Below are 71,848 nucleotides of genomic sequence, written 5' to 3'. Positions count from 1 at the left end.
TTTCTAATTAAAAAAATCACTTGGGAATTTTAATTAGTATTTGTACTAAACAAATAAAAATTTGTATTAAATTTGAGGATAATTTACAGGAGTATGACATGCATTAATAGGTTATTCTCTAAATCTCCCATTAAAATGATTTTGAGGGGCGACTGAGTGGCTCAGTGGGTTAAAGCCTCTGCCTTCAGCTCAGGTCATGATCCCAGGGTCCTGGGATCGAGCCCCGCATCAGGCTCTCTGCTCAGCGGGGAGCCTGCTTCCTCCTCTCTCTCTGCCTGCCTCTCTGCCTACTTGTGATCTCTCTCTCTCAAGTAAATAAATAAAATCTTTTTTAAAAATGGTTTTGATTTTCTTCTTCTAAGTTATATTTATTTTTAAAGGTAATTCTAGCTTCTTAATGCTTTTTTTTCCTTTTTCCATTGTTTTTTAGAAATAATTACTTGTGGGGATGCCTGGGTGGCTCAGTGGGTTAAAGCCTCTGCCTTCGGCCCGGGTCATGATCCCAGGGTCCTGGAATCAAGCCCCGCATCGGGCTCTCTGCTCAGTGGGGAGCCTGCTTCCTCCTCTCTCTCTGCCTGCCCGCCTGCCTACTTCTGATCTCTGCCTGTCAAGTAAATAAATGGATAGAATCTTAAAAAAAGAAAGAAAGAAAAGAAATAATTCCTTGTGGCCCATGGGACAACTCTATCTGGTTAAATGTTTCTTATGCTGCTTGAAATTTCCATCTCTTTTTTTCTTATTAGTGAAAATATTTAAAGAACCCCTTTGGTTCTGAAAGAACTCCTTGCCCTTTTCGAAAAATTCTGTTGAAGTTTTAGTTCAAAACTTTTAGATAAAAAAAGAAGAAAAGCTATGAAGTAATTTTTAGTTTTTACTTTCGAACGAGAGCATTACGGGATTCCTGAAGTAAGGAGCACGCGCACAGGAGGCTGGAAGTGAGCTGGGATGAGATGTGGGAGATCTTAGAATGTTTGGGCTCAAGAATTTGGCATTTCTGCACTACAGGAAGTGACAATCCAAGTTCCACATTTGTCCTTAAAAACTCAACTCCCGGAACACACGAAATTCCTGTAAAGCTCGTTTTGCACTATAACACATAGAAGCACAATGTTGTATTTGAGAATCACTATTTGTTCATTTCCTGTAAGACATGTTTGAATGTAAAATGGGAGGAAAAGCCTTGTATTTCAGTTCCTTCCTGATTTTTTTTTCCTTAAAGGGAGGGGAAAGCACTGTACAGTTATTCCCCTCTGTTGAACACAAGCAAAACTCTGCATCTATGCGCCACTGGTTAAACACAGTCACAGAAACAGCACTGTAACTATAAACACAGAAAACATTTTTTATTGCTTGAAAAGCAAAGTTACAACTGGTAAAGACTCTGTCATGTTATTTAAAACCTGAGAAATCCGTAGTTTTAGTTGTTTTCCCACCAAGCTGAAAGGACTTCTTCCCCCAGCCCCCGCCCTTAAATCTTGGATTTAATTTTTCTTGGTCGAAGGCCCAATGCACCAACAGTGGTGAGTCAGAAGGGATGCCTGAAATAGTTCACGTACAAGTTATCTGTGTTCATGTCTTATCTTTCTTGGATGGCCAGGACTGTCTTTTATTCATCTATTTATTCCACAAAAGCCCAGCCAAGTTCCTATATTAAATGTTTGCTGAATTATATTAAAAAGCTTTCAACTCATCTGTCAAAACTGTGAGACAACAAATAGCATTTTGTGATGTGTATGTTGATGTGAACTTAAGGTTTGTAGTTAGAATCATAAGGCCAGAAGTAACCCAGAAATTTCCTTATCCCTTTCCTCGACTGGAAGAATTGCCCAATGACCGCTATCAGCTGCTGATGAAAAATCTCTGGTAAAGATATTTTTCTCAAAATATGAATAACAAAGTAAAAACCTTTCCTCATAGAAAGTGATCATCATTATCTAGAAAAAAACTGAATTACACATGAAATAGTGATATCCATCTTTCAGGGGTGAGACAGACTAACAGATGCATGATCACTAAGCCTCCTCTCCAAAACTCTTTAAAAAATTAAAAAATAGTTTGGCTAGTAAATAATAACCTAGCAATGTGCAAAACTAAGGAAAGCCACACATTTTGAAGAATGTCATCCTGCCGTCGATTAAGGGGATTTTAGGAGTCTTGTCACTTCTGTCTTCTACCCTACCCTCCACAGTCCTTGGTGGCCTCCAGAGCACTTCTCAGAGCTGCTACAAGGACCCCTGTAATAGCTTCTATTGGCCATACACATGGGTATCCTGTCCAGAGAGTGTAAGAGGTTGCTTAGGAAGGGTTGAGGCAAAATTGTTACCAAAGTTTGTCATTGACACCCACCAAAAGAGAAGAAAGATATGCCCTAGGTATCTTTTGGCAAGGGGTGACTTGGTGTTGCTCCAAACTAAAGAAACAGAGGGGATTCTGAGAACTCTTCCTCCCTGGGTGGGGCTCCTGGACATTCTTCCTTTCATTATCACCACGTATCTCCCGTGCTGGATTGGAAAGTAGCCTAAGATATGATTCTTAAAAATAGGTTGGTGGTTGCCAGGGGCTGGGGCTTAGGGGGATGGGGAAATGCTCATCAGAGAAGACAAATTTCCAGTCATAAAATGAATAAATTCTGAGGATCTAATGTATGACATAGTGATTATAGTTAATACTGTATTGTGTACTTGAAAAGTGATAAAGAGCAGATCTTAAATATTCTCACTTAAATATTCTCATATACACGCACAGTGATAATAATTATGGGAGGTGATGGATATGTTAATTAACCTTATTATGACGATCATTCTGAAATATATACCTACGTCATATTATACCATTGTTCACCTTAAACTAATACAATGTTATATGTCAATTATATTTCAATAAACCCGGGGAAAAAAAGACATGGATCTCAATGTGCTTATGGGTCTGGTGGTGGAGATTCATTTAATCCTTCAACATTTTTGCAGCACCTATGAGCCACAAATATATGACAGAAGACAGAGGGCTTTCCAAAGGAATTGTGCAGCTACTCCGTGCAGTGAGATTTAGAAAATGATACTCATACGTTGGGTAGCCTGGGAAGGTGTTGACAAAGCACTTATAATTAGATGGGACTTGTGAAATGGGTAGGACTTGGACTGGGAGAGAGAGAGGTGGTGATGGCTGGAAGTGAGAAGGCATGAGTAGGAGACCCAAGAGAATTCAAGCTAGAAAGGGAGATCTGAGCCTGTTTGGGGAACACGTGGAGGTTTGGAAATGTGGGAGGGAAGGGAAAGTGTGGTAGGCAGAATAATGTCCCCCCCACCAAAAGATGTCCACGTTCTAGTCCTCGATTCTGTGAATATGTCACCTTAAATGGCAGATGGAGCTTCACACATGTGAGAAGGTTGAGGATCTTGAGATGGAGAGATTTTCCTGGATTATCAGGATGGACCCAATGCAATCACAAGAGTCCTTATATACAAGAGGGAGGCAAGAGGGTCAAAGAAGATGTGACCGTGAGCAGAGCTTGGAGGGATGGGAGGCAAGGAAACGGATTGTATCCTAGAGCCTCCAAAGGAACACAGCCTTGCCATCCTTGTCTGATCACTTTCCTTTCCAAATGTTAAAATATGAATTTTCTTTTCTTTAAGAAAATCTATACAATGACTTTAAAAGGAGATTTCTCTTTGCTCTGTAGATCTCTTATGCCACGTTAAACTCATCATTAAGACCCTAAAAGGGTGCATTTTTTGCTATGTGAATTATATCTCAACTTAAAAACAAATTCAGGGGTGCCTGGGTGGCTCTGTGGGTTAAAGCCTCTGCCTTCAGCTCAGGTCATGATCTCAGGGTCCTGGGATCAAGCCCTTCATTGGGCTCTCTGCTGCTCAGCAGGGAGCCTACTTCCTCCTCTCTCTCTCTCTCTCTCTCTTTCTTTCTCTCTCTCTCTCTGCCTGCCTCTCTGCCTGCTTGTGATCTCTGTCTGTCAAATAAATAAATAAAATCTTTAAAAAAAAATTCAGACTTTTTAGTTAAGATCCCTGGAAGGGATTAAAGTAAATGTTAAATTTTACCCTAAAATCAAGACTAAAGTCACTGTTTAAACAAAGGTTATGTTTTACACAGCATGTCAAATGAAAATTATGCCTACTCTGTGACAATTACCCTGGAAAATCTCTTGAATTGCCAGGGTATAGTAATAGTCAGAATTAGTATATTCTTTACCATCGCCTAAATCCAGCACAACCAGCCTTTCTTCCAGGAGTCCGTCACTGTTTCTATTGTAAGGCAACAGATGAAGTTGTTGGCTTGCATGTCAGGCCTAGGTTGTGTGAAAAATTCAATTTGAATGTGCATTCTTGACTTGTCAGAAATTACAGCGGTGCCTGGGTGGTTCAGTGGGTTAAGCCTCTGCCTTCGGCTCAGGTCATGATCTCAGGGTCCTGGGATCAAGCCCCGAGTCAGGCTCTCTGCTCAGTGGGGAGCCTGCTTCTCCCTCTCTCTCTACCTACCTCTCTGCCTACTTGTGATATCTCTGTCTGTCAAATAAATGAATAAAATCTTTAAAAGAAAAAAGAAAGAAAAGAAATTAAAGCCATACATGATACAATTTCATTGTATTGTTAAATTCTACCCTATACCTCAGATTCTTTCATCCAGTCACTGTCCTCACTTCTGTTCAGCTTGTGATTAAATTCAACTGTCTATGTCTAGCCCTAGCGAAACTTACATTCTTTCTGTATATCATGGGTCCCCCTGAAAAAAAACAGGAGCCATAGTCCTTCCAAATAGATACACATAGTTTTAACATGTTCATATTTTTCTCTTTTTTTATTTTTAAAATACTTTTTTAAAAAAAGATCTCATTTATTTGAGAGAGAGAACACGTGTGCGAGTGCGGGAGGGGAGGTAGAAGAAGAGGATCCCAAGCAGACTCCACGCTGAGCCAGGAGCCCAACGTAGGGCTTGACCTCACAGCCCTGAGATCGTGACCTGAGCCTAAATCAAGAGTCAAACACTTAACCAACTGAGCCACTCAGGCACCCCTCATGTATTATTTCTTTCTAACCCTTTTTTTTTCTAATTTTAAAAAAAAAAATTTTTTAACATTTTATTTATTTATTTGACAGAGATCACAAGTAGGCAGAGAGGCAGGCAGAGAGAGAGGAGGAAGCAGGCTCCCTGCTGAGCAGAGAGCCTGACACAGGGCTCGATCCCAGGACCGTGGGATCATGACCTGAGCCGAAGGCAGAGGCTTTAACACACAGACTGACCCAGGCACGCCTAACCCTTTTTTTTTTTTTTTAATGAGAGAATGTATGAGTGGGGTTTGGGGAGGGCAGAAGCGGGGAGGTGTGGAGCAGAGGTAGGACGAGAGAGAATCCTAAGCAGGCTCCATGCCCACTGCAGAGCCCAACGCAGGGCTGGATCTCACAACCCTGAGATCATGACCTGAGCCAAAATCAATCCGACACTTAACCAAATAAGCCATCCACATGCCCCTCTTTTTTTCTATTTTTTAAACACAGCTGAGATCAGCCTGTATAAATTGTCACACGTTTTCATTTTCCTGGTATTATAAATAATGCTGCAGTGAACATATATGAACGTAATTCTTGACCTGTCCAACTATACTTTTTCACTTTTGAAATTTTGCAATAACAATAGATTTAAACAAACAGTTACAGGAAAGTTGGAAGGGCAGTTCAAAGAGTTTTGTTTTCCCTAATCATTTGAGATTAGGGAATCAGGTTGAGATACCAACCCGATTCTACATCACCCCTAAATATTTGTTTCCCTAAGACACTCTCCTACATGACCCTAAAATAACAACCCAAACCTAGAAAGTCACACTGATATACCACTACCGCTTAATAACACTTAGTGCTCATTCAACTCTGCCTAAATCTGCCAGTGCTGCCGTGAGAGCAGAAGCATCCAATTCAGAATCAGGTCTTACCTTAGGTGATAACCTGCGTCTCTTTAGTGGCTACACACTGGAACACTGGCTCAGCCTTTTCTTAATCTCCTGGACTCGATAGTCTAGAAGAATACAGCCCGTTATTTTGTAGAATGACCCTCAGTTTGGGTTTGATTGATGTTTCCTCATGATTAAACTCAAGTTTACCTTGGATTTTTGGCAAGAAGAACCCAGGACTGAGGCTGAGCTCTCATTGGATCCCCACAGGTGGTGCATGATTTAACTTTGTCTCGTTACTGCTGACGTCCACCAGGATCATCTCATTAAGCAGTGTCTGCCAGGCTTCCTCACTGTAAAACTACTCTTTTCCCCTTTGTAGGTGGGAAATATTTTGTGGGATTGTCCTTTAAAAGTATACAAAGATCCCATTTCTTATTAAACTTTCCATTTATTTATTCATCCTTGCACCTTGGTGTGGATTTGTAGATTCTTGTTGTATTCATTGGGTTATAATCCACTGATATTCTCATTCATGCTCAAATTGTCCTTGATTTGGCAATTGGAGAGCCCGTTCAGCTGGCTTTTGTGTCCTCTGGCATATCCCCTTCATTCTTTGAGTATCTTTTTGTTTTCTGGTATAGCAAAATATTATAGGCTTTCCTTGCACTTTCCTTGTACCAACCCTGGAATCAACTATTTCTCCAAGGAAATCTGACCCCCTTTAGTGGGAAATGGTATTTAAAAGCCAAGATCCAGGCACTAGATGTACTCTTTGCTATTGGCATATCACTGGCCAATAGACAGCACAAACACACACAGGCAGACAGTTACATCTAGAATTATTTCTATTCTCATCTATGAAACCATCAGTTAACCCTGATCCACCTAATTCCGATTCAATGTCTTTCCATACTGTTCTCCTGTAGGAAAAGCCAGGCTTGCATGATCTTTAAAATATTTGTTTATTTGATCAGTTCCCTATATGTTACTGTCCTGGGTTGAATGGTAGGCACCACCCTCCCCCCCGCAAAAAAAAAAAGATTTGGTCACATCCTAAGCCCTGGAGACTGTGGATGTGACTTTATTTGGAAAATGGAGCTCTGCAGATGAGATCATGTTGGATTATGAGTAAGCACTAAATGCAAGGACCACTGTCTTTATAAAGACACACACACAGGGAGACACACAGGGAGAAGAGGGGAAGGCCACCTAGAGACAGAGGCAGAGACTGGAGTTCGGCAGTCGTAAGCCTAGAGATGCCGCTAACGGACTGAAGCTGGAAGAGGCGAGGAGGATTCTCCCCTAGAGGCTTCGGAGGTGGCCGGGCTCTGCAGACATCTCATTTTCAGACTTCTATCCTTCGGATCTGGGAGAGAATAGATTTCTCTCCTTTCAAGCTGCCAAATATTTGGTCATGTGTTACAGTAGCCCTAGGAACCTCACAGTCCCTCTGCTGCCCCATCTCCCGGGCCGAGGCTCTCCTTTCTTGGCTTCGGCTCTAAGCCCCCCATTTTGGGCCACTTCCCACCTCCCTCATGGGTACCCTCTTCACTCCCCACTGGAGCTAACACACCCCACTCCAGACCACCATCTGTGTTGATGTCCTCCTCACAATGTGGCCAGATAAAAGACAGGATTGTCCAGTTACATTTGAATTTCAGATAAACTACAAATAATTCATACAAGATTTGAGACACATTTATACTAACAAAATATTCATTGTTTATTTGAAATTCAAACTTAACTGGGTGTCATGTTTTGCTTTACTAACTTTCTTTCTTTCTTTTTTTTTTTTTTCCTAAATCTGGTAACCCTATCTCCTCACCCCACACAGGCCAGGACCTTCACCCCTGATCTCCAGGCCACCTCTCCCTGAGCAGACTCAACACTCCAGAGCGGCTCTGACATTTGCACCAAGCTGCCCCCCTGGTGGGCTACCCATTCTATCTGCTCAGACTCTAGTACCCCTCACTGGGCCCCTGCAGCTCCCCATGCAACCTCCTACCACTGCAGACACATACCTTGTTTTGCTCCACTTCATGGGTTCAAGACTGAATTATTTAGGATGAGAAGAGAAAGGAAGGAAGAGAAATAGAATAAAAGTGATTATTCTCTTAAGTGTGTCTTCCATTCTCCCTAGAGTAGATTTTTATGTGAGGAAATGACCTGTGTTAGAATTCTCCAGAGAGGGGCACCTGGGTGGCTCAGTGGGTTAAAGCCTCTGCCTTCAGCTCAGGTCATGATCCCAGGGTCCTGGGATCGAGCCCCGCATTGGGCTCTCTGGTCAAGTGGGGAGCCTGCTTTCTCCTCTCTCTCTCTGCCTGCCTCTCTGCCCACTTGTGATCTCTGTCTGTCAAATAAATAAATAAAACCTTAAAAAAAAAAAAAGAATTCTCCAGAGAAACAGAACCAATAGGACATAATGTGTGTGTGTGTCATAATATATATACATTGTATGTGCATGTATCATAGTGTATACATTGTAGGAATTGTAGGAATTATAGCAATTGGCTCATGTGACTATGGAGGTTAAGAAGTCCCACAGTCTGACCTCTGCAAGCCGGAGAATCAGGAAAACCAGTGGTATAATTGAGTCTGTCTGAAGTGTGTGTGGTGGGTAATGGTGGGCCTAGTGTAAGTCCTGTGGTCCAAAGGCCCAAGAACCAAGATCTCTGATGTCCAAGGGAAGGTAGACATCCCAGCTTGAGAAGAGAAGGCCAAGGATTTGTCTTTCCTTCACCTTTTTCTGCTCCATTCAGTCCCTCAGCAGATTGGATGCTGCCCGCCCACCCCAGTGAGGGTGGGTCTCCTTCACCCAGTCTACTAAATCAGATACTCATTCTTCCAGAGACGCCCTTGTGGACAACACCCATAAATAATACTTTACCAGCTACCTGGGCATTCTTTAGCCCAGTCATGTCGACACATAAAATTAGCTATCACGTGGCCTGTGTGGGAAATTGATGGCCCTTCGTCAGCCATTAAGTAGAAAATGAATTATGTTTTTGAGGATCACCTGAGGAGAGTGAGATTTTGAAAAGTTCAAATGCTGGGAGAAATATCATTTGAAGGGACTTCAGTGTCTTCTCTTTTGACCTCCTCCCCCTATTTCAGCTTCTATCTTGTGTTACTGCCTCTCATGTTTCAACCTTGTGTCTACTCGGGATTTTTATGAGTTTTCTGAGTAAGGACCCATGAGCGCCAACTTAGAATTTCCCACCTATTCCCAAAAGTCATTGTCTCAGCTTCAACCAATCCTTGAATTGAAAGAGAAAAAAGGGGGCAGGGGAATATTTAAAACCAGATCCAGTATATCCACTAAATATTGCAAAGAAGCCAATAATCAATAATCCCTCTCGGAGTGGTTTTCCTGCCAGGTTCAGTTGCTCTCCTCTGGGATCATCAGGTGACCCCACACCATCTCTCCAACATACACACTAGCCATCCCTCGGCGCCATGACCTTGCAGATCTGCGTTTTTCGTGTGCTCTTGGCCCATGCTGCATCACCATCCTGTGCCCAGGCATGGGCCAAACCTGGAGGCCTGGCCCCTCTCTTCTCTGCTCGCTTTCTGTCACCAGCTCAGCTCCGTTCCTCTTTGTACCATAGACTTGTTGCTCATGGCCCCTTCCCTTTCCACTCCCTGCTGTTTCCTGCTCGTCCGTCACCCATGGAACTATGACCCTGGACAGGTCCTTCTCTTCAGGCTGAAGCCATGTGAAGAGACTTCCCGGGCTCTAAATTATCTACTTAGCCCTTGTGATTCGCCCATATAACTTTTACAAAATTATAGGGCCAAAATCACAACTCAAGCAGTGTTTGGGGCTGAAATAACAAGCAAATCAGAAACTCTAATTTAGGGAAGCAGCTCCATTTCCTACGTGCTCTCTAGTTATGTTTTTTAATTTACAGTCCAGCCAATCACCACCATAAATTAAAAGGCTATGGTTCAAGCACCCATTTCTGATCCAATATATCACAAATCCAAGTCAGCCAGTCAAGGCTTAATATGCTCGTTTCAGTGTTTATAGCCATAGAAAGCAATAAATGACAAGGGCTATCGTGCAATAAAGCTGTTACCACACTGTGAGAAAACCCCCATCTATTAGTAGCTACACCATAGCTATGCCAGCCTCATAAATTCAGATGCCTTTTCTATGTCGGAATAGTTTTCCATCGCAAGTGAGGTACCCAGTAATGTTTATCTTTCCGAAGACTCGTCACAGTCATTTCTACCATTCCTGCATGAATCACGCTGGTTCATCTGTTATGACTTAGAACATTGTGGCCAATGGTCCACGGAAGCCAAAGTGACAAATGCACAGCTGGCTCGTGTGAAAACCCCTGTGGACTCATTTCAGGAATAACAGGGGGAAGATTTACGGTGGTGGGGCAGTGACATCTGTGGGAATTCTAGCCGTGGTGGAGCTGGGACTCGGGGCAGTCAGGAGAAGGTTAGATCCACCGACTGAGCTAAGAGAAAGTCTGGAGAGAAGCACTGAGTGGAAATCATGGTTGCAAAGGAAAACTCGCGGCAGATGAAGGCTTCAGGTTGGGGCTGACTTGGATGCCCCGGGTTTGCTGGGGAAACACCTGAGGCCCTTCAGCACTGAGCAGCTTCTGCAGTGAAGTGTGTAGTAATGAGCCACTGAGGTGACAGGTGACAAAAATAGCTTACAAAAGTCTTGGTAATGTTCTATCCGGCAAGAATAAAATTTTATGCCTTTTTTTTTTTTTTAAATCATTACCCTTTCCTTAGGTGTCACATATTTGAGTAAAACTCATTTTATTGATGTAGATAAAAATCAGAACCTCTTGACCAGTTGTCCCTGGGTTGTGCTTGTCTATCCCCGGGATTCTCCCCACCCCCACCTTGAGTTTTCCTCCACCAATAAGGAGGACGTAGGTGCAAATGCCTGAGATCTCAGGAGTGACAGTGACCACTGTCATGGAGCGGAGGCAGAAGGTGAGGGATGCCCCATTGACGTAGGTTTCACTTTCCTTCTGTCGGGCTCTTTGCCTCATCTCAGGGCTGGACTCACCGTGAGGGAGGAAGCCCAGTTCAGGTCCCTATTATGGTAACTGGGCAGCCACGGCCACATACTTTATACAATATGTTTCATCTGGGTGAAGTCACACTTTGGAATTAATCATAAGAAAAATTGTGGGAAAGATGCAGAAGGTAAATTTAGTTTCCTGCTCGTTGTGATGAAGCATGGTATTTGCTTTTTTTTTTTTTTTTTTTTTTTTTAAAGATTTTATTTATTTATTTGACAGAGAGAAATCACAAGTAGATGGAGAGGCAGGCAGAGAGAGAGAGGGAAGCAGGCTCCCTGCTGAGCAGAGAGCCCGATGCGGGCCTCGATCCCAGGACCCTGAGATCATGACCTGAGCCGAAGGCAGCGGCTTAACCCACTGAGCCACCCAGGCGCCCGGTATTTGCTTTTTAAGAATGAATTTGATAATGGTCTGGTGTTGAAGGTGTCTTTTGATGACGTGAAGAGGGTGGTGAATAGAGTTCAGAGAAGCTTCTTAGCCTCAACACACATAAAGTGTGACCTTCTTAGAGCATTTCTACCCGGTGAAGAATTAAAAGAAATGAAGATCATGCTATTATACATCAAAGAGCCTTTATTTTTTTAGTTAATTTATTTATTTTAAGTAATCTCTCCACCCAACGTGGTCCTTGTTCTCGTGACCTATGATCAAGAGTCACATGCTCTACCAACTGAGCCAGCCAGGTGCCCTGAGCCTTGAGTTAATTTCAAAAGATGAAAAATTGGGAAAACTTAGACGCTCTAACTGTTGGTAATGATTAGTCTCTTGTGACTCTCTTCAAAGGGGACAGCAACAGAGCAGGTGTGCTAATAAGGCAGTCTGAGGCGTTCTTCTCTTGAACACTGTTTGAGGACTCAACATTTAGCTGGGGCAGCTCTTTTCACTCCAAGCCACAGGATTCCTGAATAAAATGCAATAATCTTAAAAATGTATAGATAGTTTTTGAAAGGAAATGCCTAGATGACCGAACAAAAGATGGAACGCAAAACAAGAGCAACAGGTGTATGAGATGACAACGAAGTCCCAGGGCCGCGATACCCAGACATAGGTCCTAAGGGCCATGGGCTGGCATTACGAAGACAGAGGCTATGACCAAGGGCTCACACCAGGTAGGAAGCTGGAATCAAGACCTCTGCTTCAGAGCACAGCCCAGGGAGAGCTGACCCCTCTGTGAAAACAATGTTACCCACACCGTACCCAGGGCCCACAGGAAGCTTATGCCTCTGCCACTTTGTGTGTAAGACGTGGAAACCCCATGCAATGATCTAAGATCTGAATTTATACTGTCCACATGAGATAAGACTCCCAACCCTAGAGGTTAGTATAAAAATGGGCCCTGAGGGGCGCCTAGGTGGCTCAGTAGGTTAAGCCTCTGCCTTCAGCTCAGGTCATGATCCCAGGGTCCTGGGATCGAGGTCGGCATCAGTCTCTCTGCTCAGCGGGGAGCCTGCCTCCCCCTCTCTCTCTCTGCCTGCCTCTCTGCCTACTTGTGATCTCTATCTCTCTCCGTCAAATAAATAAATAACATCTTTAAAAAAAAAGGGGGGGGGGGTCCTGAAAGGGATGGAGTCCCAGAGAGCCGTGGCTGAAGCAAATGCAAAATCTCTCTTTGAGGGCACTTTTATAACTCAAGGCCCATGGAACATTTAAAGAAACAATGCACCTCGCTAAAGATATGCTCACAACAAAAAATTACAGACCACATGAGGAAAGGATCCAACGGGAGGGAGTCAGGAGATAGTAAGTGGGAGAATGAGCACCCCAAGAACTTGAGATAATAGAATGATACAGTAAAACAATCCAGAGATCATAAAATAAGAAAACAGAGGAAGAGATGGTATGGTAGGTTGTTAGCAAAAGAAAGATGTTAGAATACGACAGCACACATATTCCCGTAAGTCACCAGTTCATGATGGATTGAAACTGAAACCAAAACATTTGAAGGTAAGCTTGAAATTTTTTAATCACTCTACTTGGGAATAGATTACCTGCAGAAATTATGGAAACTCGATTATGTGATTCTCAGAAGATTATAGTTAAAACTCCCCGATGGGTTTAGCTTATATCATAAATGTAGAATGTTTTCACTGATTTTGAGCTGCTGTATGGATAAATTTTGTCCATAGGAATGTCTTCTAGTTTTTAATTTTTTCTAATTATCAAATTAATACATCTTCATTATTTGAGACAAATTTTGAAATACGATAAGCAGAAATAAAGAGTCTCACTGTCCTCACAGTAAACACTGTTCACATTTTAGCATATTCCTTTCCAGTTTCGCTTCTATTCAGTGTACCCTTATGGAGCTCAACTTATACTGAAATAAAATTGTTATTCCTTTTATTTTGTAAATTCTACATTATGTCATAGGCATATTTCCATGTTCTAAAACATGCTATTAGTATAGTTTACATGGCTGCATAATATTTTCTTATGGATAGAGTTGCCTGGGTGGCCAGTCGGTTAAGCATCCATCTCTTGGTTTCTGCTCAGGTCATGATCTCAGGGTTGTGAGATCGAGTCCTGTGTCAGGCTCTGTACTCATCATGGAGACTGCTTGAGATTCTCTCTCTGCCCCTCTCCCTGCTTGCTCTCTCTTTCTCTCTCAAATAAGTAAAATCTTTTTAAAAAATTTCCTCAAGGATATACCATTTGTTTCATAATTCTCTTTTAATTATTTATTTACAATGCCTCCGGGTTTTCATTGTTCTAACTCTGCAATAAATACCTGTGCATAGATCTTGGCTTATGGGATTGACTATGTCCTGAGGCTATATCTATGTTCTTAAACCAAGGGACAATTTGGAGCACCTGACTGGCTCAGTTGGAAGAGCACACAATACTTGATCTCAGGGTTGTAAGTTCAAGTCCCATGTTGGGTATAGAGATAATTTTTTAAAAAGAAGGAGGGACAAGCCTTGATGTTTTACAATTTATGTTTTCAAATGTGTTTTACTTCACTTCAACAAAATTCATTAAGTACCTGCTATGTGCCATATAACCTTTCTGTATATACCTATTATTGTGTTTCTTTTTCTTTTGATTGTCAGAATCATCATATGTCCTGTAGAAAATCTGACATGCATTCATGAATACTTGTGTGTTTGTGTGTGTGTGTGTGCGTATGTGTGTGCGTGTGTGTGTCTAAAAAGGCAAGAGTAGGAAAAAGGAAGCATGAGGAAATTCAGCTACCTTCTATGTTCAGCTTTTAGGATCCAAGTCAGCAAAGAGAAAACTCTAGAAAAATTTTTGTGGGGCACTTAAAAATTTTACAAAACAAATTTCCTGATTAGATGGAAAGGTGAGTATTGTTTTAATCTATTTGAGCCTTAGAATAGGCCTGCGTTGGGGCGCCTGGGTGGCTCAGTGGGTTAAAGCCTCTGCCTTCGGCTCAGATCATGATCCCAGGGTCCTGGGATGAAGCCCACATCAGGCTGTCTGCTCAGCAGGGAGCCTGCTTACCTCTCTCTCTGCCTGCCTCTCTGTTTCCTTGTGATCTCTGTCAAATAAATAAATAAATAGAATAGGCCTGCGTAAAATCAGCAATGTGCATCACATGACCCCCTTCCCAGACTTTCTTCCTATTATAATACTAGGATTTGATGACAACTTTTGTAGCTGCTTTCAAAAACTATGTCAACTTTACAAAATGTCTATTCAACCAAAGCATAACACCTCTCAGGACCAAGTCTGCAAACTCCAGCACTTCATGACCTATCTCCAATAAGAGAAGCAACAGTAACCTTGGCAAATGAACCAAATTTACACCACAGCAATAATCTCCCAGAAAACCTTAATTAAATAATACTAATAAATGGAACCTATTTCAAATAAGCCAAAAACTGATTCTGTCTTGGGCACATAAGTAGATACACTATTTTGTTTGTCTGTTCAGGTTCTGCAATAGCAGAGAAAGAATTTAGAAGTCACAATGCTAAAACCTAGAAATAAGGGAAAGGGTTGTGGATAAAGCAGAGGAGAAATAAGGAAAGGAAATTTCTGTTGCTGTGTTCTTTGCTCCAGTGCTTGGTTCTTCTAGTACAAAGCTGTGGGGGTTAGGGGGCGGTGGGTATGGTTATGCACTTGCAGATGGAATAATCCTAGGGGCCATCATTCACAGTGAGCCCCGGCTGAGGCCTCAAGAATTGTAAGTCAATTTGTGATTATGTAAATGTCTATACATATATGTAAACTACAATAGACTGAGATAACTTCAGAAAGAAGAACTGAGGGGTGCCTGGGTGGCTTAAGTCAGCGAAACATCTGCTTTCGGCTCAGGTCATGGTGCTGGGATCAAGCCCCACATCGGGCTCCCTACTCACTGGGGAGCCTGCTTCTCTCTCCTCCCTTCCCTTGCTAGCGCTCCCTCTCTCTGTGTGTCTCTCTCTGTGTCAAATAAATAAATAAAATTTTTAAGAAAAAAAAAAGAAGAAGAAAGAAGAAATGACGCAGATGATTGTGTGAAAAGACTCATTGCTGAAGAGAAAAGAAAAGGGACAGGGGTGTATATACAGTTCGGGAAAATGCAACATCTCTTTTTCAGGAGCGATACTCTTTTGTGCAGTGCACACATCTGGGCTGGCACCATTGCCAAATTTTTGAAAGGTTGCTGTCAAAAGCTGAGGCTAAGAATGTATGTCAAGAAGTAATTTAAGAAAATAGAAGTGACTGCAGTTTAGCACTTAAGTAAGTCCTCAAACAATGTTCAGTAGTACGGAAGAGGAAACCCAAAATGAATAACAGGAAAGCTACAGGCTGGTTTTCACTCCGCAGAAACGGTTTCTCCTGTGCCTCCTACTGCTGGCCTGTCACTTGGACCTTTCCAACTACTGGCCTACACAAATGACTTAAAAACATGTGGAGTTGGGACCCGTGGGGATGGATTCTGACCATATGTCGTCCAACCTGGGCAAGCCCGGAACAAGTCAGACTTGCCCCAGGGCTGCTGGAGGCCTGTGAGGGCTGGTTTCTGGAGACGGCAGCCTCACGTGCTCACCCAGGAAGGGGCAGGGTGACACAGGGAGAGGGTGTCATCCAGTTCTCCGCTCCTGTGTGTCTAACGGACAGCATGCTGTGTTTAGGCAGTGTTTCTCCTACTTCAGGATCTGATTAATTGGGTTCCCACTAGGTGTTGACTTTTCCCTTGGAGTCACCATTCACTTTAGAAACCATACCAACTTTTTCTGTGCAATAAAATGGAAGAGAATGAGCTTGGGAATCAGGCCAGACCAGGCTTTGAACCCTGAGCAAATGGCCTATGCCTGGCTTTTTTCATCTGAAAAATGGGAAAACAATGAGCTCCTCCAGGAAGAATAATGACCACACGAAGATCATTTGATACAGAGCCTGGCACCTAAAAGGCTCAAAGAAAATGTAATTTATGTTGAGCAGCTGTTTAGTAAGGAAGAGGTAAAGCTTAGAGCCAGAGTTAAGGGTTCATCATGTGACTTACAGATTTGTGGCCTTTGGCAGGTCACTTCAGCTCTGTACCTTAGTCTTCTCATCCCTAAAATGGGAAGAATGAGAGCACCTACTTTGTGGAGAGTCATGAGGAATGAATGAGTTAATATCTGTACAGCACCTGGCACATCGTAAGTTCTCGATAAAAATCTCAGCCATTCACTAGAATAAGAATTAAATTACTTTTCTTAGCCCATGAGATTGTTGGGAGGCTTATATAAAATAACCCATGGGAGTGCTTAACTAACAAACCTTTAGCAAATCATATTAAGTACTCGATTACAGTTACTTACTACATTGATGATGATTACTACTATGATTATTGGTATCTCACTATATTGTATAGTTCTGCAATAGAAGGCAAACTTGTGCATTTCTAACAACAATGATGTGTTACAGAGTAATTAATTAGACACTGCCATGAGTTGGTAAAAACAGCATTTTCACATGTGGAATTAAAAAGCGTTGCAATAATAGAACTAAAGAAAATACAAAATGTATTAGCCTTTATGGAAATGTCTCATTTTACTACTTTCCAAGTCCCTAACACAGATTTTCTGAGTTTTCAATGTTTTGCCATCAGAGTTAAAGATATATTTTTTTTTTCCTTCAACGTAATTTGAGTCAGTCCCCTGGTATTTAGCTAAATTGAACTCCGGTATTTTGGAACGGTGTTTGTTGACACAAATATATTTGGCATCACTGGGGAACCTAAAACTACATACAGCCAGGGTCATGATCCCTCAAACTCAAGATGACAGCAATATTTTGAAGTACAAGCATCGCTAATAAGTTTTATGCTGTCATTTCTCGCCTGAACACAGAGGCGCGTTAGTGTCTAAGATAGCAATGGCAGTTACAAAGATCAAACTATAATTTTATGAGCATTCTTCACAGAGTACACGAGGTATTTTGCCATTTTGCTCAAGCAAAGAAGACTGAGAATCTGGTAATATACAGCAAAACCTGTGTAACTTTCCACTCACCTTACCTGATTGTGAGATGACCACGGAGGGTGAAAATCAGCTGCCTTGCTCTCACTTCACCCCAAAGGCTTATCTGATTCTCCCTCAACCTGGAGGATGTGCATTCACACTGGAGGTTTTGTTTTGGTCTCGCTTAGATATTTCTAGTCTAGAAAATTCCCTGACAGCTCAGTGAAATGAAAAATCTAAGCATTCAGAAACCGACTGGCCTGGGCAGAACATTTGCGACTCTGGATCTTCTGCAACAACACTATTTTTCTAAGTAAAGAAGTAACATGAGGAGGCCCGTCTGGTAAATGACCAGACTTTGTCACCTTGCCTCGGTTTCAGGTTTTCATACGGCCTTTCAGAGGTCAAGAGAGGCACAGGCCACTTCCATATTAAAGCAAACCAAACCAACACCAAACAAAAGGAAGAAGAAAAAGAAATGCCAAAATAGGGTTACAACGTTTGTGGTGTATTTTAAATGTATCTAAGAAGTAAATAATTTCAACCCACGTGTACCCCCCCACCCCCCCACACATTCAGTTCAATGCGGTTATAGTATTCCCAAGATGATTAAGGGAATTATTAGAGGATTTATTAAAACTACTGTTTCATCATTCTCGGCAGATATGGCCCAGTAATGAGACACGGAGTTAAGTTGGGAGGAAATCATCTTCCTTCTTCAAATCCACCAATGCTTCTCTGTACTTATAGGTATAACCTGGAGGCACTGAGGTCCTTTGTGACCGCAAGGACCCCAGCCCGTGACCCTCCTGGTGTTCCCCTTCTTAAGCCTGGGGTGTTTGCCCTTGGCTCTATCCAGCTGCCGGTCTTTATAACGTCAGCTGTCACCTGTGCTCAGGTGAACAGATCAGCCCAAGCGTCTGGGCGGAACTGGGACCCTTACTAATGGCATCCATTTGGTTTTTTTCCAGTTCTGTGTGTTTCTATTGCACTGGAGAAAGAGAATCAAATTGATCCCTTAGTTTCATGAAGCAAGTAACAGTCAAAACACAGCCTAGAGCAGATTAAGTATAGGTTGATAGAGGCAGTTGGCTTTGGGGGGAGGACAGTACTGACCTTCAGCAGGAGGCAAACGTATGCGCATCGTTAAAGGAAGCTACTGATGAGGGCTCCTGCCAAGACAGAAAACCCCTCAGGAGCCTAAGAAGAGTCTGGAAACTAACAAAAGCTTCCTTAGAGGGGTGCACAGGTGGAAGTTCGGTCCAACCCTAAGCTAGTTACTGCCCCTGGGGCCATTACATCTGATTTGACAGAAGGCGTGAGGCTTCAAATTGAGCGGAGTAGCCATGACTTCAGTCCCCTGACTGACTCATGGACATTGTCTACTTCCCTGAAATTTCACTTGCAGATCTGGGATAACACTTCCATTTCTCCTTTCCCTAGAGGAAGCCAGGTGGGAGGGAATGGGAGGCAGAGGGGGGAGAGAAGAGGAAGATGGAATTCTGGCCGATGGCAGTTGATGCCGGTGAGCTTGAGCTGGGGTAGAGGGAGCTTGAGGATTGGGAACTTGGGTGTAAGCTCCAGAAAGAGGGAAAAGAGATAAGCAAGAGGAAGGGTTAACACCTTAACAGGGCGGAAGAAACTCAGTGAATGACCCTGTGGAAAAGGACTCATGGAAAAAAGTCTGAGGCTGGTTTAAAATGATGGTTTATCCAGTTTCTCAGATGGGGGGTGGGACAGCCCAGTGGGATGCTGCAGGAACAGCCAGGGCTTAGGACTCGGGGCCAGTGTCCCTGAAGCCCCGCCCCCTGCCTCCCCCTGCAAACCTTTACCAGGCCCTGCTACATAATTTCACTGATTGATAAGAGGGTTACACACTTTCTGATACATCTAGACTGGACTCCTCACAGAGCCAAGGCCCTTTGTTAAAATATGTCAGGTCCAGAGGTTCTCCAGCAGTTTCCTATTTCCCAGAATATACTCTGAAGTCCTTTGTGAGGCCGGCAGGCTGCTTTAGGACCTAGTGGTACCTGCTTCCTCCTCTAACCTCATCACCTTCCGTTCTCCCCTCAGTGACCCTTCCAGAATACCTGGCTTCCTTGCTTTCCTCTAAAGCAAAGCAAGCAAACTCCACTGTAGGGCCCTGGCACTCACCATTTCCCTGGATCCTGCAGGATTTGAACCCTCTCGCTGCGCTCAGACCACTCTCTGCCCCCGTTAGTCTGCTGGGGCTACCCTAACAAAGCCCCCAGACTGCGACTTAAACAACAGGAACGAATTCGCTCACAGCTCCAGAGACTGGAAGTCCAAGACAGTGAGAAAAGTCTGGTTTTCTCAGAGGCACATGTGAGAAAAATCTGTTCTAGGTCCCTCTCCTTGATTTATAGATGACTGTCTTCTCCCTGTGTCTTCACATGATCTTCCCTCGATGTATGTCTGTGTCCAGACTTCTTCAAAGGGCACCAGTTTTGGATTAAGGCTCACCCTAATGATCTAATTTTAACTTATTACCTCTCTAAGGACACTATCTCCAAAGACAGTCATAAGGACACTATAGTCATAAGGACATGATCTCCAAATACACTCCAAATACAGTGGAGGTCACGACTTCAGCATATGAATGGAGTGGGGAGGATACAGTTCAGCCCTAAACAGCTTCTAATCACAGAAGACTCCCTTACAACATCCAAAACAGTGTCCCTATTAACTGACACATATTCCTGTAAAAAGATTTTATTTATTTATTTATTTGTCATAGAGCGAGCACAAGCAGGGGGAGCAGCAGGCAGAGGTAGAAAAAGGCTCCTTGTTGAGTAAGGATCTCAATGCAGGGCTTGATCCCAAGACCCTGGGATCATGACCTGAGCCCTGAGCTGAAGGCAGACACTCAACCGACTGAGTCACCCAGGTGCCCCTAACTGACACATATTTATTCATTCATTTGTCAAAGGTCTTCCTTCCAACCCTAGAGGGAAAAATTCTTTATTTTGTTAACTGATGCATCTCTAGTGCCTGCCTAGTCGCTGCCTGGAGAGTAGTAGGCCCTCAATAAATATTCATGAATGGGTGAATGCATATTATGAATCTATTGCAAATTACTCTGCAAAAAATCAACGACAGGAACAGATACTCACGGATGTTGTTAAGAAAGTATGTTAAAAACAACTGCGTGTATATCATCATTTTATTTTTAAATCGTATGCATATAATTTATCTTTATTAAAATAAAACTTGGAGATGCAACAAAATGCTAATGGTGGTTCTTGGGGTAGAATTTTGATTTATTTTGATTTTTCTCTCACTTCTGTGTATTTTCTTATTTCTCTTCAATGAATATATATTACTTTTGTACCAGGAAAAAAGTTGTTAAAATTAACAGAAGATATTTTTGTTGTGACGTTTAGCTGGCCTGATGTTCAGAGAAAATAAATACATCATTAATCATTTTTGTGGGGACACAGTGAATGGGCAGTCTCTCAGAGCACAGACTCCCAGAGTCGACCTGGTATGGAATCAAGTCCTCACTTTCCACTTTCTGGATCTCTCTTCTCAGGCATGTCAGTCACATGCACTGACCCCCTGTTTCTCATCTGTATAATGTGGTAACAGTGGTCCACAGAAGACCTGGGCTGTCTTCCATCCCTGACTAGAATTGCATTATTCTCATCTCAGTGATTTGGAAATATCAAGACACCAAGGATCAGAGAGACTAGTCCAAGGGTTTGACTCTCCCTCTTTTCCAGGTCCAGGGCAGGCCAAGCCGTATCCAGATACCCCCTCCTATTGTTTCTGGGCTTAAGACCTGGCCTGAGGAGAGGTAAGTGAGACACCTGCCATAGGATCCCTATGTAAGGGGGCACAAACACTCAGTAATTAAGATAACAAATAAATAGCATGTTTTGAAAAATAAAATTATTTTAAAAATCTATATTGAACAAAATACCAACAATTTTAGTGAAGATGGGATCAGTATTGCCAATTTCCCCTTTGCCTCGGGCTCCATTATGGCTCACTGTGTTGCTGCTTCCAAACCACAGCCTGAAGGTAGGGAACCTGCAATTATTCAAATCATTATTAATTACTGCTTAATTATAATTAATTATCCAAACGGCCCTAAGCCTCAGAATCGCCATTGTTCACTCTGATTGTTTGGCCTCTAGTCAAGCTCCTGTAGGGATACCCACAGGGAAAGGTGTATTTTTCTGTCTGTTTCTTTCTTTCTCCTCTGAAGAGACCTAATCACAATGGCCAACTAATCAGCCTTCTTACCTCACCATAGACTCTGAGGGGCAAGCGTCTCCCTATTCTTTTATAGAAACATAAAGTGCCAGCAAAGCATGATTTCTACCCCAAAGAGAGCTAAGCAGAGTTTGCAGATGTGGCAGGCTCCTCCCTGATATTCCTGGGGGAAGGGCACACAGACCTTGGCACACTTTGCTTAAAAAATAGGTGGTAGAGGTGCGTGGGTCACTCAGTGGGTTGAGCTTCTGCCTTCAGATCATGATGTCAGGGTCCTGGGATCGAGCCCCGAATTGGGCTCTCTGCTCAGCGGGGAGCCTGCTACCTGCTCTCTCTCTCTCTCTGCCTGCCTCTCTGCCTACTTGTGATCTCTGTTTGTCAAATAAATTTAAAAAAAAATTTTTTTAATAGGCAATAGCAAACAGCATGCCCCTTCCACCTACTTCCCAGGAGAAGGGAAAATCCTTACGTAATGGGATCAAATGGGTCAGTGGTGCCAGGTGGAGAGTTGCCCTGAGGGCCTTTCATATCACCGCATCCGGAGATTTTGGAGGCTAATTATTATATATGCATGTAAAGAACTTCCCAGTGCACGTTCGCAGGGAAATTACTAGTTAAATGTAGCAATGACAGTAACACTTAAAGTTTTCTTTTCACACGATGGTTTCATTTTACACTGGACACTTCATTTGCTGAAACCACAGATTCTAAGTTGCTCTACCGAAGTAATCACTAGAAAAATGTGATGTTTTCAGCATGTAAATTTTAGGAGATTTCTCTGACTGCTCCTGAATTTGATTTAATGTGAATGTTATTTTCAAATGTTCAATTCAAAACATCACAAAATGCACATAACCAATGGCAAATTTGGTTCTGAAAGCACCTGCAGAAATCCATGTTCTTCCTAACATGGATTTCTAACAAGCGGGAGTGGTGGTGGGGGGCGGGGGGGACTGCCTCGAAGCCAGGTAGTGCGGAAGACTGAGATTTGGCTACAGCAAATTTACCACGATCCGCGGTAAGGTGATGATCTCCACCCACTTCAGAAAGTGAAGGAGCTGGCTTTGGGTGTGGGGAGAAGAAACGTTGCTCCCCACACCTCTCCCTTCCTTCCCCACATTTTAATTTTACTCGTGTTTACCAGAAAAGTGAAACCCACTGGGATTTTATATTTGTGTCCAATAAGAAGCCCGAGCACTCTGAGGCCATCACACCCCGAGGGACACACAACCAGTCCCAGGTGTTCCGGCCTCGGCATGGAGGCCCCTGATGGAGGAATGAAGAAGCTGCCCAGATGTTCAGGCCTCAGAAGTCACGACCTGCGGAAACCTGGAGGAGTCCCGCTGACAGCCAGAACTGCGGGTCCAGACCTACACCCCCAGGTGAGCGGCCCTCAGCCGGCTCCCGTGGCCAGACTCGCTCCGGCTGCGGCCTTGGCCGTGCTGGGGCGCATGCGCAGTCCTCACCTACACACTCTCGAGAGCATCAGAAAATAGCTGTTGTTGGAAAAAATGCTATCGGGTAGCAGAAACTAGGAGCAGCGGCACAAAAGAGAATAGAGAATACGGAAAAATAAGGAATGGGTATAATCGGTCTTGAATTGTGATTGTTGCTCTTCTCAGATGTAACTTTTTCATTCATGTATCCATTCATTCAAGAAGTGTCTGAGGCCGCTGCAAACCAGGCATCTTACTTAGCCTGAGGTTGCAAAACCTGAATAAAAGAGCTCTGCCCTGGGGGGTGTGCCTCGTTTACTGTGGGGGGTGAGGATCAAACAAGGAAGCAGCTCTCCTACAATGTGATGCAAGGCTGCACCACCACCCAAGATGCAGAATTTTCCAGGCTTAAGGGAGTCCGAGAAGCTTGGCAGCAGGCTCTGCTGGATACAAGCCCCAGAGCATGAGTAGAGGTTGACCGAATGGCCCAGCTGGGGCAGCTCCCGCACTCTGACAGGCAGACTGGGTGTGGGCCCTGGCTTCGGCGGTTACCACTTCTCTCCTCAGTTTTTCTTTGCCTCTTCTCGGCCAAGTATTGACTCTATAACCAGACTACTCCCCCCCCCCCCCCCCCCCGCAGAAGAGTGTTCTATGTTATCTGTATAGTAAGTACAACAGAGAAGACATAGCTCGTGGGATGTGGGGCATCACTCAAAGGAGCACCTTAAAGAAGCCAGGCCTGCTCAACAGAGAGGCCAAGACCATAGCTCCTCCACTCCCCTCCCCACATGCAATCGAAGTTGTACATTTTGTTGTTGTCATTGTTTAAGTTCACTTTCTCTACAAATGTGTCCCTTAAGACAAATTTCTTGGTCCCTGCATCTATCCAGTCTGCCCATCCTAATCCCTTCTGATGGAAAATTCTAGAGGTAGTGCAGGGTGCACTCCATGCTGTGAGGATAAAAATCGATTTGTCTCCACAATAGGGCAATAGAGTCATCATGAGGAAAAAACTGTGCCCTAAAACCTATGAGCTCTGTTTCTAGGGGACAAACTTGGTTAAGAAGACTTCTTTAAACTTTTCCCTGCTGTCAAGTTTAATGAGACTGCTCCTCCTACAGTGTTTCTAATATCAGCTTGACTTCAGGAGGCTGCTGTCAAAAAGGCTACCAAAAGACACTGAGGGGAACACACTAAATCATTACAGGAAAAAAGTTCTAACTTCAGTAAGCCAGCTTGGCCAAAAATTCCATCTTAAGAGTAAAATTGGTACATCAAACACTGACACATCTTCAAAGCAACAAGATATCACACAAGTGAAACAAGTAGAAATAGTGAAGTTTGGTGGGGGGAAGGGGTTAGCATTGGCAAGATTGGGAAAAAACAACTGCAAGCATTATTTAGTTATACTCTACCTTGCTTTTTTTTTTTTTTAAGAGTATATTTATTTATTTAAAAGAGAGAGAGAGGGAGAGAGCACAAGCAGGGTGAGGGGCAAAGGGAGAAGCAGAGGGGCGCCTGGGTGGCTCAGTGGGTTAAGCCGCTGCCTTCAGCTCAGGTCATGATCTTAGGGTCCTGGGATCGAGTCCTGCATCAGGCTCTCTGCTCAGCAGGGAGCCTGTTTCCTCTCTCTCTCTCTCTCTCTCTCTCTCTGCCTGCCTCTCCATCTACTTGTGATCTCTCTCTGTCAAATAAATAAATAAAATCTTTAAAAAAAAAAAGGGAGAAGCAGAATCATTTCTGAGCAGGGAGCCTGATGTGGGGTTTGATCCTGAGACTCTGCAATCATGACCTGAAACAAAGGCAGACATTTAACTGACTGAACCATCACAGGTGCCCCTCTACTTTGCCTTGTTCTAAAGTGGATTTGGCAGTGAGTTTACTTCCAGGGCAAGTGTGCTAGGCAACTCTTTCCGGAAACTGGTTGAGTGTAGATCACATGCCTTTATAACCTTTGGATCTGGATTGAAAGCTGGCATCTGCTTTAGAAAACCAGGAGCCTGAACAGCTGTGCGCTAAGATTTTAGATTTCCTATAGCACTTAGACAAAGGCAACGGGAAGCAAAGAAGCCGTTAAACTGCAAAGAAGAGAAAAGCCTCCAGGAAAGGAAAAAAAAAAAAAAAATCCAAGGCTCTTAAAACTGTAGGCCCTTCCTAGCACTCGTCCTAGAAAGTGCCCTGCTGTGTTGAGTTGTAATCACAATGGACATTCAGGGCCAGAACTGACCTGTTCAATGAACATTAACTGCCCTAGTGGTATGGCAAACTAACACCTTTTTTTTTTTTTTTTAAGATTTTCTTTATTTATTTGACAGAGAGAGATCACAAGTAGTCGGAGAGGTAGGCAGAGAGAGAGAGGGAAGCAGGCTCCCTGCTGAGCAGAGAGCCCGATGTGGACTCGATCCCAGGACCCTGAGATCATGACCTGAGCTGAAGGCAGCGGCTTAACCCACTGAGCCACCCAGGCGCCCCGAACTAACACCTTTTAAAATTTTTTTCAGAGCGTCATTTCAAATAAATGAACATTCTCATCTCAACTGACTTCAGTGGGCCAGAAGAAACCTTCATACAACGAGAAGAGAGAAGGTAGGAGAACAGTTCAGAAGGTGTGGAAAGAGACAGATGGAAAAGGCACTGGATTGTTTTCTTAAATACGAATGTCAGGACCATCAAATGCCCCACTTACTAAAAAGTACCAATTATAATTTTCTAAAGTTGGGAATGAGAAAAGTCAAGTTCCATATCAAATCAGATATAGTAATAATTCTTAATGTTTTTATTCACATATGTCATAGAGAATATGGTGATAAGGGTAGACTCTCTGCCCAGAAAAAGAAAATGTACATATTACTTACACACAAAATCCTATTCTATAATACTCGTCATCATAGTCAAGATGGAATCCAGTTAGTCGCAACACACATGTAATACATAGTCCTAATCACCTGTCATAAAATCTTTTGTGCATCTAAGCTAGTTTTATTCTATAGTTTAAGCCTCTCACCACTTTTTCTGTCCTCTTAAGAAAAGATTATTACAGAACTCTCTGTTTAAGTTTTCATATATGCTTGCAAAAGGATATGAAATTTTATCATGATCCCTTTTGCTTTAAGCTGAAACTTCTCTAAACTTCACTTGTAGATGATAGCACAGAGTGTTAGTTACCGTGCATATCCTGTTATTCCTTCTACAGTAGTTACTCAGCCGTTTGATTACATTTTCTGAGCCTTCATTACAGCCATGTGTGGTCGTATGACCATGCTTTAAGTCAGTGATATGTAAGTTCTGGGCTATGCGCATCTTAAAAATCTCCATTCCTTTCCTCTGCTCTGATGTCTGGAATGAAGATTCTGTAGTCATTCTGGACCTTAATTTTGAGGTGTGATGGACAACACTGACTGTTGACTCACTTATTGGAAGATCAATTTCATGAGAACAGGGACTTGTTTATTTTGATCAGAACATCTTCAACACTTAAAAAGTGGGTGGTATGTGGTAAAGGCTTAAGTATTGAACAGGTATTAAATGGATGAAATATGAGTTTATTCCAGACCCATATGAAACACTAACCACAAAGTCCTCCCCAGGGCCCCTGGGTGGCTCAGTCACTTAAGCATCTGCCTTGGGATCAGGTCATGATCTCGGGGTCTTTGGATTAAGTCCCACATGTGGCTCCCTTCTCAGCTGGGAGACTCCTTCTCTCTCTCCCTCTGCCACTCCCCCTGCTTGTGCTCTGTCACTTTCTCTCTCTCAAATACATAAATAAAATTTTTAAAAGGCATCAGTAGGCACATGCAGGTTCTCAGTTTCTATCACAGAATCAAACTCTTGCTTAATCCAAATCACATTGCTACTCTTTGTTTCCCTTTGCTCTGTCATTGAAGGATAGAGTTGTTGTTGTTGTTTTTTCTCACCATAGCACATACAGTCCCTAGTGTCCATCACCCAGCCACCCCATCCCTCTCACCCCCTTCCCCTCCAAAAATCCTCAGTTTGTTTCCTGAGATTAAGAGTCTCTTGTGGTTTGTCTCCCTCTCTGGTTTCATCTTGTTTCATTTTTCCCTCCCTTCCCCTATGATCCTCTGTCTTGTTTCTTAAATTCCTCCTATCAGTGAGATCATGTGATAATTGTAATAGAGTCTTTTCTTAATGCTCTCCAATGTCTTTTTCAAACAAAATATTTTAAAATCTAGTTTTATAACAATGCTTTCCAATGTTTTCTTTTTTAAAAAGATTTTATTTTTATTTATTTGACAGAGAGAGACACAGCGAGAGAGGGAACACAAGCTGGGGGAGTCGGAGAGGGAGAAGCAGGCTCCCTACTGAGTGAAGAGCTCGATGTAGGGCTTGATCCCAGGACCCTGAGATCATGACCTGAGCGGAAGACAGATGCTTAACGACTGAGCCACCCACGTGCTCTGCTTTCCAATGTTTTCTTAGCAAGTGTTAAGATTCTTTAATTTTCAAAGTCATGCATATCTATTTTGATGTGTGTCTATTTCTTTTTTTAAGATTTTATTTATTTATTTGACACAGAGAAAGAGAGATCACAGCAGGAAGAGGCAGGCAGAGAGAGAAGGGAAACAGGCTTCTTGCCCAACAGAGAGCCCGAGCAGGGCTTGATCCTAGGACCCTGAGATCATGACATGAGCCAAAGGCAGAGGCTCAATCCACTGAGCCACCCAGGCACCCTTGATGTGTGTCTATTGTTAAATGCAAGCACTATTTTATAACATAATCTTGGGCATTGTCTCAAGTCTATAGGAATCATCCAAAATGGCATTTGAAGGGGTCCCTGGCTGGTGCAGTTGATTAAGTGAACAGCCCTTGGTTTTGGCTGGAGTTGTGATTTCAGGATTGTGGGATCGAGCATGCATTGTGCTCTACAATCAGCACAGAGTCTGCTTGGGATTCTCTCTACCTATCCCCGTCATGTGCTCATGCGCTATCTCTAAAATGAATAAATCTTTGAGGAGCCTGGGTGGTGGCTCAGTCGGTTAAGCATCTGCCTTCAGCTCAGGTCATGATCCTGGGGTCTGGGATCAAGTCCTACATCTGACTCCCTGCTCAGTGGGGAGTCTGCTTCTCCCTCTGCCACTCTTCATGCTCTTGCTCTCTTTCTCTCTCAAATAAGTAACATCTTTTTAAAAAAATAAATCTTTAAAAAAAATGGCATCTCATGACATCCCTAGAACTTCAGACAATATTATTATTATATTATTTTAGATTTTATTTATTTATTTGACAGAGAGAGAGAGAGAGAGATCACAAGTAGGCAGAGAGGCAGGCAGGGGGTGGGGGAAAGGCTCCCCACTGAGCAGAGAGTCCGATGTGGGGCTCGATCCCAGGACCCTGAGACCATGACCCAAGCCGAAGGCAGAGGCTTAACCCACTGAGCCACCCAGGTGCCCCTCAGACAATATTATTATTATTATCATGGAATGTAGTCACTGAGGATTTAACAATATGTTGTTCATGGAAACCTAAACTTTACTGAATCTTTACAATTCTACTGTGCTTTCCCAATTTCAATTTATTGTCAATTTTTGTCCCCAAACCGTATTTTACATCTTTTAAACAATTAAATTAAGTATTAATTATCCCTGCTTCTCTGATATTTAGATTTTTCTCTATTTTTTTCTTTTGAGTATAGTTGACACATAAAAGTTACTTTAGTTTCAGGCATGCCTGCTTCTCTGATTTTTGAGGTTACCTTTCCTTTTCTTTCTGCCATCCTAATAAAGGAGGACATTCCTCCCTTTCGTCCATTTTTGGGTATCTTATGTGGTTAAAGTGTCTTAAATGTTCACATTTTTTGCAATTACGTGTCATTTTCTTCTTAATTTTGTTTTTACTTGCACCCCAGAGTTGTTGTAATTTAACTATTTGGGGGAAATAATTAGCCCCATCTACTTTTGCAACATACCTGCTTATACTAGAGCTCCAAGATTTGTGGTCAAGTGTCTCTTCAATTTACCCACCTTTGAGGGGAGATATTTACTTTTTTAGATAAATAAACTGAGCTTTTATGAAGTGTGGACTTATCTACACATCATTCTCTCTTCCCCAGAGGAGATTTCCAAGTAGAAGCTCATTAAAATAGAGAAACATAGAGGTCACCAGATGAGCTCTTCCTAAGCCTCTCCTTTATTAGAAATGTCTATGTGGCCACACAGGTCCTTCCCTCTTCCTTGCTTTCCTATCAGTCCAAAGCTAATCTCTCCTAACTCTGGAGTACCTCACTTTTGCCTTCTCAGAGACCTTGTTCCTATAATTCTCTTATCTTCTGTAACTTCAAACGTTTTTTCTCCATTGACTCTTACCTTTAACAAATAAATAGACTCACTTTTTTTTTTCATCTTAAAAAAAAAAAAAAATCCTTAATCATACACCGCCCTCTAACTACTACTGCATCTCTCAGTCAAATGTTTGGGAAGAGACGCCCTCAGTCCTGGTGTTCCCTGTCCCACCTCCGATTCACTTCTTTACTCACTACCTGCCATCTGCCTCACACACATCCCCAGTCTCCCAGTTGCCATAGCCAAAGGCATTTGTAGCTTTCCCATCCTTGACCCCGCAGGGAATTGTTTATTGCCTGCCTACCTGCCAGGCACTGTTCTAGGTGTAGCCCTGTAATGAGAGGCAGCTGTGGCCCCCACCCTCACGGGACTCACTTGATCCATCAGTCGTTCCCGCTGAGCAGAGAACCCGATGCAGGGTTCGATCCTAGGACCCTGAGATCACGACCCAAGCCGAAGGCAGAGGCTTAACCCACTGAGCCACTCAGGCGCCCCCAGTCTTTCTTTAAAAAAAAAATCTTTTTAATTACACACATCTTCTTAAGACAGTCATTTCTGTACCCGTGGCTTAAAATACTTTCTATATATTCTAATGAAAACACAATTTTACATGTTTATTCATTTAACAGTTTTATTTTACATAAAATGCTTCATTCGCTAAAACCATAGTGTTCTATGAACAACCAAGTTGTTTTGTGAAAGTAATCATTAACAAATGTTATATTCTTAGCATGTCAGCTTTAGGAAGTTTCCCTGATTAGGTTTCCTTTTTTCTTTTTTTGGTTTAATATGTGTTATTTTTGAAAATGTAAGTTGGGATATTACAAAACAGATCAGTCAAAAGAGGTAAATATCCAACTTTCCACCAGACAGCTCCTTTCGCATGTCCCACTTAACAGGCAAATATTATCTTCCTCCTCAAACCTGTTCCTCTTCCTGTATTCTCTCTCTAGGAGAGAGTCACTGCTGTCTACCCAGTCCGCCAAGCTAGGACCCTGGTAGCCATTTTTGCCTCCCTCTTCACTTGTCTCTCCACATCTAGTCATTAAGCCCTTCGATTCCATCTCCCTAAACATCTGAAGGCCTTTCCCTCCACTTCAGTCACTGCCACTGCCTTCTGTCCTAGTTGAACACAAAGTTTCTGAATTGGCCTTGTTGCCTCCTTGAGTCCTTATTTGTCTCGCTACAAACCATCTGAAAGTGATTCCTCGACTTTACGTTATTCAATTGTCACATGTTTGCAGGATAAAATCTATCCTCTGTCCCTCAGCATCTACTATGGGGTCAGTTAGTTCTAGGTTTGACTCCCAGACTCAAGCCCTTTCCAGCAGTCTGACCTCAGACAGTAGGATTCTCTAAGCCTTTGTTTTGTCATCTCTGTGAGCTCACTGAGGGCAGGAGGCTTTCTCACATACAGTGCCTAGCATGTGGGAGAGAATATTAAATGAAGGGAAAACATTTTAAAATATACATTAAAAAATTGTCCTTCCTTAAAAAAAAAAAAAATCCTGATATACCATGTCAATTCCTCTCAAGTTTTACTTCTGTCTTTATTTTCTGGTAATCACGATAAGGTGCCTGGGGTGGTCTGCACTATCTGGGATCAAATCCCGGCCCCACACCTGAGCGATCACGTGTCCAATGTTATTTCGTCTCAATTTCTTCTTTAGTATCTGTAAAAGGATTGTGTTTGAGGGTTAAAGGAGTGCCTCACTTGGAACGGGGTAGGGCACGCAGTTAAGTGCTTGCCAAACTATCATCATCATCAAATCAGGACCGTGTCACCCCGTTTTGTGGTTCTCAATTTCGTATGAGAAAATCGTGCTTAGTGGACTGTTGGCCAAAGATAAAACACCTGGAAACTCCTGCCTTGGAAGGGAGTAAACGGAAGGGAGAAAAGCGAGTTGGTGAATCCCCGCGTTTCTGGGCTGGGAGGGACCAGGTCGGTCCCCATTTCACCGATAACGAAAGGGAGGGTGACGTGTCCTCGAGTCTCATGCAAGACACACAGCCACAGCGCCTTCCTGCGAGCGGGGCCAGGGCTCCGGGAGTGGCTGCGCTTACGTGGCAGGCGAAAACTGAAACTTGGGGGGCAAGAGAGGGGCGTCTGGTTACGAAAACGGTCAACAACTCGGGGGGAACTAAGTTCGGCGACCAATGCATCCCATGAGTCAGCTGTCGGACCCGCTGCAACCGAGCTCCTGACGGCATCGGCTCTTTACTAACAAGACTTTCTGTAAAGCCCACCGACCCAGGGCAGCTTGGAGCCACAAACGCCCGCAGCGCTTCCCGCAGAACCGGAAAACTCCCGGCTGCGCGAGATGAATGGGAGCTGGAGTCGGAGGCGCGCCGCGCGGGGGGCGGAGCCGCCGCGGGGCGGGGGCGGGGCATTGTGAGTCACGTGCCACCGCACCGAGGCGGGCGCGTGGAGGGAACTCTGGGCGTGATTGGTCCCTTGTAACCAGGTGACCACAGAATGCGTTCCGGTTGGCAGGCGCCAGCCAGGCCAGCGGACTTCAGTCGGGAGGTGGCGGCGGAAGGAGGAGGAGCCCCGACCGCGCTCTCTCCCGGCAGTGGCTGCGCGTCTCAGCGCTTGTCGGGTCCCCACCCCTTTTAAATAAGCCGGGCTGGTCACCGCCCTCACAGACTAGTTGGCTTGGGGGAGGCGGCGGCAGCGGCGCGGCGGCGGGGGTGCGGCCGGGGCCGGAGCCCTGCCCCGGGCCCGGCGGCTGGGCGGACCATCGGACAGCGGGCGAGGCCGCGCCTGCATGCGCGGCGCAGCCCCGGCGTAGCCCGGGGCTGCCGGTGCCGACCGCGCCATTGTTGGGGGAGGGGGTAGCTGCTGAGCGCGGCGGAGTCGGGGGCGAGTGAAGGCGGCGAGGAGTGGAGGCGCCCCATGGGGAACACCCTGACCTGTTGCGTGTCCCCCAATGCCAGCCCCAAGCTGGGCCGGCGCAAGGGGTCGGCGGTGCCCGACTACGAGTCTGAGATCTACGAGGCTGCGGCCGGGGACGCGGTGGCAGTAGCGCCGGCGCCTGCTGCCGTGGAGCCCGCCGAGTTGGATTTCGGAGCGGGCGAGGGCCACCACCTGCAGCACATCAGCGACCGGGAGATGCCTGAAGGTAAGGAGGAGGCGGGCACCTCTCGTCCCTCTCGGGGGCCGACGCTCTCCGCTCTCGGGCGGTCCCCCGGGACGCAGCCGCCGCCTCGGGCGCCTTCCTGCCCGGAGCCGGCTTGCCCAGGGCTGGGCGCCGGGGATCAAGGCTGGCTCTGCCTGGCGTCCCCACCCTTTATTCTTTCCCCGTCGTGTCCGGCCAGTTGCTCTCCCTCTTCCCTGCCCCGAACGCTCGGTTCTTTCCCCTCTTCCCATTTCCCAGCCCGGCCCGAGACCCCCCCCCCCCCCCCCCAGGCGCAACTCCTTCCTGTTTGTCGGTCTACTTAACATCTCGGGGGACTTTTATAAAGACTTTTTATGAAGACTTTTTGGTATATTCTCTCCCCAAAATGTAAATCCCCCCGTCCACCTCATCTCCCTGTGCTTACCGAAGCGAAGAAACCAGGTAAGAGCCTGATGGTATCCTTCCTCCCACCCGTTAAGGCACTGGACACGCGGGACAGTTGAGACGCATTGTTACGGATCTGTTATTGAAATTCACAGTACAGACTGGCCTGGGAGAGTCCGTGTGGTGTTCCTAAGTAGGCGGTTTTCAGCAGCCTCGGTGGAAGCTGCCTTCCTCTAGAATTTGAAGACGGACGGGAAGAAAATGATGGGAGGAAGGGTCTTGAAATAACTGTGAACGGTGCGGAACGTTACTGCCCGGGCTACCAGAAATACTTTTTATACCGAACGGAGAATCCGGGCAGTTCTCATTACTTTTAATTCCCACTTTGGCCCAAATAGGTCTTCAGCCCTACCTCAGTGACTTAACAGACTTCACTTACTTGTTGCCCGTTCTAAAAATGAGAGGCGGGTGGTTAATAAGACGATTGATTGGTCAAAAGTTTCCGGAGAGGAAAAAAAAAAAAAGCCATAAATTTAGACCTTAATTTGTAATATAAAGGTTTGGTAATTAAGATGTGTGTCATCCTGGGGTGCCAAGGTCGCTTAGTCGGTTAAGTGTCTGCCTTCGGCTCAGGTCAGGATTCCAGAGTCTTGGAATGGAGCCTCGCACCGGGCTCCCTGCTCAGCAGTGAGTCTGTTTCTCCCTCCTCCTCTGCCCCTCCGCCTGCTTGTGGGCTCGCTCTCTCTCTCTCTCTCTCAACCACTCAAATAAATAAATAAATAAATAAATAAAATATATGTTTTTTAAAGTGTCAGATCTTGCACAAGAATGTCTCCAAATCTCTCTTTCCTTCCTCCCCCGCTCCTGTCTATAGAATCGTGTTCAACTTTAAGAATGTTGGGGTAAAAGTTCTGACTAAACGGTTGGGGGAGGAGGGAGGGTAAAGAGGAAATGTTTGATTTTTGCCTCTGGAATTTTGGAAAGGGATGACTAGGTAAAGATAATTCTGAGTAACTGCCTGGCTCTTTAATGAAGTCTTATATCCTTTGAAGTAGAAAACATTGTATCATAAAGATGTTAAAGCCCCATTAGCTCATTTGTTTCATTTGAGTGCCCCAGCTTATTTCATTATTTCCTAGGGGAAATGTCTAGTTCTTTTTCTATGTAAACTTTAGGTGGGCTGTTAATTTGAGTTATAATAATTAAGCCTGTGGATTTACCCATATGATGGGTATGGCTTTGTAACTGGAAAGCACTGCTTTTTCAGAATATTGAAGTGTTGTAAAAGAATGAGCAAATTATGTGAGTTCATTGTACTTTTAAACACAAAGCATGTAAATACTTGTGAAAACTTCCGCTCTTCTTGGTGCTGTAAGGTAAGCAAGCCTCTGAGTGATTTGTCAAAGTAGTTAGTAGATGGGTAGTGTTGGAAGAGAGACCAAATTTGGACCTTTTAATAATTCTTTGAAGATTTTGTGACACATCTTCATGTCTGTCTGATTTGGCCCTTCCAACTACACATAAGGGCATGAGTGTGTTCTCCCTGCATTGCTGATGGAGGAGAGATTCTGAGATGGGCAATGACTGTAACACAGCAGCTGAACAGAAGAAACTGACATGGAAGGGATGGATTGCCAAATTCAGTTCTTGGGGTGCCTAAAAACCTCTTTAGAATGCATCTGTTATTATTTATCCATGCGATAGGCCTGTCTCCGCTTAGTTGATGATTTGCAATTCAGAGGCAACTTTACCTCTCCCTTCCATGTCTGTAATTATTACAGTAGATAAGAGTAAAAGAAGTCATGATATAGCCTAGATTAACCAGTCGGGTAAACGCATTGATGCATTTAAAAGAGTTTGTTCTGGTGATCTCGAATAAGCCAAGAATGCCCTGGACCCAGGAACAGTAAGAAAAGCTGATAAGGTAAGTTACCCAGTATTAAGTATAGGACTATAAGGAGTGTTAAACCAGAAAAGTTAAAAAAAAAACAAAAAAGTTCGTGAATATACAATTTACCTTTTATATTTAACATAGTTAAAATTCATTTTAGTTTGTCTTAATTTTCTTTGATGTTCAATAAAATGATAAGAGAACCCTCAATTTCAGCATTTGCCTATTAGGTTTCCATAGAAACAGGGTCAGAACACCAACTATGAAGTGCAGGCACATTGAAAGTTTGCTTTTAATGTCTCTATTTCAGACAATTTTTACAGGGGAACTAAGAAATACCTACTTAAATAGAGAACATTTTGGCTTTTCCATGATGAAGAATTTAATTGGTTCCTTTCTTAGACGGGAACCTCCATAAATAATGTTGTACCTTGTTTTTCTGAAACATTTCAACATTTAACATTGAAACATTGAAATTTAACATTGAAACATTTGTAAGCCATTTCAAAGAGATATTCCTAAGAACCTAATATAGATTTCAGATAGACTCAAAAGAATTTTTCTACTACCTTACCTTTATCTAACAGTGTATCCACAATAACTGGTGGTAGTATCAATAACACAAAATAAGACAGTAAAGTCCTATTATCCGACCTTATATTACTCATCAACTTTTCATACAGCCTTTTATGTTCCAACCTTACAGTCTTCGCTAATTTGCTTGCCAAAAGTTCTCTCTCAAGTGACCCCTTCTTCCCCCTCCCCCTGAAGAGTGAGTGAGGAAAGAATTGTCAATCTGATGTGGAAAAACCTCTGAGCAACAGAGCTTTCCTCTTTCCAATAGCTATTTTAAACACTTTTTTTTTTTTTTTAATGACAATAGGCATTTGCTCTAAAATATTTAGAAAATACAAAAAAGGGTCACCTGGGTGGCTCAGTGGGTTAAAGCCTCTGCCTTCAGCTCAGGTCATGATCCCAGGGTCCTGGGGTTGGGCTTCCTGCTCAGCAGGAAGCCTGCTTCCCCCTGTCTCTCAGCCTGCCTCTCTGCCTATTTGTGATTTCTGTCAAATAAAATCTTAAAAATAAATATATGTACAAAAAAGTCATTCACTTAGAAAATCCAGAACTTTTATTAATATTTTAGTGTTTCTTATTCCTAAACCTTTCATTTGTATATAAACATTTGTTAATTTTATTTTGTTAACTTTACAAAAATGAGATAGCTTCATGTGCTGCTTTATAGCTTTATTTTTTTTTAATTTATAATATTTGACAGACAGATCACAAGTAGGCAGAGAGGCAGGCAGAGAGAGAGGAGGATGCAGGCTCCCCAAGGAGCAGAGAGCCTGATGCGGGCTCGATCCCTCCATATAGCTTTTTGTTTTAAAGAGAAATAATGGCATAAAGTTCCTGGAACTGTGCTCGACCCCCAGAGAGCACTCAGGATATATTTCCATGGAGCTGCACATAGCTCTACCACATGCCTTTTAATAACTGTTTAGTGTATCTTTGAATGGTTGGAGCACCACTCATTTACCTACCCTTTATGGTTGGGCATCTCTTATAGTAAAACAGAACACAATCCCATTATCATGCTTTATTCTGGGGACACAGATAAAAACTGCTGCATTGTACCTCTCTTTAGAATTCAGATGGTATTCTTTGTCTTATGTCTTGTTCTTTTTGTAGGTAAAGTACTTTAACATTAAATGTTCTTATACCAGATTGAAGTTACTTTTGGTTTTTCACTGGATGTTAGAATTCCTCCTTGAGATTTTTGTGGTTCTTTGTAGACTGTCTTGTGTCTTTAATTCGAAATAACTATTACTCCAAGAGATCTGAAAGTCATGCCGGTCTAAGATGACTTCTCCAAAGAAGCATTAGAAGAAATCTTAGTTGGGGAAATTGGGAGAAGCTTAACTGGATTTGGACACACTGAAACAGAGATTTTTTTAGGCATTGTTCCAGATGCAGGACAGACATAAACAGGGCAAAGCCTATAACCTTAACTTCTTAGATGCTAGAGGAACCTAGGGTTAGACAGCACGTGAATATTGAAAGAACCTCAGATAGTGAAGTGGTGAAAGAAGGTCAAGGATTGGAGGACAGGTTTACACGAAGTGGTGTAAGACTGCTGCTTTCAAGTGACAAGTGTACACAGCCCTTAAAGTGAGAGGGAGCTATGGGAGGATATGGGAGAAGATGCTTCCGATCAGTTCCTCACGTGGGAATATGCTGGTGCAGGCAAAGACAGGAAGACACCGGGATGGAAGCCGCAGGGTGAGGGATGCCAACAGGAATGTGGTAGATTCAGACCTTTAGAATACTGGGGCTTCACAAAAAATTGGGATCTTAGTTTAGTTGTAATGGGAAACTTTTGGAGGATTATATAAAGGGGAATGACATTAATTCTTTAAAAACAAACAGACTAGCCACTGTGTGAGCATGTGTAACATAGGCCTGGATGGAAGCAGGGAGATCAGGTAGAAGTCTGGTTCCGGTAGTTCAGGTGGGAGGCAAGAGGAGACTGAACTGAAAAACAATACAGGCCTAAAATACAGAGCGACTTACAACAAAGATATGAAGCGCAAGCCACAGAACAAATGCAGATGACCCTTAAACATGTCTTCATGCACAGGGGAAATGCAAAATAAAGCTATACTATGGTTCCTCTCCTATTGGGAGAAAATCCACTGATACCACATTCTTTGGTGAGACTGTGAAGGAACAGTTACATTCGTATGTTGCTGTCGGAAATGCAAAATGGTCTGACCCCATAAAGGGGAAATCGGCCCAATCTCACAACATTGCAGATAGATTTAACCCGGAAGTCCTACCCCGAGGAATTTATTCTGAAGATATACCCCACAGGTATGAAATCACATATTCACACAGTTTATGTTGCAATATTTTCAAGAGCAGAGTATTAGAAATAACTAATAAGTGTCCAGTAAGAGGCTGGTAAAATCAACTGGTACCTCCACATAGTGGAGAGCTACGCAGCTGTAAAGAAGAGCAAGGTCCTCACTGCTGTGCAGCGATCTCTAGGTTGCATTACATGGAAGCAGCAAGGAGAGGACACACAGTGATCTGCATGACAGCAGCAGGAGAACTAGATATTTAAACCAAAATCACTGTGAGAAATTCTTACTGCTTGTGTGACTTTGAGTCCTTTCCCTTTAGTGTTCGCCAAAGCACATATTTGCTTGAGGTGATATTGGCTGAGAGTAATGAGTGGACATTTCATGCACTTTACAATGAAATGCTGAATGTTCAGTTTTTGCTTCTGAGTTCGCTTGTGAAAGCTTTTTTTTGTCATTTATTGTGCTTTATATGTTAACGTCATTTCTTTCCATCCTCACGAACAATGTTCTGTGTTACATAGTATAAAAATTAAATGTTTTACACATGAGAAGATGGGCTCTGAGGGGTATAAACTGAGTTCACGTTTTGAAAATGAGATGATAGATCAGGGATATAAATCACAGATATATGGCATACTGTGGTAGAATTTATTGAATGATTTATCATGTGGGCTACTTTGGATACTACTATTTTCCCTTACCGTTTGTGTGTGTGTGTGTGTGTGTGTGTGTGTGTGTGTGTGTTAAAGTACTTAGGTTTTAGAATTAAAATATTAACATTGCCCAGTGTGAAATGAAATAAAGGTAACTCGCAGCCCAGAAATGTTCTCTGACATTCAAGAAACTGAGCAAAAATACTCCTTAGAAGTGTGTAAAGGAAAAAAGACGCACTTCACTATGAAATGGCAGGACTGAGAACCAAGGTAGATTCAGGTACAGAAGTGGTTTAGAAGCCAGAGGTAGGAAGCAGAAGAATTAGGAATTTCCTGGAAGGTGTGGACTCAGGGATAAAATGAAGGTAATTTTAAGACTTGAGAGATTTGTGTTAATGGGCCATAAAATGAGCACGGTATGGTGTAAGGATGACAGCATAGTTCAGTAAGTGCAGGAAGCCTTAAGTGAACAGGTGCCCAGCAGCTGGCCCAGAAAAACTGCTGACATCTTCTATTTAATTGGAATATATTGAAATCAATATATTGAAACAATCTCCTTGTGAAACACACTGCTTTGACACTTTCTTGGTCACTTCCTTCTTTCCCTAATATTTTGACAAGGAAAAATCATTTACTACACTTACAGTTGCATAATTTTACACATTTGGCCTTTAATAATGCATTTCATTTATTCTAAGTTGCTTGTATTTTCACATTTTTAACATCTCTGCATCTTATAACTGGTAGAATCCTTGATTAGGGGGAAAGCAATATTGGATGTCAATAGTTTTATAGATTTCCTCTGTATTTACGTTAAGATCCAAGTTTAATTTTTTTTTTTTGAAGCCCTACTTTCCTACATTAACCTGTCATGCTGTCAAGTTAAGTTGCAATTTAAATTGATTTTTTTAAAAAAGTGATGGGTCTTAAAATACAATTTGAATCATAGCTTCTAATCATGAACTCAGGAGTATTTCTCTTAGGTTAAAACATTCTTAGAGGTTTCCAAAAAAGTAATTTTGGGATAGAGTCACATACAAGATGTACAGTAATTTCATGCCATCTCTCTAAACCACTGTGTGTGCACACATGCCTATGTGCATGTTGGTGGGAGGTGGTAACGCTTCGCTTAATGGTTCGCAGTCTTTCTCTTTCATAGAGCAAATAGGGTAGTTCAGTTGTCTTAGGTTCTTGAGAAGACAGTAAAGGACAGTGCAGAAATACTGTGTGTGTGCTCATCTGAGTTTAATATCTAAAGGCTTAAGTATCCATTCTATAAAATAGCAATGTAGTTTTTGTCATTAGCAAAAATCGCAAGTTATATAGAAATTGTCATAGGCTAGAGACAGAAGATTATTATTTTCTGAAAACCTCATACAAACTGAGAACATTTTACGGTCCTTGTAATTATAGTACATATAATACATACATGTGATAGGCATCTCACCAAAGTGGAAATAATACTGTTAACTATGGGTGAAATAGTTAAATTGTATAATCAGAAGTGCAAATTAGAGACAGTGAACTTCTTCATTTATATCAGTAGGAATTTTTTTCTTTCAGGTATCAGAAGTCAGGGTGGGAGTGAAAACTGGTGCAGTTGATAGCATTACACACTAGAATGCTCCCACCTTTTTAATAAGAAAGCAGCTTTGTATTATACATTGAGTCATGACAACTATTTAACCTTATGGTCTAGTCATCCCATTTTGGAGATCTTTCCTAAGGAGATAGACAAAAAACTATGTATATGAGGATTTTCCTCATAAGAATAGATGTTTGTAAGCAACCTGAACCCTAAAAATATGTGATTGACTAAAGTATGGGAATAACACTTGGTAGGCCATTGTGTATCCATTAAATAGTAAATATATTCAAATGGGGTTGAGATTGCTTGTCAGGAAAAAAGTAGGACATAAATGGAGCTATTTTTTTAAGGGTAAGTAATAAGGTAATGGTTGTGAGTTGATGAGTAATTTTTAAACAAAGTATTATTTTGGTTCTTGCAAATTTTTGTTCATGATAGGATATTTGTTAAAGGAAGGAGCAAATGACTTTAACTGTTTGCACCTATAATGTGACCATCAGTACTGCTGATTAACCTGGTTTCTTTCATTTACATGTTAATATCTAAAAATTAAAAAATATATATATTGACTTCTATAACCAGAGTTCATGGAGTAAATTGGTTACTACTTGACCCAGGAATTAAATGGCCTTTCTCAGTTCTGCTCTCCTCTGTTGATACATCCTAAAAGGCTTCCATCATGCACAACCCTCCCCCACCCCCCGTGATGGCAAAGGAAGCCTGGGGAAGCTCCAGACAGTAGCCAAGAATCTACAGCTCTGCCTCTTTTTTTTTCCTCTCTCTCTTTTTAAAAAAGTATTTATTTATGTATAGAAACAGCATGAGTGGGGGGAGGGGCAAAGGGAGAAGGAGAGAGAATCTCAAGCAGACACTGTGCTGAATGGGGAGCCTGAAGCAGAGCTCAGTCTCATGACCCTGAGATCAAGACCTGAGCTGAAATTAGGGAGTCAAATGCCTAACCAACTGAGCCACCCAGGCGCCCCAGCTCTGCCCCTCTCAGTGGTTCTTGGGAAGTCCCAGGGCAGCAGTAGCTGGCCCAGCCTAAATGGAGTAGGGACAGTGCCAATTTCCTTCTTATCACTTGGGCTCATTTTGTACTTTTTCTGCATATTGATATTTCTTTTACCCAAGATCCCTTGAATTTTAATATTTAGATCCTTAGTAGCATATCTTGGTTTGGGAAGGTGTGTGTGTGTGTGTGTGTGTGTGTGTGTGTGTGTGTGTGTTTGTGAGAGAGAGAGAGAGAGAGATCCCTAGAATTCCCACTGAAAAGTGTTAATTAAACTTCTTTTGTGCCATAGGCACTGATAGGTAGTATGTTTATTTCTACAAACATTTCTGCTTATTTTCTAGATTCACATGTGATATATTTGCTTTTTTTTTTTTGTAAGAAGTTGGTCATGAACGCTTTTGAAAGCCTTAGGTTAGAGGCAGCCGTGAAAGTCTTTGTCACTTTGAGCACAGCTGAATTCATTGATTTTCCAAATAACTAACATTGTCTTATTTTTCAAATATGTGGAAAAAAAGTTTAATTTTTATGTATGGTTCTTTTACATAAAAATGTTGAATAGAATAGTTTCTCCAAAAGCAGTCAAACAGACTTCAAATTCAGTGAAGGAATTTCCATGAAGAACAAAGCTATGTTTAGCTATGTAAATTTCTAGTGCTGGCAGTACCATTAAAATGGATGGTTCAGATTCCTGTTAAACCAAGAAGTCCGAAATGGTGATTGTGAAAGATTCTATTGGAGGAAAAAATGATTCTAGGTAGATAAGTTTGTGAAATGCTGAATTAGACATTATTTACTATATGACTGATTTTTTTTTTTTTAAGATTTTATTTTGTCAGAGAGAGAGAGCACTGTCAGTCAGAGGCAGAGAGAGGCAAGCTCCCTGCTGAGCGAGGAGCCTGATGTGGGACAAGACTGATTAGTTTTTTGGGTTTTTTTAAAGATTTTATTTATTTATTTGAGAGAGAGAGATCACAAGTAGAGAGGCAGGCAGAGAGAGAGGAGGAAGCAGGCTCCCTGCTGAGCAGGAAGCCTAATGAGGGACTCGATCCCAGGACCCTGAGATCATGACCCGAACCACCCAGGCGTCCCAAGACTGATTAGGTTTTAATGGACATTTTGATTCTCTAAGAGCCAGGGAAGCCAAGGATACTATTTTCTATTAGACTGCCAACACGCCTTTAAAAAACAGAACAATTGTTATGTGGTTTGGGGAATACTAGACTTAACCATTACTCTCTCAGGATCTTGGTCCGGTTTCTTACATGATTGGCTAAGTACTTTGGGATGGACCTTGCTGAGGAGTGTCATATGGTGGTTTTTTTTTTTTTCCCCCCAGAGAATTTTGAGTGGTTCTTAACAAAGGTTGTTGCAATATGAAAGTCATTTGTTTGATAGAAGTATCAGGCTGTCTTGTCAAAAACAGTGAAGTAGCCCAAAAATATATTTCAGAGCTAACAGAGCTTAAAAAGAACAAAGATTATATGCAACCAGACAAAAACCTATTTCTGCATTTCCTATTTCTTGCTCAGACTGCTTTGCTTATCAGACTGTCACTAAACATCTTGAGGAAATGCAGAAACCATTTTGTTTGGAATCTTAGACACACCAAAGGTGTTTCACTTTTTTTTTTAAATAATAATTTTATTATCGCATATAGTGGCAAACCCTCTTTTATGAAAGTTCAAGTACCTGCTTTGTATTCTTGTGTAAATAGAGAATTTCCCACCTTGGTACAAGGTGTGGACTACAGGCAGGCATACCTTTACATAGGTATAGACAAAATTTTTTACAAGTAGCCCCATGATCTGGTCCAAAAAGTACTCTTATTGAAACCCCAAATTAATCATGCAGCATGGATGGAGGAAGCAGGAGTTTTACTTTGGAAATTGAGAGCAAAAGTTAAAAATTACTTGCTATTATGGAAGTGTACCTGTAGAATAGAACATTGAACTTTCATACAGTTTTTTAAAAATCTGCCATGGTGGATAGTCTCCCATATAAACCACAGCAAACTAAATGAGTTCATTTGTTGAATGGAGTTAGAATTAGCTATTTGATTGTCTAAAGAATATTTGCTTGCCAAAAGCAACTTGTTTGGTTTTGACATATTTGGTATATTGAGCTGGTATCTGACAGTAATAGCCACAACATAACTTGCTTTTTGAGACTGTTTCTGGAATATGCCAGTAATATCAGCTTAAGGGGTGGTGACAGGATTTTTAATAGTTAAGTAGGAGGGGGAAGGCACAAATAAAATTCCATCCAAAAGTTGCATAGATTATTTAGGTGCAGGTTAAAAAGAAGTTGAAGACACAGCTTGGTTTTATTCCACAGATGTGAAGAGATTCTACAATTTTGTGGTTTCCCAGTATAATTTTATATTGTTGCCTTTACTGAAACTGGCTTTTTGTCATTACTAAAAACTCTTCCCAACACTGCTAAGTGATTAAAATTGATGTGTAGCTATTTTTAAAATCATGTATTTTTCTACTCAAATTGTCACCCCTTTTTCTCTTCTTCCTATACAGAGTTAGCTTTGGAATCAAACCCTTCTGACCATCCAAGGGCAAGCACAATTTTCCTGAGCAAATCTCAAACGGATGGTAAGACAGTGTTTTTCCCCCTCTGAGAAAAAGATTGTTTTTGTTTTGTGTATTATAGAAAGTCCCTAAAAGAGCTTGTACGTTGGTTTAAGTGTTTCACTCTTTCATGTATTCATTTCTTATTATGATATCTGATGATATATTCTCCTTTCGTTGTTACGGATTTAGCTAGCAGAAACGGAGACTCTGTGTACACATTTTGCCACCTCTTTTACCAACTTTTATCAACTTATCACTTGTGACCGCATGATTTAGATATTGTCTAATTCTCCGTACTGCCTTGTCCTTTAACCCCTGACTCCAAAGAACAACGGTTTTCAAGATGAGTGATAGGATTTAGGCCCCAGTTAAGTTTTCATTTAACAAATTAAAAAAAAAAAAAAAAGTTGTTAACTTACGGGGATTAAATCTGTGATTCTGGCCCCATTTTACACCAGCCTCAACCAACAAGCCTATCTCATATCCACATTTATTCTACTCAGAACTTCTGAGCTATTCAAAATTTTCTCATCCTAATGTAGTGGTGTGCCTGGATACATGGGAACAAACATGGCCTGTGGGGTTTCCTGGAAGGTTAGAGACTAGTATACATTGCCTGTGTCCTTGATGTATGATGAGAATCATAACTGTAGAGTTTTAGCGCTCCTGCTTGCATGCTTATTTTCCTTAATGTAATGTTAAATCCTTTTTTATTTGAACTAAGAGCCATACGTGACCAAGTTTTTCGGATGATTATGACAGCAGGAATTTAAAAAGTGAGGGCTCCATAATATTTGAAGTATGCGGCACGATAAAAAATGGGGGGTTTTAACCTGCATTTTCATAGAGTATGTACATAGCCTGACTTAAGCAGATCACTTCTGGTTAGGATTGCTGTATTTCTCTGTTTCTTCCACATGTAGAGACAGTGTGTGGAGACAGTAAAAGCAAAGCTTTCTCATGTCTCTCTCTCCTGAGTCATAAGGAATGTGTGCCTAGGATGTCACCCCACATTAAAGGAGGCAGTGTGGGGAACGAACAAACAAAAAATGGGGTCCAAGACCCTCATTGGAGCTTTTATTCTTCGTCTAGTCTTTTTTAGAGCAGAGTGATTTTGTGTGCTGTAGATAACAATCGGTTAGGTTAGCACACTTATTAAAATATAAATTTAAGATAGATACTTTCCAGTTGTGTAATGGCCCATTTATTTTTTAGCAAGGTATTCTAGTAGATCACCAATAAGTGCTTTAGGATGCTTCCAGAATACTGATGTATCTAGAAATTAGTGCCTGGCCAGAAACTGATTCTTAGAGCTGTCGGATCCTGGTAATTAAAGTAAGTTGTATATAAATATAGAATTAGAAAATACTATGTCGTGGTTCAGATATTCAACAGGTAAACATTTTTATTAGTTAAATTTTCACCTGGCCTAGTTGCTTTGTCCTTTTCTTTTGTACATGGGGAGCCTTTTGTTTGTACCTAACAAAGAAAATCTGTTAGGTCAAAAAGTAAAACTAAGTTTTTAGATTTTACTTTATAGGATTCGTCTTGCTAGGTAATTTAAATTATAAATTTTGTTGGAAATTATATTTTTAAAATGAAATTTCACCTCATTGTGTGCATTGGTAATCTGTCAGATGAGTAGCAACTACTTTTACTTTTCTGTGGCATTTGTATCAGAATTGATCAGTTAATTTTTTTTATTCTTAGTGCGAGAAAAGAGGAAGAGCAACCATTTAAACCATGTAAGTAAACAGTTGAAAAGTTAAGTAAGAAATTAATAGTTTGAATTAAAAGTATGTATGTCATTATTCCCCCCAAAATATAATGGATCCCATACTGTTAGCCCTGTAAGGACCTCTTTTTGTAGATTTTCTGAAATCTCTTCTATTTTCCTCGTTACCAAATGTATTCTAGAAAGTCTTTGGCTTAGTAGTGCCCATTTTTTAAGGGTTCTGACATTTAACTTAAATTTCAGTAACATAGCTATGGTATAAAGTTCTGCCTTCATTTTTTAATCTTATTTTTTAACCAGAGTAACAAAAATGTAATAACTACGTTAATTTTTAGCACTCTCAACTTCCTATTGTGCCAGATGCAAGCTTAGCTTCGTCCTTCACCATGGCCTTTTTGCCCCTGCCGCTAGTCCCTCAACCTGCATCACGGTCTTTGTCAGAATCAAGGTGTATGTTGTTATGACTGTGCAAATGTTGTTCCCTGCTGAGCCATGTAGTTCTCTGCCTGTGCCTTCTCCTGTATACACCTCATTCTTTGTCTTGAGTATTTCTGAGACCTGAGCACTTCTGCACTTCTCCAGGGTAATCCGGGCCCCATTCTCCTAGCCAACATGATCTCACACGGCCAAATGCTGTAAGGAGCTCCCTGGCGGGTCTTTCTGCTTTCACGTTCTTCCTTTTTTGTGTGGAATTAATTTCCTGACACTGTTCACTTGCTGATTTTCTAATAGCTAATTTTCCCCCCAAATGTTCTAACAGTTGTCACATGTCCATCAGAAATATTTTTCGTTTACTAAAACACATCTGTTCTGTTTTTTTCTTGGAGACTGGCTTTTGTTGTTCTATTCCAGTAGAGTAGACTGGTTTTCACTAGGTTGGCTCTGTGTCTGTTTTCCTGGTATATCTCCTTGAAGTCATCTGGGATCTCACATAACTGCTGTCCTGTGTTGGATCCCCTATGTCCTAGATTCTCTGTTTCCCCTTGTCTTGTTACAGGCCTTTGTTTTACTGGAGCACATTTTTCTGGGAATAGGCAGAAGTTTTTAGAGATCTAGCTTCTCTGAAACTATTTGATATTTGATGAAGTATAGAATTCTATAGAAATTAATTTTTGCAGTTCTATAGACATTTCTTTATTGTCTTCTCATTTATTTAAAGTGTTGCTCATAAATCTGTTGACATTGTATGATACATTGTACATTACCAATTTTAGTCATTGTTCCCCCATCCCTTCTTTCCCTGAAACCTTCTAGTACCTTCTCTATCCCTGAGATTCTGAAATTTCATAATATGGTTTGATATGGACCTTTTCATTTTGTTGGGGCAAGTAAGTCTGCAGACCATCTCTCTTTCTAATGAGTGTCTTTGTGTGTGTGTGTGTGTGTGTTATTCAGATGTTGGACCTCTTGAACCAGTATTCCCGCACAGATCTCTAATTTTTTTCCTATTTTCCATTTTGATTTGTTGTCCTACTTCCTGGGGACTTCCTTGACTTTATGCTCTAACCCTTCTCCTTCTATTGAATACTGAGCTTTATCTATCTTGTTTTTAATTTATAGAGTTCTCTTATAGTCTCTCGTTATTTATAGCATCTGGTTCTTTCATGAATGCGTTTTCTCATCTTAGGGTTTTTAAGAATTTTTGCACTTTTCATTTGCTTCTTAATTTTATCATTCCCATCAATTTCTTTTCCCGTTCTGATCTCTCTTATTTGTCAGAGGCTTCTCTCAAATATGGAGTGGTCTCTGCCTGTGTCTGTGATCTCACTGGAAGTACTATGCGTGAGCAGGACTTGTTCACGGATGGGCCTCCCTGTGGGCGTCTGGGGGCTGAGTCTCTGAATTCTGAGCCTGCCTCGGGTTCTGTAAGACAAACTGGCTTTCTTGTTGCCGTTCCAGCCTCTGTGCTTTTCTGTTCTGCCGTGTCAGTCGCCACTCCTTTGGTCTTTTCACCTTTCAAACGTTAAAAAGCACCTGCTATTTATCCTGTGTTGTATGTGTCCTCTGAAAGGAGAGGAAGTAGATTTGTGATCAGTCCACCATGTTTTTAAGTCAAACTTAGAACGTGTTTTGAAAGTATATATTTAAGTTTAAAGTTTGAATTCAGTATAATTAATGATATTAATTCAGGCAGTATTTTCCATTTATCCTCATAATTAGCATACTACACTTTTCTCCTAATGCCTTGATTAAGGATTCAGACCACACACCCTGTCATATTGTCCCATTAATGCACAACATAGATGAAGCAGTTTTCATTAATGCATAGTGTTGGACATTTTAAAGTTGTCTTGTGAAAAAGACAACTTGTGCTGTGAAAATGAGAGACCCACAAGTGAACTTTAGCAGTAGGCACAATGGGCAGGACAGTGGCTGGGACCTGGATTTCAACAGGTACTTGGCCTTTGATGGTAAGGCTTGGATTGTGATTTCCTAGACTTCTAAGTATGATTATTTTTTTAGTCTTTGCCATTGAATCCTAAGTGTGTGAAATAACCTTTGTTGTAAAGATTATAAAAGTCCACCTATTCCGTTAGTGCTCAATGAATGAAAATAAACACTGCCTTTGTCTCTGTCTATTCTAGTAACAACTGAAATATCTGTGAACACTATACTGCTGTTTTTTGCTATTTGATTTTTTAAGTATTTACTTTTTATGACCCTGTGCTTGTCAGTGTTGTTTGTTGAGGCTGTAAGCCAGTGATGGTAAGCCTTTAACCATAAAAGACAATTGTCTTTAAATCTCGGCTAATTTTAAGCTAATAAATAATTATAGCTTGATATATCCAGGCATTGTTCAGAGGCTTAATTCTGCCACCCTCTAGTTGATTATTAGGTCTTACTGAATACTGAAAAGTAGGCCTGAACTGATAGGGAAGTGTTCAGTGTATCTTTGGTTGGATCTAGCCAGTACACTGTAAGTTGCTGATTCACTAACCCCCCATATGGCTGTAAGACTACATCTAATTAAAATTTTTAAATGTTTCACACTAATATTTTCAAAGCCAAGCCAAAATATATTCATACTAGAAAAAAAGTTAATGAGGAAAGTGGGAATAAATATAACCCAAAGCTTTACCAACTGATCTATATTTTGGTGCATTTTCTTTCTATTCTTTTTATGGCTCCTCAGTATAGGTTTTGGTCAGCATTGACTTTTATTATTATGTAATTATACACCATAGTATACTCTACTAGTAGTGGCCTTAAAGAACTTTCTCTCATTTAGAGTAAAAGTATTTAAATGAATTAATTTTCGTTTTACATGCTGTATTTATTGAGATTCTTAAAATACGTATTGACTGAATAGCTTTAAAGAACATGACAGTGTTACATATAGTTGAACATTTCTGGTTTGAAGCAAAATTTAGTGATACTTTTCAAAAACAGAAGGTCTAGGGACGCCTGGGTGGCTCAGTTGGTTAAGCAGCTACCTTCGGCTCAGGTCATGATCCCAGCGTCCAGGGATCGAGTCCCACATCGGGCTCCTTGCTCCGCAGGGAGCCTGCTTCTCCCTCTGACTCTTCCTTCCACTCTGTCTGCCTGTGCTCTCACTTGCTCTCTCTCTGACAAATAAATAAATAAAATCTTTAAAAAAAAAAAAAAAAACAGAAGGTCTAGAACTTTTTGTTAGTAAGAGGTAAATGACTTTGTAGGAAAACATCTGAAACAGGCAAAGTGGTGTTTTTATATATCATGTGGATATTTCTGATTATTGGCTACTGGCAGCTTTTAAATGCTCTGTATTTTAAAAAGTAAACTAGATTTTTTTTTCCCCCTGCCCCATTTGTCGTTTATTTGAGGGGATTGCTGACAGAGTGTGACAGCATGGCGAATGCTATTTTATATTGATAAGAGGAAGGAAGGCTCATCTGAATTAGTTTAAAAAAAAAAAAAAAGAAAGAAAGAAAGAAAGAAAGAAAAAGAAAAAAAAACACAACAAACCAAGATTAAAATTGTTGGCATTCTTTGGTATCGAATGCTATTACTTTTAACTACTTAGAGTGACTGGGATTTGTTTATTGGTCTTACTTTAAGGAAGAGAATTGTCCTAACATAGTTTAGGCTATTTCAGTATTTGACTGTTGCTATATACTTGGGCACAGGCTCTTCACAGATAAATGGATACTTCTAAAGTGTTTTAAAGATGGTTTATTCTATGGAGGGTCTCCAAAAGTTCATTGTCACCTCTTGGACACTACTGCAGATAAATCCTCATTAATTTGTAGTAAGATTTACCTTCCAGTTGTAACTGATTTTAAATAATTTGTCAGTTAATTGAACTCCTACTAATTTGTCCCAGAATCTGTGTTCAGTAGCTGGAGGTGGGAGGAATAAGAGTCCGCCCTTCTCTAGAGAAGCTTAATTTTTTTTTAGGAGGGGAGGGGACACCCTCCAGCAGTTGGTAGCATGTAACAAGTGGCAGATTAGATGTGTGAGCGTACAGAGAAAGAAGTTTTGTGGTGTGACTGCTGGCAAAGGTATCCTGGAGGTAGATAGGGTCAAGCTTTCTGGGACAAGGAGAAAGAAAAAGGCATTGTAGGCATAGAAAGCGGCGTGAGGGAGGCAGGAAATTGTTGTGATGAATATCAAGTAACTCATAGAATAGAATTAATAAAATTTTTAAATGAATGGAAAGTCCTCTGAGGTTCTCACTTAACTAATATGATGGCAGTCTTATTTAAACATGAAGTTAAAGTGAAGTTCTCATAAGCTGTTTTATCTGGGTTTTTTTGGATGTGAGAGAATATTAATGCAGTACTCTCTTGCCCTCCGGATAAGGAACCTGAGGCCCAGAGACACCTACAGCCCCCTTAGCTTATTAATGATAGAGCAACCCTGGCACAGACAGCTTCTGACTCAAGAACATTTGTTTCATCACACTGTCTCCTGAACTGATACATTTATTATTGGCTTTCATTTTCTGCAATAAAATGTTCTTGCATCAATATTATATAAAGCATTACATTTCATTGTAGTAAATGAATAGCAAAAGTAGAAAGTCTCAGCTGCTTTTCATAGTTTAGGGGGGAAAAAAAAACCACTGAAATCTTATTCTAAGCTCCTTACGTTAATATACAGGGAATTTATAATACGTGGTTGCCAGGTTTGATAATAGGTAATTTATCAAGGGCTGTAGTTTATAAGCCATTCCTTCAATCCCATCTGGGAATTTAGAGCATCCACTGTGTTTCCCATAGAGCTGCACAGGATAGCACACTCAAGCAGTTCATGAAGTGTAAGAAAAATCTTAATGCTTTATCGTTTGACATTTTAACCGAGGAAAAAACACACTTTTATAGGTTTAACTTACTGTGACATTTTCTTCTATTTCCCTTCCCCTTCAGGTATCTCCAGGGCAGCTTACTAAAAAGTATAGCTCATGCTCAACAATATTTCTAGATGACAGCACAGTCAGCCAGCCTAATCTTAGAACCACAATAAAATGGTGAGTACAACTAGGTTGCCAAGGGCTGAGTGACAGACGCCCCCCTCATGCTAAAAGCATCCTAGCCATACTTGATCTGATTTAAGTCATTTGATTGTCCTTTTCAGTAATCAGGTTAAGAAACTGGTGTCTATTTTATATTGCTTTCCAGGACCTCAGTCTGAATTATCAGTTTCCATTTTAATCTTAGAGTGCTTGGTAAAGGGAAAGCCAGTTAGCAAATAAAAAATCCCAGGAAAAGTATACCTCTTACTTAATACATTTCCGTTGTTAAGACATTGTTAAACATAATGAGGAGATGGAGAGGCGCTTTTTATTGGATGTTTCTAGAAAGAAGCCTTTCTTTATGAGTTACAGGCCTTAAACAATGTATACTACTTTGGAAGCTACTCTTGAAAGAAGGAACAGTTTGTCCCCTACTGGCACCAGAGTGTAACTGCATTTAAATTTAATTGAATTTTTGTCAGATTTTCCCCAAGATTCATTTTTTTTCTCCCTCTGCACTATTGCTGTAAGAAAATTAACTTCTCCTTCCTATCTCCCAAAGAGGGGGAAAATATACCAAGTCAATCTTGAGCAAATTCTCAAGCTTAATTTCTTTATGGATGAGATTTTACTCAACTGAAAATTATAATTTAATAAATATAGTTAATCTTAACTTTATAAATGTGTATCAATATAGAAATATATCTCTAGGACATATATCAGTCCATGTATAAGAAAACCACAGCAGAGAACAATGAAAGAGATGCTTTTGGAAACATAGCTGTGGTCAGGTTTATACAACAAACATGAACAGTGTTACGATGATGGAAACTATACCTTGATTTCCAGGAGCACCTTATAATCCACAATTAGGGTTGCACTTTTAGAACACCCCAAGATGAACCTTTCAAGCTTATTTAAGGAAGAGGATAAGCCCAAAACTGGATATGCAGAGCTTCCTGACTTCATCGAGATTGGCCAAAGAACATTATTAACATCTCTTTGGGACATGAGTGTTGATTTTCCAGAACACAGTTTAGAACACTACTTCAAAATATTAATATTCTCCGCTTGTAAACTTTATTTTGTTTCTTATGTACCAGCTTTGTCAGCTAATTAAACTATCGGTAACTTCTACTTTAATTAAAAACAGCAAGTTTACAGTCATTATAATGTAACTTTTCTCTCACTCTTATAACAGCAGAGATCAAATCTGTATTTCAGCAAAAACTGAGCATCAAAAGTCTAAAGTCCTGAGCTTTGGCACCTAACAAGTAATCACTAAGTGTTTTTATTCAGCCAAAACACTGAATCCATTTGTAAAAAAACAAAACAAAACTCTACTTTGGCTAGAGTTCCCAGCTTTTGACTACAGAAGATTCTAATATTTTGGTACATAATTCAAAAGTGGTTTTAAAGATTAACCTTGCTCAGACAAGTAGTTTTCATGCTTGTTTTTCCCTACTTGGCCTAATTTGTAGAAGTACAGTAAATTTAATTTGCTTTCATTAAGTTTTAAAAATAATTCAGTGCATTTATTGATGAAATAAATGTTTACTGAGAAAACTAATAGGGCAAATTGGTTTTTAGGAATGATTTTGAAAAATGTTTACATTGGGGTAGTGCATTGTTCTCAGTGGGGGGAGCATATTAGAATCACTTGTGCAACTTTTTTTCAAAAATCTGTTTCAAAATACATGCATTACCCTCTCCCCTACCACACTCTCACAAGCCTTTTGATAGGCTGAGGAAGGATACAAGGCATAATTGTATGAATGAAAGCATCCCGGAAGGATTCATTCATTCCCAGATTTTGTTGCACGTTGCAGTCACCTGGGGAACTTTAAAAGCCAATCTGATGCCCAAGTCATACCCAGTGTCAGTGAAATTAGACCATCTGGAGGTGGAAGCCAAGCAGTTTTTAAAGGCTCCTCGGGCAATCCAGTGTGCAGCCAAGCTTGGAGAGAACCGCTGCCTGGTTAGAGTGTGGGAGAATGAGACCCGCTGCTGACCATCTGTGGGACCTTGGGCAAGTCAGTTTTAAGCCTTGGTTCCTTGTGTGTAAGATGGGTTGTTTAATTAAATGCTAAGGCTTCATGGTCCTCTTCAGCATAGAACTCTGAATTCTGTGATTCTAAAATCAAGTTGAAGATGAAACTGTTTGAAGCACTATAGAAGTATCCATTTTTGATCCTAATAGCATGTTAGGCCTTTTTACAAGTGCTCGTATTCTATAGATCTAATTCTAAAATTCAGATTTGCCTTCCCTCAATTGTTTTGAGCTTCATTTTAGACGTTTTGAGGGCAAAGGGAAGCATATAACTTAACTAAGAGAACCCCTGTGTTGCCTGTACAAAACATCTGTGAGTAACTTAGGAATATAGTAACTTAAAGAGTGTCTGAGGACTTATATCTATCTGTTCATTAATATTTAATTTGGAAATACCTGTCATTAAATATTTTATTGTATAGTATTATGCTGCATTGTTAGCACAGCTTATTTCGGGGTAACGACCTATTGTTGATTTTGTCAGTACTTATATTTGCTATTAAATTTTCTAATTATGATTTTAAATTATTTGGTATGGAACACTTTAATTATCAACTTTTAGGGCAACAATAAAAAGTGGGTGGGTTTGGTGAATAGAAAACTAAATCAATCAAAATGTAGGGTCTTTTTTTTTTAATACAAAAAATTATGGCTTAAATTTAAGCATGTGTACAAACAGATAGAACTTGTATAGGAGGATGAAATATTCTGTGGGTAGAGGGTCAAATGACAGGGAAAATGTGTAATAATTTATATATTATAATTATGCACCAAAACAGGTTTTGTAACAGTTGGTCCTCCTTTTTGCCAAAAGCCAAAGGACTAAAACAAGGGGGAAAGTGCCCATATGAACTGTTCTGAATTAGAGGATTTCAGGGCCGCTGGGCCCCTGGAAGGATCCTGTCTCCCTCCCAACCCCTTTTAAAAAAATGACTTCATGCCTAACGTGATAAAAGTAATTGTTACAATTTTCTTTTTCCTTCCACAGTGTGACCTTAGCAATATATTACCACATAAAGAACAGGTGAGCTCTTTTAAAACCTGTCTTGTTATTCCAGCTCCTTAATTTGCAAGATATCAAGTTTAGTGTTAGGTAACGAGTATAAATATTATTAGAATAAACTTGTAGAGTGCTTGTATTACACTATTGAAGACCCGAGGAGTAATTGTTCCTGTGGGTTATATTAATATTTACTGTATTAGAAATAAAATTTGAGAATTTAAAAATTAAATACACTGTGTATCAAAACAGGGTTTTTATGGCACTGTTGAAGTTTTGAGCGAGATAATTCTTTGTTGTGGAGGGTTGTCCTGTGCATAATAGGATGTTTAGCAGTCCGCCTGGCTTCTACTCACCAGATGCCAGTAGCACGTCTCTCTCCCTCCACATTGTGTCCCCAGACATGGCCAGATGTCCCCTGGGGAACAGAGTCACCCCGGATTGGGAACCCCAGTGTTAACATAAATCTTTTTTTTTTTTTTAATTAAAAAGTAACTTTTCCACAACAAAAAAGTTGAGTGAAAAGTATGTCATCAATTTACAGTTTTACAAATCTCTTTACTATCTGGCTTAATAGAAGACAGCTCATTCTCATATCCTGTCTTCCGTGGTTTGTTTTGAAGAAACAATATGAAGACCCAGCCTTGTTTAGATACCGAGTTGGGAAAAGGTGCACTTTTAAAACCTTCAGATATGCTATGATACTTTACTAAAAGTCCACAAGTGCCAGTTTCTTAGGTTATAATGGAAATATATATATAATGGAATTTTAAATCGTATCAGTGAACTTATACTCTGTTAATATCTTGCACACTGAATGGATCTTTTACCTGTATGTAGTTTTAGAATATTATGCATTGGTCAGCTGGAAAGTACTAGTACACATTTCTTTATACAGTGTCAAAAACTCACTTCTGTTAGTATCACCACCTGTCTTATCAGAAGAGCCTTTAAGTATTGAGAAGCTATCAAGCTTACAGTAGATGAAGCTCATAGTAAAAGGTACAAGTTTTCCCAAAATCCTGATTTTTTTTTTTAGCTTGATAGCCTGAATTTTATCATTGGCAACAAATACTTTATTTTTCTTGATGTTTCAGGCTCACTTTTTTTAAAGATTTTATTTATTTATTTGAGAGAGAGAGAGAGCAGGAGCACAGGAGCAGGGGCAGAAGGAGGGGGAGACAGAGCTCCTGCCGAGCAGGGGGCCCAGTGCAAGGGCCAGGCCCAGGACCCTAATCATGACTTGTCTTAACTGATTGAGCCACTCAGTTGCCCCACTTTGTTCTTTTTTTGTTTTTTTGTTTTTTAATTTTTAGATTTAATTTTAAGTAAACTTTATACCCAACATGGGGCTTGAACTCAAAGCCCTGGGATCAAGAGTTCCATGCTCTACTGATATAGTCAGCCAGGCGCCTCTCACTTTGTTCATTTTTATTTTTTTATTTTTTTATTTTTTTAAAGATTTTATTCATTTCATTTGACAGAGAGATCACAAGTAGGCAGAGAGGCAGGCAGAGACAGAGGGGGAAGCAGGCTCCCTGCTGAGCAGAGAGCCCGATGCGGGGCTCGATCCCAGGACTCCGAGATCACGACCTGAGCCGAAGGCAGCGGCTTAATCCACTGAGCCACCCAGGCGCCCCACTTTGTTCATTTTTAAGTTGTACCTTAAAATGGGGCACCTGGGTGACTCGGTCATTAAGCATCTGCCTTCAGCTCAGGTCATGATCTCAGGGTCCTGGGATCGAGTCCCTCATCAGGCTCCCTGCTCTGCGAGAAGCCTGCTTCTCCCTCCTCCACTCCTCCAGCTTAAGTTCTCTCTCTTGCCGTGTCAAATAAATAAATAAAATCTGTAAAAAGTGCTCTGTGAAAAAAGTGGTCTGTTCAGTTCACAACGAAGTCACAGGTTCTTTTCTTTCCTTAACTGTCTTGCAACATGCAGAAGTGTTTTATAAATATTTTCTAATTTTTCAGAATATTAGAAGGATCAAGGTTTAATAACACTGTTAAATCTTACTGCTTTATCAAGGATGTTCTTAAGTAGAACAGAATTTTTTTCAACTGCAGGCGGCAGGGAGGACTGCTGCGACTGGCACCGCCACCTTGGTTTATGTGCAAAAACAAGCCATTTTATTCCCTTTTATTTTGTCTACAGTCATTGCAAATGTCAAAGGTGTATGAGCAAGTAAGGTCTTTAGTATTCCTATAAAAACAGTTTTGACTTCATGAGCCTCAGAAAAGTGGAGCCGCACATCTAGAGAACCACTGTCTAAATGGGTAAAGTGTATTACTGGGGTGACCTTTTATATGAAAAAGACAGGTCTCTCTTAAAATTTAAGAAAATTACATTTTTAACTCCACCAAACTATTTAAGAGCGACTAGAAGAAATACATGGTAATATATAATATAGAGAGCTACAGAGAGAAAAAAAAAACATGGAAAAAACATGGATTTAATATTCACATTTATTAAATTCTAAAGATTTTTTGCCCACCACTATTGGTTTATAAAATGTTCTTATGTGTTCCAGTGTGCAGTTAGAGGAGTGAAAATATATTTGGTTTACTAACATTGCCTGTGAGGGAAAGTCAGTGTTCTGAAAGGCACCTCTGGCTTGGCTGGTCATGGTAGAAGAGATTGCACAGAGGTCAGGAAACCCTCTGAAGGCCAGAATGCAAAAGAATTTGTAAAACTGTTTGCTTTTGTTGAAGGTTAAGCTTCTTCTACTCCCCTCTCTAATCCCAGCAGGTACTTTACAAAGATATTAATTTCTATATTAATTTTTAAAACGCATGTTCTTATTTTATAGAGATGCAAATAGATCCTTGGATATTTTTGATGAGAGATCACATCCACTCACAGTAAGTGTCAGTTTTATTTCTCTCACGCAGTTGCATTTATTTCATACTGATTTGATTTGAAATTAACTACCAGGAGAAAATTACTCCCTCTAGCTTAAAGTCAAAATCATCTTTTTTTTTTTAAAGGTTTTATTTATTTATTTGACAGAGATCACAAGTAGGCAGAGAGGCAGGCGGGGTAGGGGGTGGGAAGCAGGCTCCCTGCTGAGCAGAGAACCTCGATCCCAGGACCCTGAGATCAGGACCTGAGCCGAAGGCAGCGGCTCAACCCACTGAGCCACCCAGGCGTGCTTGAAGTCAAAATCATCTTACGTCTTCTTCCCTACCCCATGTTGTGTCTAATCATTTTACCAAAGGAATGACGTATTAGGTATATACGAGCGCAAGAACTGAGCTGCAGCTTTGTAGAATTAGCAAAAGTGAGTAGACGTACCCAGACAACAGAAAATGTGTCTTCTTAAAAGATAATTTTCAGTAACTGCAAACAGTATAAGTATTTGCAAATAAGCCTAACAAATATGTTGTGATCTCTCTAAAGAAAATTCGAAAATGATTTAAATGTTAAATCCTTTAAAATAACAGGGAGCCTGGGTGGCTCAGTGGGTTAAGCCTCTGCCTTCAGCTCAGGTCATGGTCTCAGGGTTCTGGGATCAAGCCCTGCACTGGGCTCTCTGCTCAGTGGGGAGCCTGCTTCCCCCCCCTCTCTGCCTGCCTCTCTACCTACTTGTGATCCTTGTCAAATAAATAAAATCTTTAAAAAAAAAAAAAAAGAAAACTTTTTTTAATTTTTTAAGATTTTATTTATTTGACTGAGAGACACAGCAAGAGAAGGAACACAAGCAGGTGGAGTGGGAGAGGGAGAAGCAGGCTTGCAGCTGAGTGGGGAGCTCGACGTGGGGCTCAATCCCAGGACCTTGGGATCATGACCTGAGTCAAAGGGAGACGCCCAACCAACTGAGCTACTCACGCATCCCTAAAATAACAATTTTAACTTCCTTAGTTAATGACAGTTTACTCCCTCAGGTGCTCTCACCACGTGTGGCTGGTGACTATTACATAGGTCACACTTAAGAGTCTTACGGTTACAGGGAACAAACTTTTTCTATCATTTTTTTAAAAGATGATTTTATCAGAGAGAGAGAGTGCACATGCATACCCGTGCAGATAGGCAAGCAGGGGGAGGGAGAGAGAGAGAGTCTCCAGCAGAGCCCCTGCTGAGTGTAGGACCCCATGAAGGGCTCAGTCTCCCCACCCTGAGATCATGACCTGACTGAAACCAAGAGTTGGATGTTTGACTGACTGAACCACTCAGGCAGCCCAAAATTTTGATAGAAAGGAATATATATATATGTTTTCTGAGGTCATGCCTATATTTTTCTTTAACAAATGTGGTGGTACGTATTGAATCACTATAGTATTTTAATATCCCGTTGTTTATATCTAAACCACTAAAAGACATGTCACCCAATCAAAATCATTTTGGGAACATGGGCCCAAATGAAGACTGCAGTATTATGGGCGTTTAAGTACTTTTCCTCTGTGGATACTTAAACTGCATTTTTTTTTCCTTCTTTCAGAGAGAACAGGTTCCAGAGGAATACTTTAAGCATGATCCTGAACACAAATTTATTTACAGATTTGTACGTACTCTTTTCAGTGCTGCACAGCTAACAGCCGAGTGTGCAATAGTAACTTTGGTAAGATAGTTCTTTCTTACAGCCTGTTTCTTCAATGTCAATCTTACAGCACAGGGTATGGTCCTGCTTTTCACATAAAAATAGGTTCCTGAAATGATCAACAGAAGTTTATTAAAAGAAACTCATTGAAAGTAAAATACACACATTCAAACTTAATATCATTATTTTTCAAAACATTGCTGTTGCTTTTCTCATCACAAAAGAATGGCTGTTAAAGGCAGCAGGAGAGATTTCTGGTTTCTCCTTCCATACCTCTCAGTACACAGATGTACACTCAGTGCACACATGTGCACACTCAGGTGGTGTGCTGGGGGACCACAGGCAGTAACAGAACCGTCTGGTCCACAGGCAGAGACTCATTTGGTGTAGATCTAAGCTGAGTCCCAGATTATTTCGGTATTCCCCACACAGTTCTCATGTGTGTCTTGATTGAGAACTGTTGCCCTAAATTCTCTGTTCCTTGGGTGATGGGTGTTCATCCACCCCTGGTGTCCTTTTGAGCCTGCCTGTGAAGTTGCCCAGGGTTATAGCCCTGGAAGTACTTCTAAGGACCTTTGTGTTATCCATACAGAATTCCTGTGGTAAGATTTTATCGTTGGAAAAATAATTCTCTTTAAGTGAGAGACAGCTGGGGTTATTTTCACTCCTCTGTACAGCAGACCTGTAGGGGAAAGTTAACTATCTGGAGGGAAAGTTAAATGTCTGGAGGGAAAGAATACTTAGGTATTCCTTTAGTATCCAGTTAGAATTTAGGAAAGGAGGCTTCTGTTTTTGAGTAGAGATCCCTCAGTGGGCACTCAGGCCATTTCTTTGCTCTGTTTTTGAGTAGAGACCCTTCAGTGGGCACTCAGGCCATTTCTTTGACCATTCAGAGTGGCTAATCCATGCTGGAAAGAGGCAGAGTGGTCCTCCCACATGGAGAGCAAGACGACGCCTGGAGAAGAGCATCTGGATTGGAGTTGGGGAGTTCTTTGTAGACAGGTTAAACGTGACATGCCCGTGAGATAGCAGAGTGACACTGTCTAGTCATCAGTTGAATATATGAAACAGAGCATGAATCCGAGCTAGGCGGAGGGAATTAAAGAGTAGTAGCTGTTCAAATGCAGAGAAAAGTAGAGAATAAAAAGTAGATAGAAGCTAGATCTGTAAGGACTACTAGCATTTAAGGGACACATCCTCAGAAGAGTGGCTAGAGAGTGGTAGGACCCAGGAGGGAATAATAAGAAATGCCAAGATATGAGGGGTTCAAGGAGAGAGGGGTCAGAAGGCCAAATGCTGCCAACCATTGCCCATTGCATACCCACTGAATACCAAGTCTGTGTCACTAAGTGTTGGGGACAGAGGAGAAAACAGATGGAATACAGTTCTTGCCTTTGTCTAGCTTATATTCTAGCAAGGAAGAAATAAGTTGGGTTTTTTTCATTTGCTTTTTCAAAAGAGTGTTACCGAACTATTTCAGGTCGTGGTAAATACCAGGAAGAGAAAGCAGCGTGAAGGGATAAGTGATCGGAGGGGCTCGCCATTGTAGATAGCATGATCAGGACGAGCCTCTTGAAAGAGGTAGCACCTGAACCATGACCTGCCTGAGGAAGATGATGGGCTCCGGCATTACACGCAGAGGGGCCAAATGCGAGACTCTCGAGACGGGAGCACGTTTTGTGTATTTAAGGAACAGTGAGGTGGCCAGTGTCAGAGGAAGAATGAGGGGAACATGCGAGATGAGGTCACAGCCTGGCAGGGCTGTATCTTCCGGGGCCTTGTCGCTAGCAGACCGGGAAGAAGGGAAATTGTCATGGTTTGATGGAAAGCTCTGGTAGGTCTTGAGCAGGATTATGACGTGCTCTTCATTGAAGAGGCTGTCCTTGCTGCTTTGGGGACAGTGGACTGTAGCCGGAGTCAGCCTGGAGGCGGAGAGTTAAGGAGGCAGTGACGGTGATATAGCCGAGAAGTGACTAATAGAAATCGGTCAGATCAGCAGTGCAGATAGAAATAACAAAAACTGCCAGCGGATCGGAACAGGGTTAAGTCCAATGGAGGCCCCAGCAGCAAGGCCAGTAGATTGCCCTTTAGGTTCCTAGGGAAGGCTTGGGGAGTGCAAAGTTGGGCTGAAGGCACAGGGGAGCTCACGAGTGACAGCTGCAGAGGGCACTCTCACAGGTGCGGAAGCTGATGGGAGGTGGGAAGCCAGCATGAGGCCTTTTGTGTGAGCAGAATGAGAGGATGTGGAGTGGGAGCCGTGGGCAGTGTAAATCCCACGGCTCCCACCCCACATCCTCTCATTCTCTGGCAGAGGGGGAAGAAAAGTCTCCAAAAAGAAATTGTGTAAACAGTTTCGCACAAGTGGGATGGGCTCATCCAAGAGTTACTTGAGTGAGAAAAAGAAGATCTCATTCCCACAGACACAGGAGAGCTAGTGCTATCAGTGAGGCGGGGCGAATCCCAAGTTTCCCATAAAGAGGGTAGAGAGGAAGTTGAGAGATTGCCGGTGTTGTGGAAGTGCCTCTGATTAATTCCCATAAAGTAGAGTTGAACCTTATAGGTTCAACTTGTTCATTCTTAGGACCCCTGAGAGAGCTGCATTTGGGGGAATGGGAGCAGAATTTCACTGAGGACATAAAATGTTCCAGAACCATTTGTTTTTAAAAACAGTTGAGTTTGGAAAATATTGGCAAATCTGAGCTGGCAATCAGACAGCCTTCAGACAACAAACACACTCTAAAATTGGATTTTTCTTGTCAAATGGCATATATACTCTTCTGCAGAGAATTCTTTGAAGTAACAACAAATTATCGCTTACCTCTGTAGTCTTTACTCTTAACTCTGGCCGGGGCTGCTGGAGCAGACATTTGCTACTGTAAGGGAGATCTGTCCATCGGGTTTAGAGGAGCCCCAGGGTACAGAACCTGGGGCACTGTTAGCACTTTAAAACCAACAGAATTGACTAAGCTGCAGGTAATAAACGAATTATCGTGAAATGATGATAATGGTGATGTGAAAATGAGGGGAAAGAGAAGGACTCTCCTTTGTATGAGTGTATGTTCCTTTAAAAGACACTTAACTATGAGGGGGACTACTTGACAGCACACCTGTTTGTGCTTGCTGTCCTGCTGCACCACTCAGCAGCCACTGGGGGGCTCTCTTGCCCACCAGTTTCTGTCCTCAGGCTTGTGCCACAAAAGGACTACTTTGAAAAGGGGAAGGCAAAAATGTGCTTTGTATTATCCAGGGTTTTACATATTCAAGTATTATGTCAAATGGCCATGTAATGACCAGCCAGCTGTGGTACCTTGCACAGGGTAGGCACTCAAGGGCTTATTGAACAACTTGAATCTGCAATCAGTTGTATTGAGTCAGTTCCCTTTATGAATGGGAAGGTTAATAACCCAATGCCTGCCTTCAAGATGCCCTTTGCTGAGATGTCCATTCATTCCTGCGACAAAGGCTGGAAATCCACATGGGCAGAGTAGGCAACAGAAGTATCTGACCTACAACTGTGACCCGGCCTCTGGCTTTGGCCGGCGGGGCCAAGTCTTTGTAGACCTTTGTAGGAATAAAAGGCATGTCAAAAACAGATGAAATCTGTGATTCCTAACAGTTCTTATCACAGCACTTTAAACTGAACTAAAATCAAAGACCAGTGCTCTACTTTTGCAGGTTTACTTAGAAAGGCTTTTAACTTATGCTGAGATCGACATTTGTCCCACTAACTGGAAAAGAATTGTTTTGGGAGCCATTCTTCTTGCCTCCAAGGTTTGGGACGATCAGGCTGTATGGAATGTGGACTACTGCCAGATCCTCAAGGACATTACAGTTGAGGACATGTGAGTTTATAAGGTTTTGGTGAACTTTCTAACCATTTTCCAGTACCTCCATTGCTCTGGTAAGGTGTACGTTTTAAGAAATATTTTTAAAGGTTACATTGTGCAAAGAACTGAAATAGGCATAAAATAACAGACTTCCTATCTAGCTACAGTATAACAATTCATATTTCCCATCATTGATTGGTAGGGCTTGATGTGTTGTTGTTTTAATAATCTGCTTGGTAAATTGATGTGTATATATTCCTTTTTTGTTGTTGTTAAATATTTTATTTGACAGAGAGATAACAAGCAGGCAGAGAGGCAGGCAGAAAGAGAGGGGGAAGTAGACTTCCTGCTGAGCAGAGAGCCCAATGCGGGGCTCGATCCCAGGACCCTGAGATCACGACCCAAGCCAAAGGCAGAGGCTTAACCCACTGAGCCACCCAGGTGGCCCTGAATTTCTGCTGGGTTTTGGCATACATTTTACTGGCTTACGCTCAACAGTAACAGTATTGTGAATATCTTCATGGCTTTCTTAAAGCTGTCTACAGTTCGAGTTGATTTTAAAGAAGCCTATGACTGACCTTTAAAAATGTTTTGGCCACTGTTAAGGTCTTAGGTCCTCTAGACCATTGAGAGGTTCTTCAATCTGAGTCAGCTTTTGTCAGTCATTCTCTCCTTATCTGAAGTTCTGTTGTTAAAGAAGCCGTGGTACGAAAGTGGCCACACGTATGAAGGTTTCAGATCCCAGTGTTCCTACTTCCTCCCATACTAGGAGTATTGCACTTGTTTAAAAGTAGGTCTGAGGAGTTAGGAAGCTCCTGTTTCTCAGGCAGTCCTGAAAAGCAGCACTGGGACATCACCAGTGCCTGTTGTATTCGTATTCGAGAGTTCTCCCGAGGCACTCAGCAACCACAGCAGCGCTTTGTGGGGCCTGCCATCCGCCATGAGGGGGCTCCTTGCTGGTGGCATGAAACACCAGACTTAACAAGGGCTTTTGATCTGGCCACCCTGGCTTCCGGGAAGGGCCCTGAGGGTGGTAGGAAGGATGAGCCAGCGAGGTATTTCCAGTAGATTCTCAGAGTGCCCATCTGAGAGTGAAAATGTCTTTGTGGGTGGCATTTGGGAAAATGTGGAAGAACACGTCTTGATTATACAGAACCGCGTAGGAAGATTAAGATCATGGCAGGCAGTGGCAAGTTTGTTTTTGTTACCTTTGCCCGTTACTCTAGGTAAGATTGTCATTCAGAATTACCGAAGTGCATATTTACAACTGAAATGAGGATACTTGTGACTAGAAGAGCCCAGTGATTGTTGGTGCTTCTCCGAATGGCTTTTGATAATAGTGGAAACTGAGTGGGCGTGGAGATGTTGCTTGCAGCCATGGTAGCAAATGGTGTAATGGCAAATAATGGATTTGAAATAAATAAAAGTACTTTTGGAAGTTGCGGAAACTAAAGTGACTTTGAGACACTGTCATCAGTCTGCAAACTCTGGTGCCTTGAAGGAAGAAAAATTTAATCACAGACCCTAGCCCTACCATGGTGGCACCTGAAATTTTCTCCAAACCTTCAACGAAGCTGGCTGGGGCTCTGATTCTAGCAAAACCTCAGAACATGCTGGGAAGTGTGTGAGCTCGTGAGAATGAGTTTCCAGGAGCAGTGATGACAGTGTCTGGCTACGGGAAGACCAGTTCCAAGCAATACTTTGTGTGTGTCAACAGAGCAGCACTCGGAGCTATGCTGATAATAATGGGCTGCTTTTGTTTATGATCTTTGGAAATTGGAAAGGATTACAACAAAGTGTTTAATACACATTTGTTTTGTCCCCCTGCTGTTGACTTCGATTTGTAGTAGTCTCATTTTGAGTCTAAATTGAAGAATTGGTGTCTATCAGCTTTTTCTTCAAACTTTCCAACATCTATGCTTTAGAATATATTCCCCTTCAAAAGAATAAGTTAAACTGAGCAGCTGCTATTCAGAAGATCTGCTGTGCCTGTAAATGGTGTGCTATTCAGCCATTTGGCTATTTAAAAAACAAAAAACCCAGAAGATGCGTATTCTATAGGCATAATGCTTCTCTCCAGTGATTAAACCTTTATTAATAGACATGTTAATCCTATGAAGTACTGTATTTCCACACAATTAAAATGTATTAGCGGAGAAAATATAAAAGGGATAGTGAAGTGCATTTATTCCTGTAGTAAATTAAGTCCTGATTAGCTGATTATCAAAACATTATCTGATTTACATTTCTATAGACTTACAGCCATATGAACAGGAAATTAAATTTGGAAGTAGGTTCAGTTGGGTTTAAAATTCAACAAATGAGAACTTCATCTCTGCTCATATTCTGAATGCTCTCCCTACCATACAGGAGAACATCATTTGTTGACCTATCCAACAGATAAAATACTAAAACTTTAAAACCGAGAAACCAAATACGTTGTAAAGTAAGCTGCTCATGTTTGTTCGGGTACTTAGCGTTTTAATGGAATTCTCTAAAGGATGACTGTGAAAGTGGTCAATTTGATATTTATTTAATATTGGGCAAGTGAGCCCGTGTGGTCATGTGGAGCCAAGGACTGCTCCCGGCATTTTCCCTTCCTGTTTTACTGAACTCGCCCCCTGCGGGTGTGCTCGTTGTGTTCTGGCAAGAGGGTGGTGCCACATCTTGGGGTTGCATTCCCAACACGAGAGAAAGGCTGTTTGAGTCCAGTGTTCGACCAGAGGTCACATCATAGTGAGTTTAGTCAAGCCGAGACATCTCTTTGATCGTTCTGCCCTCCAGAGTTTAAAAAAGTGCATCCTGTCCTATCAGAGTGACAATTTCTTGCTGTAGTAAAATGAAGGTGCACGGAGATGTGCATTTATGTGTGCCCTTTGACATAGCCCTATGCACTGGGGCAGGGGAAGGGGATTCCTTTTTCCATGCAGTGTAGCTTATTTATTTATTTATTTGAGATGAATCCTTGTTGCTTCAAGAGTTTTTCCCCCCCAGAGATAATAGCAGTGACTCTCGATGGGTCCATTTGTTGCCGTGGTGATGTGCCCACTCCTTTTGTTGGCGCGTCTCTACTTCAATAAGCCCCTTCCTGTTATCGGCCCGGTGAAAATGTCTGCAAGTTCTTCAGAGCTAATAAACAGCATACATCATTCCTTTCATCTGATCACTATAGCGGGGCCTTGTGAGCGAGCGTGGAGCATGAATCGTACAGCTGCACTAATGGAACTCTGAAGAATGAGCCCCTGAGTCAGCAGCAGGAGTGCCTAAGGGGGCCGCAACCTCTTCCCCTTGCCCCAGGCTCCAAGTGCTGGGATGCGGAAAGGTCCACAAATAGCTGCACCTTGTTTGAACGCTAGTGTACTAATCCACCGGGAGCCTCTGTTTGTTCCAAAACAGAATTTAGAGCCCTCCCCGTAGTGCAGGAGGATATTTTTGAAGATAGCCCAGTTGACTAAAATTGTCTTGTGTTGGTTTTGTTGTCTCCTCCCCCAGGAATGAGATGGAAAGGCATTTTTTGGAGCTACTTCAGTTTAATATTAATGTTCCCGCCAGTGTTTATGCCAAATACTATTTTGACCTTCGCTCCTTAGCCGATGACAACAACTTGAATTTTCTATTTGCTCCTCTTAGCAAAGAAAGAGCACAAAACCTAGAGGTAAGGCTGTGAAATCGTTAGTTGGGGTTTTCTTTCGGCCACTAAAACCAGCATCTGTGGCTAAAGCTCATTAAGCAGTGATTAGCAAAACGGAAAGATTGAAATTAACACATTGAAGAGTTTATTAACCCTTTGGTGGCATATTTCCTGTGTCTTTTATGATTTATGTAAGGTTTAAAAGGTATGTAGATATTTCCTCTGTGACCATAATTCAGAATATTTCAGTCAAAATTTAACCTTTTTTTTTCAAATTTAACATGTTAATGGTTTTCCATTTGAACTTTATCCTTCCATATAATCATACAATCATATATACCTAGATAATTTCTTATAATTGTATCCTTAATCGTATCAATATACATAATTTCTTATGATTGTATCCCCAACCATATCTACATACTCGCCATTCTTTTTTTTAAGGTTTTCTTTATTTATTTGGGGGAAAGATAGACACAGAGCAAGCATGGTGGGGGGGGCAGAAGGAGAGGGAGAAGCAGACTCCCCAATGAGCAGGAAGTCTGACATGGGGGCTCCATCCCAGGACCCTGATCATGACCTGAGCCCAAAGGCAGATGCTTAATCGACTGAGCCACCCAGGTGCCCCTCTACTCACTGTCCTTAACAGTCTTTTACTCAGTTTGCAAATTCATGCCAGTGTCTTTTCCAGGTGCCACAGTTCAGTCCCATGAGTTCATTAGACAAAGCATCTGTGGCTCACCTGAGACTTAGACTGTATCTGTGTTTCAATTACTGCCGTAGAGAGCCTGTGGGTTTTTAATGAAAATGGTAAAGGATAAGAGACAAAGGAATTATGGTTTATAGCTTATAGTGAGTTTACAGCAAAAGTATTCACAACTGAAATTTCGAGACACTTAAAATGGACACTTCTTGTAGTATCTTAGTGTAGTTCTCAGTCAGGTATTTTCTACCACGGTTAGTGTGCAAGTGAAAGAGCACTTTTTGGTGCTTCGATCATTAGACTTGTGACCTTCTAATAATAAGGTCCAGACATGCCTGCCCTGTTAGAATCTTGCTTAGAGGACATAATAACCAATGAAGACTAGAAGCTGAATGGCTGAGAAACACTGGTTTTTGCCCAGGTTGATGTTCACTGTGTTGACGAACAGGTGGACAGGGAACAGGGGATATTGCTGTTAGGAGCCTACCAGAATACCTTTGACATCTTTGGAACCCAGTTTGTAAATAAGCACATTCTTCCTTGCCCAGTGATCTAATTATAGCCTTTTAAGGGATATTACCGTAGTGAATTGTCAGAAAGTAGCATCCCCAGAATCTGGGAATGTAGACCTCCACAATCCAAAGGAGCAGTAACTGAACTATGTGAAGGAGTATGGCTGTGTGACTTATCAGTGAGGCTTTTTGGTTTGGGGGTTTTTTTTTGTTTGTTTGTTTGGTTGGTTTTTTTTTTGCCCAAGGTTGGAATGCTTTTTAAAAGTTTGTTCTTGTGTTCTCTTTGATTGACTTTCCCAGGCCATTTCCAGATTGTGTGAAGACAAATACAAAGACTTGTGTAGAGCTGCTATGAGAAGGTCTTTCAGCGCTGATAACTTCATTGGTATTCAGCGCTCTAATGCCATCCTCTCTTAAGGGAGAAGGGAGGGGTTGTAACATCATGAACCCCTCAATCTACAGGGACTGGAGAAATACCACCTCTCCTGCTCAAAAACCAGCAAAGTTAGTATTTTCATCTAAAAGAAAGACCTCGAATTCAAGAAACTCATGGACCGCAAGGATTATGGTCACAGGAAAGAATGGGACCTTGTTAATGCAACACACTCTTTTGTCCTTTTTAATGTAAACAGAGTTACAAAAACCACTCCAAAGCAAAAGCTCCAACCCACACACAGATATCTGCTTACTATGTAGGCTGATAGCTGTGAACTAAGTGAGGTTTTTTTTTTATAGCTTAAATTTTTAAACTTTAAAGACACTAACTATATAACTTTTATGTTTTTTCCTATTTTTCTTGCCCCTTCCCCCCATATTGCTGCATATTTCTTTAGCATCAATGCAGTATTACCAACCGTGAAAACATGGGACTCCTAACAACTCATAAAGCCACTTAGGAACAGACTGTAGCATTGTGTTAGGTATTGAAGGGTTCTTCCTACTTTATCACTGAAGCTGCTAGTCATTATTGGCAATCAGTTTAAACCAAAAAGCTGCTGGATAACACTTGTCACTTAAATTCTTTGCAAGCACTACTTATTACCATATTAGTATATTTAGGGTCATAAACAGAGAAAGTATGTTATCGATGATTATCTACTTCTATTGGGTCCACGCTGCATTTCTTGTGAACTATAATAATGGTGCTTCTCACTTTCTGATGATTTTCCTCTTTATTAAATACCTGTATTAAAAGATATTTTCACAATGCCAACCAACATGGTAGTCCAATGGTAACAAGCAGGTAGTGAAAAGAAGGTGTCCTGAAAACCTTAGTGCAGCTTTAAGCTTTAACCTAGTGTGATTGGGCCCTCTGGGGCACAGCTGAAGGATAAATGCTACACACTGATAAAGCATCATTTAAAAGTTTAGTTGTTTCTTGTAAACATACCTACTTTTGTAAATTTTAAATATGAAGCTTTTCATTTTAGTATTTTTGTTTTAGCCCCTCTTGAAGATGGCACATATTGGCTGAAACAAAAAAATTAAAATGAAAATCTTAGTATATGAGGCTTTTCATTTTGGTATTTTTGTTTCAGCCCCTCTTGAAGATGGCACATATTGGCTGAAACAAAAATACTAAAATGAAAAACCTCATATACTAAGCTTTTCATTTTAATTTTTTTGTTTCAGCCCCTCTTGAAGATGGCACACATTGGCTAAAACAAAAAAAATTAAAATGAAAAGCTTAGTATTTAAAATTTACAAAACTGGGTAGGTTTCCAAGAAATAATTAAACTTTCAAATAGTGTTTTATCACTGTGTAGCATTCATCCTTCCACAGGTATCAAAGCTTAAAATTGCACTAAGACTGGAGGGATGCCTTGTATCTTCATAGACGCGCCCTCCCCTTTTTAAAATCATTCTTTGCAGGGCTGTGCTGCTTACCTGCTTTGGTCACCAGAATTTCTTTTTCCTACATTTGTAAAGAGTATGAAGAGCAGTGATAATTCACATCTAACAAACCAAAAGGAACTGGACTCTAATAGTAGTCATCTGAAAGTAGGGGATCTGGAACAGCTCCTCTAGTCTACCCGGTAACCTGGCTGGAGGGGGGCTCATTTCGAGTCCTGCTGTTTAAGAGGAACCCTCACCTCAGGCTTTAAAGGGCAGGGAGTTAAGTAATCAATCTTTTAGGAGATTGGTAATGATGTCACTTAAACTTGAAATGTTAAAAAAAAAAAAAAGTGTTCTTAACTATGTGAAATCTTTCTCCCACCTTCTCAAATGTAATCCTAGGAATTTTGCCTGTAAACATAGCATTTCTGGGCCAGGAATACTTTCTCCATATAGCAAGTCTTCATTATTATATTGAGTGCTGCAGGTTCCATCATTTTTAAAGGACAGACACACAAATGATAAATAACAGTATATAAAATACTACAATCTACCACCTCAAAAAACATTGTTTATGGAGTTTGGAGCTTGGAGATTCAAGTATTGATTGCAGTTTTATTTTGAAAAGAATGCTACAACTTACGTGGTTTTTCTTCCTCATGTTTATATTAAAAGCTAATAAACTCTATTTTAATTAAAATACGGCTAGTGTGTTTGTAACCTTTCAGTTTACATAGCATTACATCTCTGCCTAACTTCAGTGCTTTTCCGTCCACTCTAATGGTGAGTGAGGTCTTAAAGCAATTTCAAACTGACCATAATTTGATTTGACTCTTGCCTCTAGTTAAGTGTTATCATGTATTTCTTTGGCTTCTGCTCTTTGCAACCTGAAGATCAGTTAGCACACTTAAAATCACTGGCCACAGTACTCAGAGGCATTGCAGCTCATTGTTGTGCCAAGACTGGAAGGTTAAATTAGGTAGAGTATACCAGAGAGAAGGAGCTACAAGAATAGTGCATAAACAATGTGAGTTATATGAGGATTTTAAGCAGTTAAAACATAGGAAAGAAAATAGAACTAGATTTGTGGTTGTTGTAAAGCGAAACAACCCACATATTTGGACTTTGAAATACTCTTTTCAAAGTTACATTTCAGTGAGAAATATGGCAGATCTTAATAAGGTTGAAGACCCTAGCCACCCAGGGTAAGCGAGGCTCTGTAAACCCCGAGAGTCTTGCTGTAATTTCGTCCACCTTAATTCACTACCTAAGGTCCAATCTTCACCTGATCACTTTGTTCTTGATAAACTGCTGATGAGGTTAAATGATCTGATTTCACTTAGAAGGGCAACCTGTCACAAATCACTGTAGACTGTACCCTTGACCATGCCAACTACTAAGGAGTACTGCTGGCATGAGCAGTCAGAGGCGACATACAGGTCTTGGGTGGGAGGCTGGACAGGACTAGCTTCAAGAACAAGTTGCCAGGATCGGCAGAATCACAAACTGTTCTTTCCCTTTTGGCTTGAATTCTAGAAGACAGTACAGCCATCTTGATAAATGGGAAATGGAGTCAACTTGGGGTAAAAGTAACACACATCCCTGAAAGCTCATAGGTTCTCTGACAAATAATGGGCATGGAAACTGGTCACAAGGAGGGTAGTAACTATGGCAGTTTTCTCAGGGCTTTACACCGAGGAAGAGTTTGTTCCCCAAATAAGACTATTAAAAAAATACCTCGTTTATCTTCGGTTTTAGTTTTTTTCCTTATTGGAATACTAACTTCGGTGAAACTTTTAACTGATATATTGGGAACTGAGTTTTTAAGTATTTACAAGGAAAAGACAAAGGTTTGAAATGTATGTCTGACCGAAATGAAATTGCCATTTTTGACAAATGGCTGTTCATAAGCAGTTTCCAGATAGCTCTGCTAAGACATTCGTAAGGCCTAATGCTTCTGGTTAAAGAGAAACTTTCTCCGTGCTCTATCAGATTCCACCACAACCTTCTTCTTGACATTTACTCTTAACGTACCCCATGTATGCCCGTGTATTACTGAAATCCAACACCACTGAATCTTGGTTTTATAAGAGTTCAGTGTTCATTGCTTGGTTTATTTTCCCTATATGTATAAATACCCTATTCCCTGAATTCCCTTAAAAAACTCCCTTAAAAGAAGAATGCTGAAGCCAGTATTTATGGAAGAACCATTCATTCTATATCGGTATTATACAATGTTTTTGGATAAGCTGAGCTGCAGCGTACAACTTAGCCAAAATCTTTTCATCACCAAGACGTCTCTCTACCCACATGTGAAATGACTACAACTGCTGCCTCACCCAGAAGCTGCATTCCTGAGTACAGAGCTACTTGGAAATGCACTTGAATCTGTAGATGACATGTAGCATCTATCACGGTAAGGATTCAACTACCTAAAGTCTTAACCATTTATGTCGCCTCTGATCGCTCATGCCAGCAGTTCTCCTTAGCAGTTGGCATGATAAAGGGTACAGTCTTACAGTGACACAGCAAGAGAGCAAATGGTCTAGGAGCCCTTCAGCAAAGCCAATTCCCGCAGATCACACATGCAAGCAGCTTGGTTTCAGAGGCAATTTTTCACTACTTTTAAGAACATGTACTTAATTTGATACAAATTTTAAGAATACCAGTTTGTGGTTGGGGATCTCTAGGGTGCATAAAGAATTAAGAATGAAATAATATAGAAATGAAGAGGAATCTAACAACAAATGAGAAAAGGTTAACATTCTTTTAAGAAGGAAAAAATTAGGTTTTAATGATTAAAACTGCTAGGAAAGGAACTAAATCTGAATGGATTAGAGAAATTCAGTGATTGCCTTAGAACCCAAGGTCCTCAAGAAGGTATCGATGGCATCCACTTCAAGACCTCCAATTATTGTGCTAGTTTTTTGGTTTTGAGTGGTTTTTTTTAGAGGCGGGGAGAGAATCTTAAACAGGCTCCACGCCCAGCCCAGAGCCCAAGGCGGGGCTTGATCTTGGCACCCTGAGATCATGACCTGAGCCAAAATCAAGGGTTGGATGTTTAACTGACAGAGCCACCCAGGTGCGCCCACCAGCGACTTTTTCTTAAAACATCTATTCCTTCATCTTACCACTCTCAATTCTACAAACCTTCTAGCCCAGAT

At 41.4% G+C, this 71,848-nt stretch overlaps 1 protein-coding gene and 1 long non-coding RNA gene across 3 annotated transcripts; one reads left to right on the top strand and one right to left on the bottom strand.

The window, feature by feature from the left end:
* Positions 1-6,812: 6,812 nt before the first annotated feature.
* LOC131827521 (uncharacterized) lies at positions 6,813-18,683 on the bottom strand. The gene is made up of 4 exons (XR_009352041.1): positions 18,471-18,683; positions 16,412-16,465; positions 7,924-7,953; positions 6,813-7,299 (listed from the first exon to the last, which is right to left on the bottom strand). It is a non-coding gene; the product is annotated as an uncharacterized LOC131827521 (long non-coding RNA).
* Positions 18,684-31,855: 13,172 nt separating this feature from the next.
* Positions 31,856-69,386, top strand: CCNYL1 (cyclin Y like 1). 2 transcript variants are annotated; one of them, XM_059168232.1, is made up of 10 exons: positions 31,859-32,450; positions 43,368-43,442; positions 45,132-45,166; positions 50,505-50,605; positions 53,629-53,664; positions 56,448-56,499; positions 58,077-58,196; positions 61,851-62,017; positions 65,495-65,657; positions 67,149-69,386. In XM_059168232.1, the coding sequence occupies exons 1-10, from the start codon at positions 32,225-32,227 to the stop codon at positions 67,263-67,265; spliced, it is 1,092 nt and encodes a 363-aa protein (XP_059024215.1). In that variant the 5' UTR covers positions 31,859-32,224; the 3' UTR covers positions 67,266-69,386. The 2 variants fall into 2 exon arrangements, with proteins under 2 accessions (XP_059024216.1, XP_059024215.1); XM_059168233.1 differs by lacking the exons at positions 50,505-50,605; positions 56,448-56,499 and having other exon boundaries at positions 31,856-32,450.
* The last annotated feature ends 2,462 nt before the right edge of the window (positions 69,387-71,848 follow it).

Source organism: Mustela lutreola, chromosome 3, assembly GCF_030435805.1.
Source record: "Mustela lutreola isolate mMusLut2 chromosome 3, mMusLut2.pri, whole genome shotgun sequence".
NCBI lineage: Eukaryota > Metazoa > Chordata > Mammalia > Carnivora > Mustelidae > Mustela > Mustela lutreola.
The sequence above is the reverse complement of the archived record's forward strand: the minus strand, read 5'-3'. Positions and strand labels throughout refer to the sequence as shown.

Bases quoted from the DNA above. Each gene is read 5' to 3' on its own strand.
- CCNYL1 (XM_059168232.1), top strand. From the start codon at position 32,225: ATGGGGAACACCCTGACCTGTTGCGTGTCCCCCAATGCCAGCCCCAAG. The intron at 32,451-43,367 runs GTAAGGAGGAGG...CTTCCTATACAG, and splicing joins CGACCGGGAGATGCCTGAAG to AGTTAGCTTTGGAATCAAAC. The intron at 65,658-67,148 runs GTAAGGCTGTGA...TGACTTTCCCAG, and splicing joins AAAGAGCACAAAACCTAGAG to GCCATTTCCAGATTGTGTGA.